Source organism: Pleurodeles waltl, chromosome 6 (assembly GCF_031143425.1).
Source record: "Pleurodeles waltl isolate 20211129_DDA chromosome 6, aPleWal1.hap1.20221129, whole genome shotgun sequence".
NCBI lineage: Eukaryota > Metazoa > Chordata > Amphibia > Caudata > Salamandridae > Pleurodeles > Pleurodeles waltl.
Window position 1 is genome coordinate 1,510,902,406 of NC_090445.1, and position 72,089 is coordinate 1,510,974,494.

The 72,089-nt window shown below is 42.0% G+C and overlaps 1 protein-coding gene and 1 long non-coding RNA gene across 2 annotated transcripts in view; both read left to right on the top strand.

The window, feature by feature from the left end:
* Positions 1–9,080: 9,080 nt before the first annotated feature.
* LOC138302156 (uncharacterized) lies at positions 9,081–47,670 on the top strand. The gene is made up of 2 exons (XR_011205313.1): positions 9,081–9,224; positions 47,308–47,670. It is a non-coding gene; the product is annotated as an uncharacterized lncRNA (long non-coding RNA).
* A 13,395-nt stretch (positions 47,671–61,065) lies between these two features.
* Positions 61,066–72,089, top strand: part of GNB1 (G protein subunit beta 1) — a 360,950-nt gene continuing 349,926 nt past the window's right edge. Inside the window, exon 1 of the mRNA XM_069241008.1 lies at positions 61,066–61,456. The gene's annotated coding sequence lies outside the window, so the exon portion shown is untranslated. The remainder of the gene's footprint in view (positions 61,457–72,089) is intronic.

Sequence of the window (72,089 nt, forward strand, 5' to 3'; positions counted from 1 at the left end):
TGGGGGGGATCCCCTGATCTACCACCAAAACTGGTACTGGACAGTTCCTCCCCTGGCCCAAGCTCAAAACTGGTGTCAGAACTCTTTGTATGTACTGTAGGCAATCCCTTTGGTGTGTACGTGAAGCTGGGCACAGCCCTCCCCAACCATCCTGTCAGGATGGCCAATCCTGGCCACACCTAAGTCCTCTCTGTCTCATTGACTGGAAGCAATACATAAACCCCATTCAAAGTCATGTGACCCAGGACACTGATAGAAAGGCACAGTTGGATGGGTCAAGAAAATCAGAATTGTGACTAAAAATCCGACTTCACCATTAAAAAGGATTTTAAATTATAATTAATGTGAGTGTAAATTGCATATATCTATCTGCCTCCGGTCTGAAGTTAAAATGTAGGGCCTACTTTATGGGTGCCTTGTAAGTATTAAAAAACAGAATTTTTAGGCCTGGCAAGAGGTTTATTTTGCCAGGTCGAAATGACAGTTTGTGGTAGCAGGCCTGGGACATGTTTTACAGTGCTGCTTTACCTGTTGGCACAATGATGGCTGCTGCCCACAGGTAGAATTCAATTTACAGGCCCTGGGTGCAGACCATAGCATTTACTAAAGGCTTACAAGTAAATTAAATGAGCCAATTGGGTGTAGTTCAATTTTACGTTGTTTGAAGGTGAGAGCAAAAGCACTTTAGCACTGGTTAGTTGGGGTAAAGTCCACAGAGTCTTAATACAAAAAGGAGAACAGCAAAAAACAGGAAGTAAAGGCAATGCGTTTGGGGAATACTATGCCAAATATGTCATGTCTAACAGGAATTATAAACCAAGGACACAACAAACTAAATATGAAAATATAAGTATGTTTTAGTAAAGTTATTTTTTGTGTGTTTAAAACGTTTTAACGGCTCACATTTTTTATGTCAATGAAATTGAAAATTGTTGATGCGATGTTTGACCAGCGCAAACATCAGAAAATCTCAAACATTATATAATAAACAGCTATTTAAAAAGAAATGTAAGTGCTCGGCGTGTTTTTTTTGGGTACATTTTCCAAATGTTGTATATATCTGTTTAGTTTTCTTTTTTTTGTATAGTCTGAAGTCAGCGGTGGTTGCAGGATTAAGGGGGCATGACAGAAGAGGCTATAGCCAGGGCTTTTGTTTGGGACAGAACAGCTTTGTGAGCACAGATGGCACCTTGCACAGCTGGCAGTTCACTTCATTGTTGCGTGCGTCGTAGTCAAATTAGCCCTCAAGAAGTGCCCGTCGGTACCAGGGTCGCACCGCTGCTGTTGCCACGCACAATAGGCGTGTGTTCAAGCGCTGCTCTGATTTGCATCCCTAACGCTGGCCCGTCAGTCTGTGCCAAGAACCTCCCTGGCACTGCCCGCCGCTTACACTGTTTCATTGAAGCCAAGACGACGCGACAAGAGGCAAAAGCTAGTTCCGTGTGATTAAAAATTCCTATCCTTATTTAGTAGTTTAGTTGGTATCCTGTTAAAATTCCAAGTACACTCAATTTTCTCTGTCTGAGCCACTTTGAATGGATTAAAGGTGTGCACCTCTTATTCTACACATGGTTCCGGTGGTTAAACTACATCTTTCCATTGGCTGGCCTTTCAGCCTTGGCTCAATTCATTCATTACCCCGTCAGTTTCCCGAGCTATCTGAAATCGACCAGCAGCACTCTGCAAAAATACAGGCTACATGTGCAAGCTAGCAAACTCAAACTTACATGTGTTGTTTTTTTATATGTTACCTGATGCTTAGAGTGGGCCTGTATCTCGGTGTTCCTCGTTGTGGCACAGGAAGATTCGGAGGCACTGGACAAAAAAACTGATTTGCCAAAGATCACAAAGTGTTGCCAAGTGTGGAATTTGGGAGCACGAAGCAGTTTATACATATGTTTGAGAATTCTTATCTCAAAGTATACAAAAGAATTCTGAAAAAACGTGTGTGTTTGTGCTCCAATGTTTAGCTGAGGATCAATGATTTTTTAAATCACATTAGCTTGTGTACCCCTGTCAAGGCGATGCAATGAGTAGGTAGGTACTGTGTTTGTGGAGCATGGTTGACGGAGTGTGGATTTGCAATGTGGCTTACGTGGGAGTCGTTTGTGAGGTTAACAGAGAAGTGCTCGATCGGGTCATGGAGGACAGGTAGCTGCTTGAGCATGAACCGAGCCAGAGAAATGTAAGACAGATAGAGACACCTTCCCAGACACACTTTCCACCTTCCATCGGAATGGTTAAAAGGGGTTGAAAGAAGAAGGCATTTAAAGGTGGAAGAAGAGGAGGACAGGGAGATTTTACTAGCAATAAAGGTTGGTATGAACACAATGCAGATATAATGATTGTACTACTGAATATCGAACATAGAAGTATTGTGTACAAAATATTGAGGACCAAAATATCAAAAGGTAAGTGCATATAAAGAAATTGTAGATTTACCATTACTAACTCCACATCTGTATACTCTCTCTCTCTCTCTCTCTATATATATATATATATATATATCCATGGTACGTATATTTGGAGTTCGGTAAAGAAAATCTACACCTACCTTTCAATAGTTCAGTTTCGATATTTTGTTCTCGATATTTCCATACCACAATATTCTGTGTTCGATATTCAGGGGGCGCACCGACATAGGTAGTTATTGTTGGTTGTGCCTCTGCCCTTTTGGCAACAAGTTATACACAAACTCAACCAACAGAGTTGCCCAATGTAAACAAGGTGCCATCTTAGGGAAAAGTGTCCTAGGGCTTTTCCAATTTTATTGCTTCAGGTCTGTCAGAAACAAAAAATGAAGTGGGCTTTTCAATGTTTACTTTCCCTTTGTCTTTTTCGTAGGGTTCTCTGTTGAGGCTAAGCAATGGATGAAAGGTCTCATTGCAGTCTTAGCCTTATGTTGGTGTCTATTTTGTAACAGTATTGGTCACAGAGCGCCATGGAACCTTTGGTATCCAAGAGCTCTATTAAATAAATACCATGTTATTTGTTGTTTAATAGCCCGCGTCTGTCATTTTACAGCTGTGTAGCTCTTTGGTTACCTAGAGTCTACAGGTGTTGCAAATACCTTCCACGTGTGTTCAGATGATGTTGGTGGGCTGTGTGTGGAAGGTGGTCAGCATTGGCAAGGCAGCAACAAGTTGTTATTGGTGACTGACACCAGTGCAGAGCACAATCTGCCTTTTGTGTGGTTTTGCAGTGGGAGGGTGAAATTCCATTGTTGAAATGGGTGCTCGTACGTGGTGTATACTCAATGAAGGGTGTATACTGTGGATTATGTGCTGTATCCCTAGAATGTGGTATGAGTGTGAGGCATTTCTGTTACAGCCCCTTAGGTAGAAGTTTAGACTTTCCCTGATGCCCAACGGTTAATGGTACCTTTGTTATGGTGTGGAATCGATAAGTGAGATTGGACATGTGTTGTTTAGTGTGTAATAAATGGTGCGTGGATGGTGTGTTATACTTAATGTTATGTATTGTTAATAAAATATATAGGGATCACTCTTCAAAATCATACGAAGTCTGTTTAAAAAGTTGTAATTAGATTTAATCATGTATGAGAACGCAGCAGGAAAGATCAAAGTAACACTAACACTTAAACATCACATCCGTAAAAAGGCTCATTAGCAAATTATAAATCTTACTTGTCAAAATGTGCACAGCAACGAAAAAAACGACCGAATTTTTACACAGAAACATATCTTTAAAGATTAAAGAATTAATGTTTTTGAGGCATTATTTGTCTTAAAATAATATTAATCAACAGTATTTACAACACAAGAAACGTTGTTCATCAAAGGTAGATTTAAATTTAATTTCAACATTTAATATACAATGTACTAAACATACATGCATCAGAAAATCACAATACAGTATATGAATATCAATTGAGATGTGTCATTTAGTGAAAAAATATTTAATGAACATATTTGTATCAGATTCACACCCATCACCCACACTCATACAAGCATGCACGCCAATAATAACACAAGCTCTGTTGAAAATGAAGGGATTTCCCATGCGTGGATGCACATTGCTTCAATCTCTGAAATTAGCCCTGTCATCATAACCTCTCTGGAGGAAGGCCACAATGTCCAGCTGTGGAGGGACTTCCCAGACCTATTTCTGCTCTGTGGGGAGGAACACCCTACCTATGCCCAAGGCTTGGGCGGAAGTCCCTCTGGCATGACTGTCCCTGACAAGGCTCTCAGTCTCTGGATTCACCCAGGCTGGTGCACAGTCCAGAGGCCAACTGCCTACTAGCCCCAGTCACTATTTTTAAGTCTGACGTGTAACAGCTGTTGTGCTATTCATGGTGAACATATTGCATTAAATTGATATCTACACTATGGGACATTAGTTGAGTTTCTTTCATCCATTGGCTTAGTAACCTTAAAAGAATTGGTAATCATATCTTGGATCAGCCAATAACAATATTTAGTGGTTCCCTTTTTAGGTCTCGGCTCTAGATGGTGTGCATGTGCTGTCTCGAACCGAGACATACTGTATCTACATCTCGGGCTTCAGCCCGCCCATAGGCTTGTTATTCGTTGGCACTACGTGGTTCCATTTTTCGTTATCACCTTTTGACAGGGGCATGCATATGTCATGCCTCTTGCGGTGATTAACCCTCCCCGAGAGCACCGGTCAAGTACTGTAAAGCTACGCAGCAGCCATTGTTTGGCTTTTGTTTTGGGACTCCTTTTTTTTTTTTTTTAAAGGTGACCATCCCGCCACAGATAAGGAGCACTGTAGCAGCGACTTTATTATTTTTTGTTTAATTGCCTGGCACTGCTGTTTTGTATAGCATACTCTCACCGCCCCCCTGTTCCTTGATTACACATACAAACCCATTCATCCCCTCTTTGTCACAACCCTCTCCCTGTCATGTTGTTCACCAGAAGCATGCCTCCAGCACCACACAACAATGTATTATTAAGCCACAGGAGCGATACGTCATAGCAAAGTGACGTTACGCACAAGCCACTCTGCGTGCAGTCCGTCGCAGTTTTGATACCGTTCATATTTCTTAATGCTGTAATAGTTTAGGAAATATATATTTTTAAAGTACGTAGTCAGAACTCTCTAGTGCTGCAGGCGAGGGTAGCGGCCATCTTCGGATGAGTTGTTTGTAAAATATAAACCCAGAGAGACTTTCCAATATAGTCTACATAAGATGTCCACTATTATAGCCCCATCAGTTATTAGCAAAAAATACAATTAGCTGATTGTTAGTCGATTGTTAGTGTAATAATCTGGCATTTACGTGACTATCCTTAGTAATAAGAATGGGTGCTGTAACAGAACTGGAACCGACTGGATTCCACAGACAACCCCAAATGATAACACCAGCATCCAAGCCCTGACCCTACAACATAGATTACCTTTATATTTTATTTACCGGGCCCTTTGCCTTAAATGCGACACCAATAAATTACCATCTGACACATCTGGGTATTAGTCAGTCGTTGTTCACGTATATTCGCGATAATTTCCCTAATATTATGCTTTATGTTGAGATTGTCTAGAACAGTTAAAATAATAATGGTATCTGGTAGGCTTCTTGTTGTAATCCATGAAGTAGTCCTATCTCTATTTCTGTAGCCGGAACACCAGATGAACACAAGGATGTGTCGCTGGAGTGTACACACAAAACTTACACAATGGTAGCATGTTTAGCACAGATCTGCCTACCCTTGAAGAAGCTTATTCTCAGTGAACAATGAGTCACTGTGTTGTTTTCATTGCTTTGTGTTTTATGTTATTCCAGAGAATAAAGGCCATATTTTGCATTCTTATATTTCAAGTACAATATAGGTCTGAGGAGGATGCCATGTTGTACGTAATTTTAATAGTGCTTCCGGACAAAACAGCTTCTAAGTGAAGAAGCAGCGCCATCCTGGTGTACGGAAAATTGAAGCTTCTGCTCTCACCCAGCTGTTGCCCCTTTCGAGTTTCTCACTGTTAATCTTCCAAAGCTTCATGGAGATGGTGATCTGTTGCACGGAGGTCAACTGCTCCAAACGAAAGGGGCCAGGCATTTGAGGATCCATCTCGTTTCACAGGTACAAAGTCTATACATTCTATATAAAACAATCTGCTCCAGATTTTGTACAGCCTAAGGTAGTAACCACGAGAGCAATGGGTAAGTGTAGTTTGACCAGAGACCGTCACCGGTGGTAACAGTGGTAGCATGATAGGTGCTGTAATTATATAGCCAATTAATCATGCAAGTGAACAACACTGACCTAAAAGTATTCTGCTACATCAAAAAGCCAGATGCAATCATAACCGGCACTATAAGCACAACACCAAATGGAAAAATTGCCACTATAAACACAACACCAAACAGAAAAAAACACATGATCAATAGAGTCATTTACAGACAGAAGAACAATATAAGTGCTGATAACGCAGGTTGGTGAGCGAAATAAGTATTGCTTCAGGAACGCAGTTGGGCTCTTCCGTGGTCATTTCTGCTTCGCTAAGCTGTATAGTTAATACTAGTTCCAATTAGTGAACAGACACATGCTTCATTACCAGGGGCGGCTCCTCCATAGGGGTGGAGGAGCGTCAGCCCCCCACCCCAACCAGCAGCGGCAGCTGCAAACCTTTTCCCAAAAAAGCAATCATAAACTATGTTTATGATCTTTTTTGAGGGAAAGGGGTGGGGCCACGGGGGTGACGAGGATGAGTGCACTGCACTCCCCCTCAGAGTGCATGTGTGTTTGGCCGGCTGTCTCGGGCCGGCCAAACACACATGCGCACAGGGCTCTCCCCAGCCCATCAACACGGTTGCTGGGCTGAAGAGAGCCTGCACAGGCTCCCAGTCTGCCTGGGAGTGCCCTGTCTTGGTCCTCCCAGCCAAACTGAGCAGCTCTAAGCAGCTTCAGGATTGGCGCAGGGCAGGCTGGGAGCCTGTTCCTGCGTGCAACTAGACAGAAGGAGGCAGAGGAGCGGCGTGGAAGCAGAGGTAAATGTTATTTTAAAATGTTTTTAATTTTTTATTTAATTTAATTCCCCTCCCCCTGCGTGTATGCCGCCCCGACACACCCCTATCAATCAGCGCAAGACGTGACTGTTCATTACTACTATAGTCTTGTTTTCATTGTTTTGAGGGTACGTGTGCGGAGTGAGTGTAAGAGAGAACTTTTGTCAACCGTGCTTTATTGGTCACAAAACAGAAAACAGTTGTGATTTGTGCTTTTTCACAAAACTGAAACATGCAACCTTTTAATCCACAGTACCATTGCGCTGGTAGTGCAGTGTGCCTTACATATTTTTTTTGATTTCTCACCTAACGATTAGCTAATGAAGCAAATGTTAGGTTGTGCCCTTTTATACTTTTGTTTTGGAACTACTCAGATAGCAGGTGTGTCCTTTATTTCATATTAGGTCCTTTCGGTTAGTGTCCTGTACCTAGCTCTAGTTTATTTGATGTCCGGGTGTATCCTTCCACTCTAGTTGGATGCATGAGGGCACACTTTACAGCTGAGAAGTATGCTCGACCATCACACATTTAATTCTTTATCTCAGACATTCATTGTATACACAAAGCAATCATTTTTTAATTGTTTTGCACAGCATTGCAGCGAAGATTTTCTATTGCCCTTTATCAGTGTTTGAGTCCAAGTATCTTATCCATTGGCCTTACTATAGCTTTTTCTTCGGTTGAGTCTGCTCTTACGATAACATCTTAATAACTGACAACAGACTGACTGCCTATAATCCAATCACTCTGGTATGAAAAGTATCACCCACCATTAATCTCTGGTGCCTCTTTGGTCATACATGAAGCCTGTCAACAGCACCTTTAAGTGACTACATGCACCCAATCATCATTCAGAACTCTTTCAGTGGGTACCTTCCAAACAGAATGCACACAGGTCCGAGGGTCGGGTAGGTGGCATAATGGATACCATGACTGGGTATCAGCCCAGGCTTAGCCCTGTTCTCACAGATCATTGTGGGCAGCTTGCTGGCCCGGAGGTTTGGAAGAAGCCTTGATCTTCCCTTCTCTAGTGGATGCCACCTGCTGAACCCAGATATTTCCACCAGGCCGACAGGTATGTGCTTTCAACAGAGCTGCCAGTATACTGGCATGGAACTTTGCGGAGCAGCCACCTAATGATTGCGCCAGCTTGATAAAGTTGATTTGTTTTCAAGAAACAATGTCCCACAGCTGGAGTTTGTTTTTTAAAACAAACAAAAACACAATGGCCCCTATCCATAGGGTGCTTTCTTCCTGCACTTAGGGGCCATGAGGCGTCTTGCTACCCAACACCGCCATGTCATGGAGGAGGAGTGATAGTCCTGTGTAAGAAGGAGTGATAGTCGCCCTGCCCGAAAAAAAGCACGGCAGCCATCGCTTCGACATGAGCTGATTGGACCTCTGATGGGACTGCTGTCAGTTCAAGGGTGTGTCCCAGCTCAGTGCTTCCGGGTGTAGACTGCAGGAAGCGCGCGCTTGGAGTGGCGGGAGTACTGTGATTTAGGGAAGTGCATCCACTCCGCAGAAATATAATTATTCTCTCAGTCTCCCAAAGTGGAAACATGAAATTAATGAAGTGGCTTTTTTCCGGTTTAACTTTTAGAGGTTAGCGTTGTATTCTACAGACCTGCTGTAGAAAGTGTTTGTTTTTTACATAAAACCATTTGAGGGAGTTACTGTTTGTGCGTGCATAGCACATTTATTAAATTCTATAGGTTCTGTTTCCCCGAGAGCTTCTTGCTGGCCGTGAAAATGTTCTTGGCTATGCTGCAGCACTTTCCGACGCCATAACATATGTTTAATTTGCGTTTAAGTCTATAAGTGCCCCAGGAGTGGTCGTGACATCTGCTGTCATAGGCTTGGATTGAAACGGGCCTGTCAAGCCTTCGGGGTGAATAAAATAAATAGTACATAAGTAATACAGTCACTAAATAGCGCTACGAAGCTGTGCGACCATAGCAGCAAGCACTACATAAATAGAGTATTGTCAAAATAAATAACTCTTAACGCATTTCTGTAGATTTCTTCATCTTCTGTTTGCCGCCTGCCCATCTGGGAAATTAGTCATTACTGTGCCAGCCCTCCCTCCCGGCTGGCTGGGCACACGGGTTCCCAGGGGTGGCAGAAACACGTTATGTTTGTTCGTTTCCATTGCTTGTTGCCTCCTCGCGGGACCTGCTCGGCGTTGGCGCTGATTAAGGCTCTACGGAATATTCTTACATCACGGCAGGTAAACGCAGACGCCATGTTCAAGTCCTTCTTTGTTTAAAAGTATTGAGGCGATGCGCCTTATTCTTAATGACAAACGGAAAGAAAACTTCTGGGCAGTAGGTAATGGAAAAGCATGCCGTTCGCAGGGTCAGGCGTACTTCCGGGAAAGAAAGCCAAGTGACTTTAGTGTGTAGACATTTCACTGATGCTGGATTGTACACGAAGAACAATCGATGCCGGAAAAGGCAGCGCCACTGCGGGACAGCACATTGTTCATGTTTGTATCCACGTGGAAAACACTTTTCCCATTGGAGAAACAAACGTCTTGCCCTGCATCCCCACGAAGTGTTGGGTTGCTCCGTTTCCATTCCCTACCAAAGATCCTTTACGCCAGCCACTGTCTAGTGTAAATCTACAAGCGTTTCCAGAGGAGGAAAGCTTCAGAGAGGGTTGTGAAATTTGGAAAACGGGTGTGTATGTGGGCATTCACAAACTGACATGGCAAAGTACGCCTTGAGGGAATTAACGTGCGGCATTACGCATATGTGGGTCACCCCGTTGTGAATGCCTTGTAGGCATGCATGGAGCCAGCCATTTTTTTAAATTGTAAATGTACTTAAGGACCAAAATTGGCTTCGGGAATCAAGGTCAATACTTTCAGGGCAACACTGTCCTATTCTCAAAATTAGATGTACTGTGCAGCTCCAGGCTGGTAGACACAGAGTCGGGCGAGGAGAGGCTTTAGGACAGATTAGCTCCTCGTTGGGTTAGTTGCCACCACCTTCCTGTCTCTATTTCAAGGGTTCACGTCAGTCCCGTTTCTTCTGTTTCTGTGTTTGTATATACATCTTCACTCAGATTAATTCTCCAATGCTTATTGTTGAGTTCTGACACTCATTTGGACCCTGAGGCCATACTACAGTGCCTTGCTGCAGTGCAAAAAAACATAATAAAACATTTTGTATGGTTGGTTATCAGGGGTGTAGCTTGGACAATAAGATTGGGGGGTGGGCGTGAGCTTCAAATTTCCCAACAACCACGCTGGCATATCATGATAAAATACATTATTTGAGAAGCAGAGCATTAGGGGGCATAAGGGGCAGTGGGAAATTATAGCAGTGCAGATTGTTAAGGTTACGCCAAAGACAATATGTTGTGAAAATAACCAACAGTTTCAAGAACTTCAAAACAGAGAGGAGAGAGCGAGTGTTTGTGTGTTTCTGTCAGTATGTGCCTGTAAAATCCCAGGTGAAATCCAACAGCCACCTCACCGTATGCGACTGAAAGCACATGCACCCAACTACTTACAGGAGAATACATTTATTAGAGGAGTGTAACACCCCCCTGAACCGGGGGACCTGTTTGTTATCTACATAATAAGTAATTTAGAAAAACAAATCCATTCTGTATCACAGAAAGCATTTTGGCCCAGGACTAACTTACAAAAATACACCATAGACCCGTTCCTAAACATAAATGAGATGATTTTTTTTACAAATCAGGAACTACTCTTTCTGAAAACAATCACTGGCAAAACCAATAGGTGTAGCTTTAATATGTTAATAAAGTAGTGTTGTCACATTAGAGCAAAACGAGCTAGAGTGAGAGACAGGAATAGCAGCAAAAGAGGGCATTAGTTGTAAAGAAGTCGTGCATTCAGTTCAATGCAAGCACTCAAGTGAAGGCTGAAAATATTGTGAGCACACTCGTGTTAAGGTAATCTAATTCTTGAAATCAGCAAAAGTGCAGTTAAGAAATTAAACATTTTAATAAAGTATTATTACAAAAAACAATGGTTGTTATTCCTGTCCATCATTCACATTTATTTTTTCCAAAACGAGGCCAGGATGATGATCAAACAGTTCCTTAGGGTGTTATTTTCATCAGTACATACAAGGTTTTCAATTCATATGGTATCCCAAAGGAATGTCTTGCTGCAAATCCTTGTAGTGTTATTTATAGTGATCCATATACGGCCAACACGTTTCACCCTATGGCTTACAAGCCTGGGGCTTTTTTAAGGTTTGGTCTCTCTGGTGCTTTTAGCTCTTCATACTGTTGGTCCGCCCATTGTTACTGGTAGCTACGAGAGGACGGCAGGAGCAGAAGACTACATACCCAACATCAGATGTTACACCAGATATTGAAGAGGCATTTTTCTGAGAGTCACTCAAAAATAAAAGTAAATTATGTACAGAATTAACAGTCATTGGTTTTTGTAATCAATACTTTGTTAGAATGTTTTTTTTCTTATTTGCACTTTTGCTAATTTAAAGAACTAGGTTACTTTAACACAATGAGTGTGATCATAATTGGGGAAAACAATCTTTCATACAGAAAAACTTTGTTAAACAAATAGAGTACCTGGCCCAACCCTTATCCTAGTGGATTTTTCCCACCACAATTTCCCACCACAAATGGTAAACAACCAAGAAAGAGTGTTTGTGAGTGGAACAGGGTGTTCCAGGCCTACCAAAGAATACTGAAAAATACATTGAAACATCCTATAAAATTTGGTGACAGATAAATGGTCATCTGGGGTGAGCCAAAACATTATAGACAAACTCTTAAGCCAATGACTGAAAAAGGATGGTTGGGGAAAGCTAATTGTTAGAATGTGCTGATCCAAATCCCCAGCCATGTATATGTGAGCAGATGGTCTCTTTGACACCTGTGCGGTCAACACCCATACCTAAAAAATTGCAAAATGATTATTCAATGGTTTTGATATGCATTTAATGAAAATGGAACAAACGATTTAGCTTCAAACATAGCTCTAACTTTCAGATTTAAAATGTAGAGATCATTTATTTTCTCCCTACCTTAACACATAAGTAAGTTTTGCCCTCTAGAAAACACTGCTCTATTCCATCTACGACAAACAGCAGGCATGGTGAAAATGGATGTTATGTGATATTTGGTTTGGTTTTTGTTGTCTTTTGCACCAGGACAAGGTTTCTATAACAAGACCCGATGCCTTTGCTATGTAGCACCTCACCCGTGCTAAACAACACCTCCAAGACCAGATACAGCCTCTTTAATAAGTGTAAAGTCTCGGTTATGATCTCTCCTGCCCCCAATAAGGAAATAAGTGTTTTTAAAATAGGCCTGTCCGGAGCTTCCTTTGGGGATGCATGAGCTGCAGTGTTGGAGTTAACTGATGAGAAAAGCAGTGTCTTTCCATATGAAAACAATAAATATGAAATCTGCAGCTGAAATACTCTATGCAAGGTAATTTTATGCAGGTAGCGTTAACTTAGTGGTGGAACCAGTGTGCTACTATTTCTGCAGATGACACCGCTACTGCGAAGAACTAACAGACCTTACAACGTAGAACCAGCCACTCACACAAAGATGGCTGGTGTGGGACTATGAAAATGTCTTTCCCTCCTCTTCACTTCAATCTTTGCACCAGTGTCTGTAAGATTGCTGCAACATGAAAAAACGTGTCATTGTGGTCATCATGCACAGTACCAAAACACCTCACACCTAAGCAACACTTCAAATCCACACCCTAACAAACAAACACACTGAGGATATGTACACTTAAAAAAAAAAAGAAAAGAAAACTTTTTAATTTTCTTTTTGTAATGCATCACATTTTCCTTTAAAGAAAACAGGCTGAATTACAAAAACAAAATCTGCTTTACTTAAAAAGCAGTCACAGACAAGGTGGTCTTCCAACACCACAAGGCCACCATCCCTGTGAGTGATGGCCATTCCCAATGGGTCTCAAATTGCAAACTGCCTTATGAATATTGATGAGGCAGGTCCCTTGCGACCCATTTGGGAATCGCAAACAGTGTTAAACACACTGCAGTATGACACAGTTTGTGTTTTCCTAATTGCACATCGCAAAGATTCGCAATTAGGAAAGCACAAACTGAATTTTTCGTATAGCTGGCCCTAAGTATGTTGATATAGGAGCATATTCCAGCTCTGTCGCTGACATACTCCTCCACGGAACCAACGGAGTGCGGGCCGTTAAAGGTTAGCCAACTGAGGCCCGTATTTATACTCCGTTTGCGCCGAATTTCCGTCGTTTTTTTCGACGCAAATTCGACGCTAAACTAACGCCAACTAACGCCATATTTATACTATGGCGTTAGAGGCGTCTAGCGCCAAAGTTCCCGGAATGTGCGTCATTTTTTAGCGTGAACCCCTTCCTTGCGTTAATGATATGCAAGGGAGGCGTTCCCGTCTTAAAAAATGACTCCCAGGCCTTTACGTGGTATTTATACTCCCGGGCAAAAGAGACGCCCGGGAGTGGGCGTGGCTAAAAACGGCGCATTTGCGCCGCTTTTTAACGCCTGGGTCAGGCATGGCATTAAGGGACAAGTGGGCTAAAAATGAGCCCAGAGTGCCCTCCCCTGCCCCCAGTGACCCCCCCTGCCACCCTTGCCCACCCCAGGAGGACACCCAAGGCTGGAGGGACCCACCCCAGGGACATTCAGGTAAGTTCAGGTAAGTATTTTTTATTTTTTTTTAAATAATTTTTTTTGGCATAGGGGGGCCTGATTTGTGCCCCACTACATGCCACTATGCCCAATGACCATGCCCAGGGGACAGAAGTCCCCTGGGCATGGCCATTGGGCAAGGGGGCATGACTCCTATCTTTACAATGATAGGAGTCATGTTGATGGGGGATGGGCGTCGTTAAAAAATGGCGCAAGTCGGGTTAAGACGATTTTTTTGCCTCAACCTGACTTGCCCCATTTTAAGACGCCCTAACGTCATTTTTGCCTAACGCCGGCGCTGCCTGGTCTACGTGTTTTTTTTCCACGCACACCAGGCAGCGCCGGTCTGCTTGCGCCGGCTAACGCCATTCCATAAATACGGCGCCCGCATGGCGCTTCAGAATGGCGTTAGACGGCGCAAAATTTTTTGACGCTAAACTGCGTTAGCGCAGTTTAGCGTCAAAAAGTATAAATATGGGCCTGAACGCCTGCCCAATGTAGAGTCAATATAGAGCACAGTAAAAAAAATAATGACCCCAACCTATTTAACTTTTCATTTTTCCCAAAACAAACTCCCTCTTTGGGAGCTTGTTTTGGAAAAATGAAAAACACTGTAAAAGTTTGACAGACAGCCGTTATGTTTGGCAGATTAAGCATTGTCAGGAACCACCATCAGGAGCTAAGAGGTGGGCAAAGTAAAAACTGCCTCAATGAGAACTGTTTACTTTCTACAGCTTCCACTGGAACTTCCCTTAACTTTTACAAAAATAAATACATTCAACAGTGCAATGGGAACTGTGATTAAATACACATACTTTAACAAGTTTCATGTTTCAATATTTTTATTACATGGAAAATTATGTGTTTGATCAACACCGTCACCTCTGAACTTTACACAAGTGATAGTGCCTTACCTCACAAACAAACATAAATCAAAATCAATGAACAAACAGAAGTGATTTTAAGCAAATAACATCTTTCATATTTACAAAAAAAGAACAAAACTACACTTGGACATTTAAATCTACTTTCAAGTCTAGTTTTACTACTTTTTCTAGTTAACAAATCCTGATTGGAATCCACATGGAAGCTATGCTTAGTGAGGTTTAAATAGGGATTCTTTGGGCGTTCCAAGTTTGGATTCATTCCATTCCCATTGAATGAGGTTCTCCAAGGTAGAAGACGCCACACGGTGGGAATAGATCCTGTGGTGAAAATGCATATTTTACTTTTTTTTTTCTCTGCGTGGACTGTGGAGAAGCCCCTTGCATAACACAACGAAATTTGATGGCGATACATTCTCTTTCCCACCTTGGCAAGGGATTAACGCCAGCACAAACTTCCAAGGCATGCCTTGGAACACTGAGGATCGCCCTCAAACCCACCCCCTGAATACTGGATTTAAGAGTGCAGAGAACTCTGCATTCTTGGTGGAGATGTCATCATCTGCATCAGGGCTTATGCCTCCTAGGAATTCTTGTGTGAATTCCTGGCAGGTGTAAGAAAAGCAAATTTGGTTATAAACGTATGTTTATGACCCAATTTACCTTTGTGAATAGGGCCATTGGTCCATTTCAATTAATACCTCCTCCTAACAGACACCTCTATCAGTCCCATGGGTTCAGGATACCTCTAGCCTGACACCTTAAATTCTATTTACAGTTTATTTGCCCCCCGAACCGTGTCCCAATTCACAAAATGGTGGCCACAAATTTTCTCTCAGGTTGCCACCAGCCAATCACAGCATTGCTGTTGGTATGTGGATCCTCGGATCCACCAGTGAATCTGCTTCGCAGGATATACATAATATTTTTTCTTTAATAACTCCATAACTACAGAACAGATTTACACCAAATTAGAAAAAGATATATTTCTGGGCCAAGATCTACCTTTGTGCCAGATTCGGTGTAATTCCGTTCAGCGGTTCAGGCTGTAGTCGTGTCTAAAATCCCTATGGGAAATTGCATGGAGAAAATGCGTTTTGGGACCCCTCCTTTTTCTCGGCCCCTGCTTGATGAATCACCACAAAACTTTCCAGACAGCAGCTGAAGTGGGTGGCAAACTAGTTTTGAAAACTTCGTGAAGTGAAGATTCATCAAATTGCGCCAAAGTTATTAGCAAAACAAAAAACGCTTTTCCTATGGAAACGAAGTCCTAACTATAAATACCTATTGGGGATGCCAGTTTGTTATATATATATATATATATATAAATGTATATATATATATATATAAATGTATTTCCTCTCATAGTGACACAAATGGCATAATGACATCATCAATGACATCAATGGTTGAATCATATATCACTCATCATTTATTTATGCAAGAAGCACATTTAAACAAACAGTAAATATACTTAACAAAGCAGTAAAATGAGAGAGCGGTAAAGATTATGTTTTGTTTGCAAGGCAAAGGTAACAAGACAAAATCTGAGTGGAAATAAAAGAGTGCTTAATGTAAATATGTATCTGTATATGAACATATAGCAGGGATGTGATGTGTCTTAAAATTATAAATGTGAGTTTCATGCAAAGTGAGTTTTACATCTCGTTTCATATGCTGGAAATTCCAGCCTTCGAATGTTGATTGCAAAGTCACCCGAATCTCCTAAGGGACTAGTTGTTTTTCTGGTCTTAATTGCGCGCTGAGTAAAGGTATCCCCTGGTGGCTTCCCGAGCAGGGGCAACAAACTTTAGAAAGGTTATTGCGTGCAACGGCTAAAAATGATAGTTTCATTGCCAATTTCTAATTCTGATGGAAGAAGAGCATATTAACTAGGCTGGTTAAAATCAGGTAAAATTATTGTCAAAAATCCAAAATTCAAAAATGATCTAGAGTTTTCATTACAACAAAATACATGGACTCCGGGGAGCTATGTTATCCAAGCTTCATCGTGTAGATCGTAAACAAAGAGAGGAGAAAAAAATCAGAAATTGCCAAATCGTAGCATACATCGCAAGTGGCAAATATTTGGAGGGCATTGGTGGTAGGGCTGATGGACGCTGCGGTAGGACTCTCTAATATTGCATCGCCCTCTTATGTAGCGCAAACCAAAAATTTAATCATATAGAATTATTTGCATTGGAGACAATATCATATAATACATTATTACCAGGGTGAGATCATGGAAGTCAATATAAAGGGAGATGATGTAGTGGCAGAACATTATCGTGGTTAACAAAGTGTCATTGAAATAAGTAACACGAAAATGAAGCACAAAAAGAATATAAAAGAAAGTATCGCCCTGTAAGTGGAAGGTATAAAAATATAAAAAATGCTGGAAACCACTGAATGTTCGATGGTGAAAACAGGAGTAATCAGCATAAAAAGATTCAGCTGTTTTATAAAATCGTATCTTTCAAGGGCTACGTTTTGAGGCTTTATTGTGAGCTTTTAATTTTCTTATTTTCTTTTTTGTCGCATATAATATGAAAATCCATAAATATTTAACGATTCATCTAAATATCCCCTTTGGGTCCTTTGAGCACGACGTGGATCAACGGGATTGTCAGGTCGTGAATGTCCCTCATTGACATGCTGGTGGAGAACCGCTCCCGTGGAAAAAGGTGCCCTCGGACTCAGTAAAAATTTAAGAGCAGATCAATCAAGTAGGTGCTGGTTTCAGACAAAATATCCAAATGGGAGCCATGGCCTCTGATCTACGATGGATACTCTGAGCGAAGACAGCTTACTTAGACAAATAAAAATGGTAAATTGCTTCTGGTGGTCAACGCATGAGGCTAAGTCCTTGGATATACATGGCTGGTTCCCTTGGTCACTTATTTCGTTGATAGTGCTTCATGACAAAAGGGGACTTTTTTGAATCCTGCTAGTAGCCTACCAGCCTGTGGGCAGTGTTGACAGATTTTGATACCCGTCTCAAGCCCAATGCTGTACAAGTTCAAGCACAAATTCAGCCAAACGCAAATCAGTTTCAGCCCACAATCCCGCTCAAAGTTGCAACCTTCTATCTATGCAAGAACAGCCTTCAGGAAACATTTTAAGCACAATCCTAATTTTTATTCAATATGTGTATAGTAGGATGAAGTTCAATGGGCACCTATGTACTTCTATACTCATGTTCCAATTCTAATAGTAACTACTGATTTTGACGATCAGTCCCCATTACGATATAACTGTTACTTCGGTCACAATAAATTAAAACCTGGGAGAGGATGTGTCGTAATGGCCAGTGCTGCCGGCTGTGGAGATTTGTATCAAGTTCAGGTGTTGGCATCACATTAACATCCTGTGATTGCGGGCAAATCACTTAATCTCCCCATCCCTACCTAAAAATGATCTAGATTTCAATGCAATTGAGGGAAAAAGGGGCTTATTTACAAACCCCTTTCGCGGCCGGTGCATCACACTGTATGACGCACTGGCGGCACAGAGTGCAGACCCATATATACGAGCCACGCAAAGCCACTTTGCGTGGCTTTTCATGGCCTCTTAGATATGGTGTAAGGCAATGCAGCACAATTTGCTACATTGCCGTTCTATGCATCATGGGGGTGTTGGGGTAGGTTTCCCTATGCAATACCCATAGGTTTTGCACATTTCCAGATTTTCAAGGATCTGTAAATGGGAGAATGCGTAAAAAATGTAGGCCTCCCCAGGGGGAGACTTACGAGGAGAAATATCTTTTTTTCTCCTTGTTTTTCCTCTTTCTAAATGTGCTGCATTCTGCAGCACAGATAGAAAGAGGAAAAAACCTCCATGGATTGTTTTTGTGTAGGAAGGTGTCCCTTCCTGCACGGAAACAATCCTGCCAACAACGCAGATGCCCTTGCACTATGGTGCAAGGGTGCTATGATATGGAGCAAGGTTTTTGACTTTGTTCAGCCTCTTCATGTAAGAGATATGCAAGTACCGTAAGAAACTCAGATCTGGAGAAGTAATGACAGTAATGATGAAAATAGCACTTACCCATTCTCTTTCCTTGTATAGCTCTAATCCTCATGTCAGAGTAGGGGTATGAAGGATGTCAGAGATTTACATGGCAAACATATTACTATCCTAAAGGAACCTCTGACTGTGCTATATTAGGATTGTGACTAAGAAACAAAAATATATCTGCGACAAAAAAGGTAATCTATTGAGTGATCCACATAGAATACTATAGAGGAGGACAAACCAAAAAACATAACAGTGTGAGCCAAGCCAGAACCTAGCCAAGAGTTGTCACTGGTTTCGAGAGCCCATATTGGAGTCGAGCCAAGAAAATATTTGTAATGCGCATCCTGCAATAAAAAGTGTATCAGAAGATAAGACATCTTCACAATTCAAAAAAGTGTATATTTAACACATGGAAGCATTTCAGCTTAGCACATCAAATTATACCACCCTATTGAGAAGTTTTTATCACATGAGAGAGTTTTTAAAAATAAATTTAGAAGCACTCCTGCCCCCTCCATGGTGACAATGCTATTAGTGTACTAAGAGGCAAGTCAGGTGTCATGTACCCTAAATGTGACCTAGATTCTTAAAATAGATGGCACAACCATAAAGGCTATTCAATCAAACACAAGAAAGGTTTTTTGTAGAGCGTGCATCCTGTAATAATCTTATTCAAAGGTGTTCTCATATGCAACAAACAACAAAAAAGGAAGGCTGGCTGAAATAGTGTTTGCCTAAGATCACACTATTTTGTTCAAGCAGGGAAACTGGCATTAATCCCACATTTCCAATTTCAGACTGTGCAGTTTTCCCACTAGCTGGTATCTCTTTTAACAGCAAATGTTAACACTTTGCTATTAACTCCTGGAGAACATTAGTACCCACATTTTATGTATGACAGTTTTACATGGCGCGAACCATGCCTCGGGACATAAGAGTGTTTCACAATAAACAGACACTAAATTACAAAAAAAATATCCAGCAGGATAACTAATATATCAACTAACCTGAAAACTGTTGGGTACACAAGGACTTGCAGACTCAGGATGCTGGGCATGCCGACCACCTTTAATTCTCCTCAACGTGCAACGTCTCCTCTCGCAAGGTCTGGACCGTGTCAACGAGCGCTACTTCTAGGGCCATTTGCTCGTTCAGCTTGCATCACGTGACAGTGTCATGTGTGCTCAGCGAATCACGAGTGCAAGTCAAGGCTGGTGGTCTGGCAACTCTAATTGGCTGCCATGAAAATAGTGCTGCCAACACTGCCCAGGGAGTGACTACACTGCACCAATAACAACCCAAGGTTAGGAGTGCTGCTGACATTGCTGAGGTGCCACCCCATATTCACAAAAAATGGGCACAATGGGCTAACATTCGCCCAAAAAGTAGCCAACTGCCATTTGGGGTTTTTCTCACACAAATGGGAAGAATGTTGCCCATTTGTGCGGGAAATAGCCTAATCTGGCAACACTGCCTGTGGAAATGTAGGAGATGCTCCTCTTAGCCCCACCTCTCTGCCTACCACCCACTTCCTCTAGCGGTGAACTTCCTGTCACAGTTTCAGATTTGCTGAAAGGAGTAGGACATCAACAGGGGTAGTTTCGTAATCTGGAATGCCGAGCAGGCCACCATGTTGTTTTGGTCCTGTCACCACTCTTCATTTTTCTTTTTCAGATACAACCCTAAAAGTGTGGATTTCTTTCTGAAAAAGAAAACATCAATGTCCCTAATTTGGAGGGGGTTTTCTCCAGTGCTTACTTTGTAAATAAAAACACGCCAGTGCCTACACTTGAAACACGCAGCTGCTGCATTTAAATGTGCAAGCACAGAATACTGAAGTAGCATAATCTTAAAGCCACCTGGGGCCTCTTTAATCCATTTATAGCCGCTCCCTGCCCCTTCAGCTCACTCTTGAAGTTTTGTGCTTGCTCCCTTTTTGATGTGTTTTCCTTTTTCTCTAGCTCAGTCTTTCCCATATGTGCCTGTTGCTTGCAGTAAATGCCTTATGCATAAAAATAAGTGCCAGCCCTCAAAAATAAGTGCCTGTGCCCCCCACCGGAAATCACCGGCTCAAATCAAGCAGTGATGTTCACCCCTGACTATCACGGATATTTTTCTTTTTCATATGCCACGAGTGCCATTTCTTTGTGGGCCCAGGAAGGAAAACAAGATTGGTAGATGCCCCCTAAATAAGGCAAGGTCCCTACCAAAGTGCCTAAGAAGGCATCCAGCAGCCGGAGCAATAGTTAGTACCTGTAGAGCCAGATGAGGCTCGGCACTCAGAAACCTGATAGACCTCCCACCTCTCAATGAGGCAGGGAAACCACGGGTATGGCGCAGCAAGGACTCTGTCAGTTTATGCCAGAGCTCCCACTCTGCTAAATCCTATAATGACCCCAAAATTTTCACATTACCTATGGCTGCAGATGGAGTTAGTGCAGGCCTGATGGTTTGGATCAGGTCAATGGAAGTTTTTGCTGAAGAAAGAACTGCGCAGGCTGGTTTGACAGCTGCTTAGTGCCTTTTTCTTTCAGCATGTCTCCAAAAGAAAATGACTTGGTAATGGTTGGAGTTAAGGCAACATTAATGCAGTTCTTTTTTAAATTTTAATTTTAAATGTATCAGTACATATACGATCATGTACGCTGAACCAATTGACACTGTGAGCTGTTTCTTTTAAATGCCGTACCTATGTGTGATGCAGCAGTCATGCTTGATCACTTTAGTTTTCTTTTCCTTTTTTATACATTAACATATTGTTTAAAGAGAAATTGTGTTATAAGATAGGTTGAAGGTGAATCTGTCTCTAATAAAATGATTGAAATGATTAAGAAGAGAAACCTGCCAATGGCTCCTGTACCTGACCTGCTGTACTCCAGCAGCCAACCACAACCAATCCCACTGCCCAGTCCCTTACACAAGACAGTACAGATATAACTCGCCTTTAACTGGTTCTGGCACAGCACCTATCTACCCATCCATGCACGCTATGAGCCCTATTCACCACGGTAAGTTTACACTATGAGCCCTATTCACCACGGTAAGTTTACACTATGAGCCCTATTCACCACGGTAAGTTTACACTATGAGCCCTATTCACCACAGTAAGTTTACACTATGAGCCCTATTCACCACAGTAAGTTTACACTATGAGCCCTATTCACATAGGGAAGTTTACACTATGAGCCCTATTCACCAAGGTAATTTTACACTATGAGCCCTATTCACCAAGGTAGGTTTACACATGTAAAATTACTCTTGCACTTAGAAGTAAGTCTACACTTTTCACCGTTCACCATTTTCGAGTGTAGATCGACACTTAGGTGAAGATGTACATGTCTCCAACCTTTCAGTTTAATTGTTTGGATACATCCAAGACAGAAGTTTTAAGTGTAAAGCTACTACTAGTAATTTCACACATAAGGAGAGATCTTCACCAGCCGGGTGTGTATATCTCCCTGTGATAAAGTGTAAGGTAAAGTAATAAAGTTTATTTATGCTTTACCTAGAACTATATAAATGAATATGCTGCAGCACATTTAGTCATCAAATTGAATAGGCATTAAATAATTCAAATACGTTAATTTATAAATATATTTTTAATACAAATTAACAAAACACGTCCCACTACCATCATTTAATAATTTCTTAAAGTTTAAAAGTCCAATTTGATTATTTTGTAGAGTTTTGATTTTTTAAAATATTAAAATATTTAGGGGGTCATTCTGACGCCACCGACCACGGGAGCACCGCCAACAGGCTGGCGGTGCTCCAACGAGCATTCTGACCGCGGCGGTTCAGCCGTGGTCAGAAGCGGAAAGTCAGCGGTCTCCCGCTGACTTTCCGCTGCTCGTTTGAATCCTCCATGGCTGCGGAGCGCGCTCCGCAGCCATGAGGATTCTGACCCCCCCTACCGCCATCCTGTTCATGGCGGGAAAGCCGCCATGAACAGGATGGCGGTAGGGGGGGTCGCGGGGCCCCTGGGGGCCCCTGCCGTGCCCATGCCAATGGCATGGGCACGGCAGGGGCCCCCGTAAGAGGGCCCCGCAAAGTATTTCAGTGTCTGCCTTGCAGACACTGAAATACGCGACGGGTGCCACTGCACCCGTCGCACCTTCCCACTCCGCCGGCTCGATTACGAGCCGGCATCCTCGTGGGAAGGGAGTTTTTCCCTGGGCTGGCGGGCGGTCTTTTGGAGACCGCCCGCCAGCCCAGGGAAAAACTCATAATACCCTCCGCGGTCTTCTGACCGCGGAGCGGTATGATGGGGGCGGAATTCTGGCGGGCGGCCTCCGCCGCCCGCCAGAATCAGAATCACCCCCTTAATTTTTAATATAACTAAACTATTTAAAATTAAAAAAATATTGTGTGTATTTAATTTAGAAGTTGAAATAATTTCACTTATTTATTATTATGTCCTGTGGGATGTTGTAAGTCCCTAGCTCACTGTTAATAGGGGTTAGTTGCAGTACCTGTGAGTGCTCTTCTGTGGTGCTAGACTCACAGTAAGGCTAAGCTGTAGTACATTTACTACCAAAACATATACCAATGTGCGCAGAGAAATCCCCACACGTGGCAGAAGCAGCAATGTCGTCACATAGGCTTGTGTATTGTATTTTGGACCATGTAAGGTGTACTACTGAGATGCTACTAAATGTAGTGCAAAATCCAATTTTGAATCAGGCCTTTATAACTTAAAGCCCTTAGCCTTTTGTTTACTGTTCCCACTACTTAAATCAGCAATTGGTTGCTGGCATTTATGCATCCTGACTACCTATTGTGCTGTAGAAGCTTTTGCAACATAACATAAAAGACATGTTTGGAAAACATTCACACCTACAGAGGTCACTTGGATCTTCAGATAGAAAACAGGTGTTTATTTCAATCCATCTAATTGTTATTGACTTCTGGTTGCTTGAAGGCTGAGTTGACCCTCATGGATTGGAACCTGTGACCATGCAATCAAACTCCAGTGCATGCATTATTCTACTGAGCAGCCATACATTCCATTATTGTGCATACCTATTTTGCATGTTTTCTTATCCGTGCTTCGATGATCTGTGTTTTATTTAGGCACTTTATAACATTTTAACTGAAGAAACGAGTTACAGATAAGACGATTCCATCACTTCTGTGCTCTTGATAAGTTGGACTCCTAACGACTGGGACGTCCTCTGAACTTAGAGGGCACTGGAAGTTTGCTTCCCCACACCAATGTAAGCATTATACGAGGTACAATCTTTTTGTAAACATTTGTATTGAGTTTTTTGGTGAACGCATACATACAAGTGATGTACATACACATACATATAATTGACAGCACATACACGCAAGTGAAGTCCAGCCATTTAGGAATGATATCATAGTGTTACAATTTGGATATGTTGTCTTCTATAAAGACGTCAAAGAGATTATCCGCAAGGTGAACTAACCACTAGGTTGTCTTGGTTCTATTTAGTACACCATTATATACAATGATGGTAACAAACAGGTTATCAAACAATGTAGAAATACAAATTCAATACTAGAGCACGGGTGTGGCGAGTCAGGTTATTAATTTAGTGTAGAGCAACAATGGGGCAGCGCATGTGATTGTCGATGAATGTGTCAGTTTACATTATGTCTCGCCCTGTAACTTAACGCAATTTTAAGGCTCCTCACATTCTATCTGGGGCGGTGGGGAGTACCCAGTGTGCGCAGGAGGGAGGAAGAGGTGTAGCAAGAGTAACACCCAATACCCCAATGGGTATTAAGAGGAAAAGAGCCAATGTGGTTACATTGTGTGGAAGCTAGGCCGTTCAAGGAGGTCGGCTTTCATCCTAGTATGTTGCTAGAAGGCTAGTGTCAGAGGGGCAATGTTTAACTGTGAAAGGGTAACAAGTCTAAATTATCCACCCATGTTGTTAGGAACAGACCCTAAATGGAATCAGGAGATGGATTCGTAATTCTAGCTGTGCACCATTTGAACCCACCTGGAATGCCATCATGGCGCACATAAATGGTAATAATTGTGCTGAAGATATTCGGGCTGACTCAGTAGGAAGCCAATGCCTACTCTACACTCTTGGAAAGACAGCACATGATACATTAGTACACATTCTCAAACATGAAGTTGTAATGTGGGCTGCTGGGGCCTCAGAATAGACCCCTGAAATGTGGGTTAGCAATCTACCAAAGGTTGTCTACTTCACAAATTATCTGGTAAAGGTGAACATTCTTAGGCAGAATTAACAAATGACACAGAGTGACTGAAATGACGTTTCTTTGCATGCTTTCGGTGTTTGGTGTTACTGCTGAATGTCACCGAGAACAAAAGGATGGACTTGAAGTATCTGTGGTATCACAGGAAAAACAACAACTCAAATTACTATTTGTGGGCGAGCTGGCGGTGGGTTCAATAAAGCAGGAAAAGCGAGTCTTATTGAAAATTATAAGTAGTTGGTAGGAGTAAAAGAATCCAACAGGTAACGAGGAGTTAGGGAATTTAGACAATTGATTACCCATATGCAGTGGAACAGAATGCGGAAATCAATAGGTAGCCAGTGCCATCATAAACTAAAGGCAGATCTACATCAAATATGTGTTTACCCTGTTTAGCGGGCTTCAGTACGCCATGTCCCTAAGCAGTCCTTAATTTGAGCTGTTGGTTGCAGGTGCTGGACACCAGCACTCACTTTTTGTTGGCCAGGGCTTATTTTTCAACATCAGATTTTGAGACCGAGAAAGACAGAGGAGTAGAAAAGGAAGAAAGAGAAAAAAACAACAGCTGCAACCCCATCCAACAAGAAAACACAACTTGCAAGAGTGAGATAAAATGACAAGAAGAATAAGACTGTGGAAGAAAGAGGTATGAGGCGGAATTAAGACCAGGCATCCTGGTGCACACCCTGAAATTCGATCCCCAGAATATCGATGGAACACAATATCAAGGACAAAATATCAAAAACGAATATCAACAGGGAAGTAAGTCTAGATTTGTTATACCTAACTCCACATATATGTACCTAAATGGTAAGTATATCTGCAAGGTACATAGATGTGAGTTAGTGAGTTAGAAATAGTAAATCCGTACTCCTCTATATGAACTTATTCTGTTATCGATATTCTTACAACACTGTATTCAGTAGTGCAATCAGCAGCCTTAGTATTTGTCAATCGCCATGATTGAGCAGTACCAGCAGCAGGCTCCTGAAAAACCTTGGGCCACAGCACTATTTGTCACAGTCCTGAAGAAGGCCCATTGTGAAAACAAGAAATGTCTGTCTGATGTGGTAGGAAAAAGGTGACTCCTTTCTTCATTGCTTAGTTTAGGAAACAAACATCTATTTTCACAGCTTTTCGAGGGCCCCTTCTTTGTTATTAAAAAGTAAAATCTTTGCAGAAAGGCTTATTTTTGAGGACTGAGACAACATTTTAGTCCATTGTCATAGTCGTGCTTTTAGGCATGCTAAAATAGTCACCATGTTTCACAGATGTGAAAAGCAAGACATAATCCGGAACCAAATTACCTTCCTATCTCCCTGTTGCAATAAAGCGAAAAAAATATATCATTACAAAAGACATATTGTTATATTTTTGACACACGTCAGATATTTTATTTCCCAAATTATCCCGGGTAATTCCAGGAATCTAAATATAGCCCAGCATGCAATATAGATAATAGGCCTTCTCCTGTGTCTTACCGTAAGACATAAACTGCTCCAAACATGTTGTCGGTGAGTCTCTGGGGGTTGTCTTGCGGTTATTCTGAGATAATCAACGGTTATGAGATAATTATCCACCCACTAAGCCTGAAAAGGAGTTCTCCGAAAACAATTATTTCATATTTTTTTTGTTCTTAGGTTGAAATTAAGACAAGAGGTGTCCTAACACACAGGTTTGGAGGTTTTGGCTATTATATCTGAGAAAATGTAGAGGCGCAGGTCTGTAATGCAAAAAATACCTGCTGGTGGTTGCTAACAGGTAATGCACAGATGGAACACATTAGTTAATGAAGTTCAGGCTGGTATGTACATGTACACAATTCACAGGAGTAGCTGAACTGAGTGTCCGGGTGACTTAAGCCCTGACACAAAGTTTAGGATGCCCACCTTGGTTGACACCACCATTTATATATCTAAGTTGCACTCAAGTGGGCAAAATGTAAGGCCTGGGAATGGGCAGGAAAGACACTTGATATTTTTTGTTCATGATCTCAGCTAATACTCCTCAACGTTTTGCACACATCTGATGGTGTGTCTGGGAGGCTGATGTCCAGCTGGTAGCAGGTGTGAGAAAATGGATATTTCAGGGAAACAGTTCGAAAAAAATATTCATATATGAGAATTAATTGATGAGTGGTCAGGCGGCTCAAGGTCTGACTGTGACTTTGTTCTCGAGGTTGCAGTAGTGCAGCCCATGTGCCATGGTCTCCAATACATTACATAACCCCTCCTCCTATTGGGCAGTCTGAAACACCCTAGTTCAGTGTCATGTGAGCTCTTGACACTCAAGAGGGGCTCACTTCATGTGATTCATTTGATGCGCCATCAATAACTGAATTTCTGTAAGCCTTTAAACAGCAACCATCTCTAGTTTGCGAGGATTTGGAGTAGGATATTACTGTGTCCATCACTGCAAAACTTGCTATCTGCAGGAGTAAACTGTAGGACCAAAACATACAATGATGGCTAAGTAGCTTTGGAACTGGGGAACCAGGGTTAAATCCCGGATTAGGCTCAACATCCTGCAACGCTGGGCAAATTAGTTACTTTTCCTGTGTTTAAAAATGTGTAATGAGTGATTCTCCTGTGTAAAATGCTCTGATGTCCTCAAGTCATGTTCACACCATATAAAACCACGGAAAATGGTATGTCAATGTTTAGTTTGCACTCGGGAGGTTAAGGGAGAAACCACCGTTGATCCACTTGGATTTGGAGAGGATGGCCTTAGGAAAGACAATGCCTGGGTATGTGCTTTTGTATGTGGCACCCAAAGTGGTGGGGGCGTTGTTCTAGGCAGCCCAGGTGTTTGCTGACCTTGAAACCAACATACTTCCCTCAATGTCCTGCTGCCGAGGGTATAGCATCCTGTTGGTGGGTGTTGTCAGGATTTCCCTCTTTGAAGTTGCCCACAGTATCTCTGTTAGACAGTCTCAGCTCCATCTTCTCTTAATGCCAGATATGTGTGTACAAAGGATGATTGGGCCCGCTGCATGTGCCCAATTGCAGAGTGAGGTGCGCTGCGGACTGCAGCATGCTTGGGGACAGCTGGATCCGAGCGATGCTCTCTTAAAAGTGTGCTGGTTCCGCATTGACAGCATGGCACGACGTGTTGTACATACCAGTGGCCTTTAGGTAAAAGAAGCACCTATATTCTCCATCATTGGATTTGTGGTAGCAGGAGATGGTGAAGCATAAGGGGGTATAAATCCGTTGCTTACCTGTGAAGACATCTAACGGTTGGAGGTTTCGATGGCAAGGACTACCCTGTTACAGGAAGTCATAATTATTTCTATAGGACATTCTAAAACAAATTAAATGTGATTTCAGGTCATGTTTAGGGTTGTCTGCACTAGCTATGAAGGGATATTTTGCATCCTTCAGTGCGAAGCAGCGCTTCAAGTATTCTGTCTTCATTGTGTCAAATGCCCTTTGCAATCCAGTCTTATGTTTTTTTCTTTCCTGGATACATTGGACTTGTTTTGTTACTTGCTTTTACCTTGTTTTTAATTGCTATTTTTTCACTGGTATTGTTTGCTTTTTTGAGAGTTTATTTATGTATTGTACGTTTTTGTCCCTTTAGGTACCATATTTATATCTTGGCTCCTTTTCTTCGGAGCGTATGTTAGTTGCCATTGCCTAGCATTTCTTTTACGTCCTTTAGTTAGCTCTGAAGACAATTCTGAGGTTGCTGGGAAAGCTCTTCCCTATCACCTCTGATCCATACGCCCAGGTACGTGTTAGAAAGGTACAACCTGCCATATCACCAATAAACACTTGTACCTGGCTTTTATTGCCCTTGTTCCTGGCAAGAGCTGATCAAGCAGTGGTCATGAAGAATTTGTTTGGAAGGAATTTAAAATATTCAAGAGATCTGATTGGTTAGCTGTGGTGAATAATACTGGCCAGGTTGACCAGTACATTGGTCCAGGATCGCTTGTGACTATGAAAGTTGATGTGCACGAGTAGGCAGAGAAAATACTGAATTCCAGGAACAGAGTCTGCTTGACTCTTGTCTTCTTGCCAAGGATTGAACATGGTTAGAAATTCTGTTGGAAGTGCTGCTGGACACGCTTGCAAGGAGAAGGGCCCTCCTTCCTGCAAGAAGAAAAGCTGGACTGCCCACTAAGAGGAGAGCCAGCATGTAAGAAGGAGTTCACCAGCCCAGTTGTTGCTATATTTCTGTTCAAGGGGAAGAAACAACAAGTATCAGCATTAGCTGGGGCCTTGTGAAAGGATTATATCTTTTAGCATAATTGGTGAGCGACACTTTCTTCTACACCCTATCAGAGCTAAAGAGAAACCTAGATGTCTAGGTGTAGGTTGCTGAGGTAAGGGTGATTCTCTTCTGCAGCAACTTTGTCTTACCAAGAAATATTAATGTGGCAGAAGTAGGTTTCCCTATGAAAGGGTACCTACCAGACGAAAAAAGCAAATGTGAAATACCTCTACTAAGATTTGACATGAAGTAGTATCAAAACAGAGAAGATCACTGAATGGCCTCAAAGCTGAAGGCAACCAAGAGTCACTTGAAGGTAGAAGTTCTTCAAAGAAACAGAGAATACTAAAAAAGCTCAAAATAATCTCTAAGAAAATCTTGGGAGATAAATAACTGCAATACGGAGATTAACTTGATCAAAAATACTCATCAGCTGCATTGGGACGCAGTTGTCATCAGAATCTTTTCCAATTTGTAGTCTTCCCCCAGGTGGTGCCTTCTTCAGAAGGAGGAGGAACAGAAGATTGGTGGCCATCTTTTTTACCAGTCTTTATATTGGCAGGCATATAGCACACATGACTGCCACATGCAAGCCCCCTGGGAGCCAGAGTGGAATATGGGCAATAGGAAAACATGCCAACTAGGCATCCAGGTAAATGAGGCCTTTGTTTTCTCCCAGTCATAAGCCAACCGCAAGGACCCACTGCACCATGTGCAAACCAAGGCCAAACAATGTGCTTCAAATTGCCTCCAAAGGACCTCAAAGACACCATAGGTTGGGTCTCTTGGGCTGAAGAAATAAGAGAGCTAGTTAGGAGAGGCTACATTGATTTGAGAGCCACAAACCCCATTAAAATCAGTTGTGAATCCATTAAAATCAGTTGAGCAGTTTTGAAGATATCAGCATTTGAAATCTGATCTGTAAGTTCCCACCACCATTTCGGCATTAAAGTTCAGATCACTAGATTTCTGGCCACTCCCAGCAGGTGGAAAATCAAACTGCTCTTTTAGGTAAAATCACATACAGTTTGGGGATTCCAATGGAACAGCAATGCAATCAACTTTAGTCCCGAAACATTGTGGACTTCCATGATCCATGTCAGACCTGAGTCACCAGGACCCAGGCTTTGCTCCCTTCATCTACCGTTTGATCTAAATTGCCAAATCTTGGTGGGCACTTATCGTCATTTTCAGAGATGAGCAACAATTTAGGGATGACAGTGTCTAGGCAAAGACATAGAAATCCTGCCACAACTTGCAACCCTTTGAAGAGGTGTGTGTTGCCCAAATTCAATGAAATACTCTGAACATTTCCCTCTGAACTGGAGCAAGTGGCCACTGAACTGTAACATGTGAGAAACTCTGCTTGGTATTGCTTTTTTGACTGCCTGATCTTTGAACTGTGTTTTGGTACCACATAACTAGTATTTGTGAATAGCAGTGAAAAAAACTACCCATTAACTTAGTATTAGTGGAAGAACTTGTGCTTGGCATGTGGGTGCTATAATAATGCTTGGACTAAGATCGATGGCCAAGAAGGGACAAGAGAACTCTGGTTTTATATGGAAATGTTAATCTTGTATCTAGTATTATATTTTCGGTCTACTACTGTATTGTTCTATATAAAAAGTAAAGCACTGACATGACATTTAGCTATTGAGGTGTACTGCGGGTATTGGACTGTGTTCCGAGTGTCTTGCCCACATTAACGTCTTGAGTAAACCTTGGATGTCTCTGCCTTATTACCCCTGGACCTCACACCCACCACGATACACGCCAGCAGCACCCATCGCACTCAACCCAGGACACGACACAACTATAAGCAGGCATCACCAAGTAACACCAAGGGACCCTTCACCTGTCACCACTGCAAATTCACCAGCCTCTGTCACTCAAGCCCGCCCTGAGGACCCACAAAGCAGAACACAACCTCAGATGTATCCTGATCAACACTTGCTCCATCCACAGGCACGCCATCGAACTCTGGAACCTCACCCACACCACATCTCCGGACGTCGCCTTCCTCACAGAAACATGGCTTAACCCTTCCTCGGCTCCAGACATCGCCATCCCAGACAGCTAAAAGATAATCCGCAAAGACTGCACAAACCACCCCGGGGAAGGCATCAACATCGTCCACAAAGAGTCCCTACACATCTCCACCAGCACCGAAGACTCCACAACCAACATGGAACCCCTCCACTTCCAGATTGCAACCAACCCTAACACCACTCTGCAGGGCATCCTCATCTACAGGCCGCCGGGCCCCTGGCCCCCCCATTCTGCAACATCATCGCTGACCTCGCCACCACCCACGTGTTGCTTTCAAGGACTACATCCTCCTCGGGGACCTCAACTTCCACCTGGAGAACCCCAAAGACAACAACTCCACAACGCTGCTTGAAAACCTCACCAACCTTGGACACAAGCAACTCATCACCTCGCACACCAACTCTGCCGGACACACACTCGACCTCACCTTCACCGCCAGCAACCACATCTCCATTAGCCACTTCACTGAACTCCAATGGACCGACCATCACTGTATCCACTTTACCTTCAGCAAATCCCCCGACCGACACTTCGCTCACCTACCCCCCGCAGGAGCTGGAACAAGATCATCAAGGACCAGCTGCTCATCAGCCTCAACAACTTACCCCCCCAGACGACCTCGACACTAACACAGCTGCCCGAGACCTCATCAACTGGATCCTAGTCTGTGCCAACGCCTTAGCCCCATCAACAAGCCCTTGAACAGACGTACATCACCGAAAGCCAATTGGTTCACACCCGTCCTCAAGGAGTCCAAACAAAACTGGAATGAGGGCAGTTGCCGCCTTGATGAAGGAGAGCTGCCTCAAACTTAATACAGAAAAAACTGAAGTCCTCATCATCGGCAACAACCCCTCAGCCTGGGACATCTCCTGGTGGCCCACTGCCCTCTGAAGCGTTCCGGCCCCCACCGACCACACCCACAACCTCGGCTTCATTCTGGACTCAGGAATCTCGATGAACCGTCAAGTCAGCGCAGTTTTCTCCGCCTGCTTCAACACCATGTGCATGCTCTGGAAGATCTTCAAATGGATCCCAACCGAATCCAAAAGAATAGTCACCCAGGCCCTCAGCAGCCGCCTTGCCTATGACAACGCACTCTATGCCGAACCACCACCAATGTACGGCTGCAATGCATCCAGAACGTCACCGCCCATCTCATCAAAAACGCCCCTAAACACAGCCACACCTCCGCCCTTCTGAGAGACCTGCACTGGCTCCCAGTAGAAAATAGAATTACATTCCAAACTTCTCACGCACGCCTACAACGCCCTCCACAATGCCGGATCAGAATACCTCAACCACAGACTCCACTTCTACAAGACCACCAGACAGCTCTGCTCCGCCGCCCTCGCCCTCGCCCCATGCATCTGGAAAGCCACAGCTGGAGGAAGATCCTTCTCCGACCACGGCGCCAAGACTTGGAACTCTCATCCCATCCACCTCAGAAGATATCTCACTTTATCGCAATTCAGAAAAGACCTCAAAAACGTGCTCTTTACCTGATCCCCTCTGTTCTCTTCTCCTTATCCCCTGTCCATCGACGACTTCTCACTTACTGCCCTCCCTCCGAGACCTTAGCTGGTGACTAGCTGCGCTTTACAAGTATAATGATTGATTGAGAGTCAAATGCTAAAGGTCATTACTTCCATTTCAGGTCAGTAATGCTGTTGCCTTGCAATACCAGTGGTAAGGCACGCCAGGTGTCGCAATTGTTGCACAGTGCTTAATTTGCAAAATAAATATACACCGATGCCCAAAGCTCTCCTCTGAAACATGGGGCTGCTGCAATTAAATGTGTGAACACAGAATACTGAGGCAGCATAATCATGAAGCCATTTCTGGGGTCTTTAATCCATTTACAGCCACTCCCTGCACCTTCAGTTCACTCTTGCAGCTTTCTGCTGTCTCTTTTTGTGAGACTTTTTCGTTTTTCTCTTCCTCAGTCTTTCCCATTTGTGTCTTTTGCTCGCAGTAAATGCCCGATGCAGAAAAATAAGTGCCGGCCCTCAAGGTGCGCCTTACAGGAAACCACCAGTTCTAATTAAGCAGTAAACTCCATTTGTCCTGTGTCCCAGTCTTAGAAAGAAACATTATTGTGTTTTAATTGTTTTGTGTGTCCCGCCAATATAAGCTCGTTGAGTAAGACATGAGCTGCTATCAGTGCTTAATTTGTAAATAAAAACGTGCCGGTGCCCAAAGCCCTCATCTTAAACACGCGGCTGCTACAATTAAATGTGGGAACACGGAATACTGAGGCGGCCTAATCCTGAAGCCATCTCGGGTCTCTTCGATCTATCAAAGCCCCTCCACGCCTCTTCAGCTCACTCTTTCAGCTTTCTACTTTCTCCCTTTGTGACGCTTTCTCGTTTGTCCTTTTCTCCGTCTTTCCCAAATGTGTCTTTTGCTCGCAGCAAACATTTGAGGCAGAAGAATGAGCCCCGGCCCTCAAAAATAAGTGCCGGTGCTCAGCACCGGAAACAACAGGCACAAATTAAGCACTGGCTGCTATGCCTTGCTATACTGGTAGTTGCATTCTGAAAGGCCGTACTGGGTAATACAGTTTGAAGTCACAATGTACGGTGGTCTCATGACACTAGCGGTAAATGACTCAGTTTGTCACACTTGGAAGCCAGTAATCTCTGATTGGCCCAGAACTAATACAAACTACTCTCTCAAACTCTTTCACTGACAAAAGAAAAAGGTTGTATACAGAGTGAACAGTTCCATTACATTAAAGTGTGTAGTAGTGACACTTGGTATATACAGAGCTTAGTAAAGTCAGAGGTGCTATGTGAAGAAATCAATAAGTTATTTTTATTACTCCTAAAAATAAGTTTGGGGTTTTCAGGGTGGAGAGCTCGATGAAAACGTTATGTTTAAAATGTTGAATTGCTACTTTGGAATGAAGTTGTGTTCTGGTTTGGGCAATGCAAACGCGTGTTGCTTGGACATTGAAGTTCAACAATAACTTCCGACTGGCTCCGTATCATGTGTGACACTTTCAGTCATTTATGAACTTTGGTAACCAATTGAAACAAATAGAAAAAAAACATAAGTCATCTATACATTGCAACTTGCTGAGCTTACAAAATCTTGCTTTGTGAGACTAATAGTTTAGATTTTAACATTCGAAATCAGGCCTAAAGCCTCCAACACGCACCCTTGTCTATACAGCAAGGACTGGCTGAAAGTGCCAAACATGACACCCTATTATCTGTCAGCTATGGAAGGAGTGAGGAGGGGGCACATATTATAAGGAATAAAATACCCTGAAATGATACATTAAAAAGTTACTGCAAAACACCTTGAAAATCTATAACTTTATAAAGACACTGGGCATGCATCCTCATGCTTCTATATGGTCACAGAACTTATTGGTGACACAAATATCCTTATGATGTATGGCAGTGTGTACTCTATCTTCTGTACAACATCCAACAACACATCAAGATCGTAAAATGAACTGATCAATAATGTCTTTGCTGCCAGATGCCTCTACAAATTGCACACAGCAGAGAAACCTGTTCAAATGAATGTCAATCAGCTACGCAACAAACATACAAACTCCTACACACTGATCAACATACACACTTTTATTCTCTCTTTCATCTCTCATTTACTTCTTTTACAAGTGTTAGCTAAGTGGTAATATTCTTGTAGTATTCGAACCTTGGCATTGTTTACTCTTGACTATCGCCTTTTCCCTTAAAGAGGCAAATATTATTACATTGTGGGTGACAATACTATTGTTTATAGATAATAGCCCACTGCATCCTACCGCCGCCTGATGAAATATAAAGGTGTCTGGGGATGTCATGCTCCCCTGGCTCCTATTTCAACTGTACCTAATTGGACATAGTGTTCAGCTCGGCACAGGAGAAATGCAGACCTATGTGCTTCTGCACTTTCTTCCTTCTCTTTATTTTTTCTCCACATTGACAACATTTTCCTGATGAGAAACTCCTTCGCCTTACACCCTCTCCAAATCGGGGGTTAAAGAGGAGTTACTCCATTTCCAGGGTGAGAAAGGGTCTGAAATGAACGTGTATGCCAACAAACTCAGAAGTTTATGGGCGTTTACAAGAATTCAAGATAAACTGTACCTTCATCCGCCCACTACACTTTGCTATTTGTTTTTCTAATCGGGATTGTGTAAATGTGTAAATATGGTGTAAAGATTGTGCAATATGTGTTAACAGGGGGTGTACATTTTAGCATATCCTTTTATCAGGCAGATTGTTGTGATGTCAGCTTGTAAAGCCATCTGGGCTGAAAGCGTGTCAGTTACTTTGACGATTCTGGACAGGAAGCTGCTTGCCAAGAGATATCTTAAATCATCAATTAACCTGTTGCTGTTACCAACCAACTTCTTTATTTCAGAAGCATCTTTTATTTACAGGGATTTGAAATGTCATGACTTCAGTAAGGATGGCAATGTAAAAGCACATTAATATTATTCTGAGATTGAAGAAAATATTCACGGTTGGGTTACCGACTCGCAAATTGTGAATGCGACTCGCAAATAGGAAGGGGTGTTCCCTTCCTATTTGCGACTCGCATCGCAATGCAGAATTGCTTTGTGACCGCGAATGCGGTCGCAAAGCAATTCGAAGTTACCACCAGTGTGACACTGGTGGTAACTCATTCGCAAAAGGGAAGGGGTCCCTATGGGACCCCTTCCCCTTTGTGAATGTTGCCCAAAAGGTTTTTTCAGAGCAGGCAGTGGTCCAATGGACCACTGCCTACTCTGAAAAAACAAAACCAAATGGTTTTGTTATTGTTTTTATTTTGCAACTCGTTTTCCTTTAAGGAAAACGGGCTTCAAAATAAATAAAAAAAACTGCTTTATTGAAAAAGCAGTCACAGACATGGACTTCAGCAGGCCACCATCCCTGTCAGTGCAGGGACTCGGTATGGGGTCGCAAAATGCGACCCACCTCATTAATATTTATGAGGTGGGTCTTTGCTACCCCATAGCGAGTCACAGACGGTGTCTGAGACACCGTTCTGCATCAGGATTTGCGATTCTGAAATTGCGAGTCGCAACGACTCCCAATTTCAGAATCGCAAATTCTGACCTTGCTACATCTGGCCCTTACCCCGAAAGAAATCTTCAAGTATCTTAGGAGACACGACTCGATCTCTTCTCATAAATCTTCATGAATTAGTAAATACTCTGAAATCATCTATTGGGGCCACACTGGATTCTATGTCAGAGCACTTACAAGTGGTGGAGAGTAACCTTGAGGCAGGTTTAGGAATCATAAAGTCTCTACAACCGGAAGACATATATTATGCGAAAAAAGATTCCAGTACACCACTGTTGATTCCAAACTATGAGAGTAATACTCAACCTGCCACGCAAGACAGGACAAATGATCTATATTCGAATGTAAAGCCCTTGATAAATCTACAACCACCACCATCAGTATTAAATCCTAATCAATTACATCTGACTTCAATGCCTTTGACTAAACTACAAACACTTGCATTAGAACCAAATGCTAGATCATTAAAGTCAGCAAACGATATTTTAACCAGGTCGGCGATAACCCAGCCCCACTTAAATTTAGGAGGGAGTCAATTTAGTAGAACAAGATCTTCGAAGCTTATACACTCTCCAAGTGACCTTTTACATCTCCCCCCGGAGGCAACTCCGTATGTAGTGGTCCTGGCTAACGTTCCATTTGTAGATGATCAACAGCGGGAATCATGGTCGGCTTTGAGGAATAAGGCTCTTAACTGGATTGGAACACGTTTGGGCTTCGGAATGGTGGGGGGCCTTTTTGATGATATAAAAATGGTCAGAAGAGTTAAGTGGATAGGAAGTAGTAAGAAAGCACTGGAAGGAGATTGTGTGGTTCTTTCATTTAGATCTCCAGACTTAGTGGATAGAATCATCCGCAAACTAGGAGCAAGGCAAGCCACACCTCAAGGAATCTCGTTATTACCTCTGGGATTTTTCTATCAAAGACCTGTGGGGTATAATTTTAAGAATCCACAACCAGTAAGTAGAACATCTTTAACCAGATCAGACCCTATCCCTTCTCGTAATAGATTCTATCCTCTTACAACTTTAGAAGATCTAGATTGACTCAGTATGAAGAAGAATGACATTTCCCACGAAATGGTCCAGGAAGTACATCCAGAAGGGCCTGGCATGACTAAGGAAGATATACCCTATAAAGTGGCACCTGCAAGAAATACAATAGGAACCCAGTTAAATCAGAGAAACCCCCCTTCAAATGTAATTCATTTAATAGATGTAGGCATACCCCTTCGAAGTGTAAATGACCCGTATTGTCAACCTCAACAGAAAGCGGAAATAGCTTTACTTTATTGGAATATTGCAGGCCTAACTAACAAGATCAGTAATGAGCTTTGGGTGAATTTTATAGAAGCTTTTTCATGTATATGACTCCAAGAGACCTGGTTACTAAATCCTGTCCATATAAACGGTTATAAAACATTCCATACACCAGCCGTACAGACCAGACATGGCAGGCCAAAAGGAGGCCTATGTACATGTATCTCCAATAAGTTACGGTTACAGAATTTAGAGATGCAAACTACGAGTTTGCATTATCAAATGATAGAGAGTAACTTGGATTGTAAGACTCATTTAGTAATCATTAACTTTTATAATAATGTACTACCAGGAGAATTTTCTAATACTCTAATGGTGATGGGAGAGGATCTAAAAAAAATATGCGCAAACAATAGACGTGAGACCTTTATTATTTGGGGTGGTGACTTCAATGTCCATCCTTGTAAAGAAATCTCGGAAAAGGTTTGTGGCTGGGATCCTGAAGGTACTGGTTTAAGACTTCATTTCTCACATAATACCCAAGGAGATGCAATGAATTTAATGGCTCAAAATTACAACTTGTCTTTTGTAAACAAATTATACTCTGAAGAACCACAGTTTAAACCAACTTACAATGGAAAAGGTGCTAATACTGTGATTGATTATGTCTTAATGTCAAACCACTTCGTACATTATCTTACCAATTATATTCTTCATGACATTGCAATTAGTGATCACTTTCCTCAGAGCCTGAACTTCTCACTAACTTCTTTTATATCGGCTAAAGCTGATAGGGCCACGCTGGTAAATGACATTGAACTAGCTTTGCGCAATGGATACACACTTCAATGGTCTCAGACAGATCCAAAGATTCTACTGAAGCAGTTAATTCGCAATCGCTATCAAGCCTTTGCAGATTGTCTCAGTGAGAATCTAGATCCAGGAAGATGCTTAAGTGCTTTTACACAGATTACGCAAGCCGTAAAAGAAGCTCTTACTATTAGAAGAGGAAAGGTGGGACAGAAAAGGGAAACGGGCTGGTTTGACCATAATTGTACAAAAGCACACAAGAGACTAAAAAAGGCTTTAAGTGCCCCAAAAAGATGCCTGACTGAAATACGTATGTGCAGACAGGAATATAAGACAGCCATGAAAAAAAGGAAATCCAGCTTGAAAGGAACCTTGTGGGAAACATTACACAAAGCAAGCTGTATGAAGGATAATATTCTCTTCTGCAAAACAATAAACTCTCCTGTGCTAGGGGATAGAGATACCCCTAGGATGGAAATTTCAATCTCGGAAGAGGACTGGATTGTATATTTTTCAAAGATATATTTGCAGGCCAGTGATATAAATTCCACAGATTCCGCAAAGGGCCCAGGCCCCCAGAAAGGCCCACGTCTGATCATAACCCCTCAGTTCAGCTTAGAGGAGGTAGTGGAAGCCATAAACTCAAGCAAAGCAGGGAAAGAGCCGGGTCCTGATGGCGTTCCAATAGATTTATATAAGGCCAATATACAGTTATGGGGTCCCTTACTGACGCATACATTGAGGGCCATTTGTATTCATGGACCCCCATCATCGTGGCAAGATTCTAATATTGTCCCTATATATAAAAAAGGTGATTGCCTCAATCCAGCCTGTTACAGGCCAATCTCCCTACTTGACACATCAGCTAAACTAGCAGGGAGAATTATTTTGAACAGACTGCAAACATGGGCGGAAGAAAAGGGTGTTTTATCTCCAGTACAGTATGGCTTCTGCACAGGAATAGGTACGGTGGAGCAGAGTCTGAATTTAAGCATCATTATTGGAAAGTATACAAGGATTAGAGAAGGTAATTTGTATTTGGCCTTTATAGATTTATCATCAGCATTTGACTGTGTACTACATGAGAAGCTATGGGACATTTTAAGTAGCACGGGGGTAGAACCAACAATAATTCAATTCATACGGGACATGTATACAGGGTGTAGAGCAAGAGTAAGGTATGGGTTAAGAGGGGAATGCACTAGGCCTTTCGGCATACATAGAGGAGTGTTCTCGCTCCATTCCTGTTTCCAATGCACATAAACAATCTAGAAAGTGAACTGACAAGCAAATGTAAAGACCTACCCCAAATAGGTAATCGTGCTGTCCCGGCATTACTCTATGCAGATGACGCAGTACTTATGGCCAGGACACCACTAGCTCTTCAAAAACTTTTAACCACTTGTATTACTTTTATGACAGACTTGGGACTCACCGTTAATCGTTCTAAAACGTTTATTATGAACTGCGGTAGGAAATACGGTAAGACTTATAATACCATCATCCAGGACGGGAGGGTCGAAATAGCTCGAACATTCTCATATCTGGGCATAATGTTTGACAAACAGGGTTCTTGGACACATTGTATGAAAACGAAAAGAGATCAGATCATCAAGACAACGGCGGCTCTGAGGATTTTTTCAAAAAGGCTCGGGGGGATTACCCCGCCGAATATGATTAAAAAAAATCTACAGAGCCAAGTGTATCCCGGCTGCTATGTATGGGTCAGGAATTTGGGGGTATATTAATTGTAATCCGATCCAGACGGTGGGAAATGATTTTTTCAGATACCTGTTAATGGTGCCAAATGGTACATCATCGTATATTAGTCAGTCGGAGTTGGGGGTCTCCTTTTTAGCTGATTTGATAAAGATCCAGCCATTACTGTTATGGCATAAAATCTGGACTTCTAAGTACACTGGACTAAATAAGGACATTTTGTCTGATTGCATGGCGTCAACATACTCATTGAGGGTCCCCTGGTTGCGATATATTATGACCTTCTTCGAAAATATGGGTAGTAAAGAGTATTACACAAACCCAGTTTCGCTGGGAAAAATCACCAGGAAGGAATTGAGGGCCTTGACATTAAAGTATCTAGAAGAATTGCGATGGGAGGCAGAATCAAAAAAGTCCAGCGTTATGTCTAACCAACTAATTTTGTCTGCGGAGGGCATGCAGCCCTACTTGGTAAATGTGGTAAACCATCGACACCGCTTCGTTCTTACAAGACTAAGGTTAGATACCTTTCACCGCTTAGTAACTTTCCCATTTATGACTGACTGGAGTACCATCTTAAGGGTATGCCCCTGTGACACAAAGGCATTTCAAACTACGATCCATGTGGTCGTATTCAGCAAACTTCATGCTAAGCAGAGAAAGCGCTTATTAGTGCCCCTTTTGAGATCAATGAACTTGCGCCAGTGTTGTACTGCGTATGTTAGCCTTCAGGTTTTATCTTCTTTTGAGATGTGTGGAATTCTGGCTGACTTTCTATGTTCTGTATTAACTGTAAGAAAGTCTATGGGGGTAGTGGTGTAATTTTAATTAGCTTATTTAAATATTTGTTATTGGGAAATTTAATGATATGGATTTTATCTTTGTTATTTATTCTCTTACTATTTTACTTTATTTATTGTGCTATTATATTTAGATGTGTTAAATTTTATACTTTTATGACTTGCTGAAAGTCGAATAAAGTTTATTACTACTACTACTACTACTTGTTCTCTGATAGGGAACTACATGAATGGTCAACTTACTGAGCAACATTTTTCAGTTGGTGATCTAAGTGCTGGTTGAATTTAAAATTGGCAATTAGATATAAAAACTGATAGGCAGTAATAACTGACTCATTTAATGAAACATACGTTATGTGTGCTGAGCCTTGGATCTGTTCAAATCTGTGGTCTAAGGCGTATTGTGATTGAGCACAAAGTAGCTAGGGAAAATTGCAGGTCATGGTCGCTTCACAGTAAAAGTTTTCAAGTCACTCATGTGTCTGGGAAGAAAGGGTCTGGAATGTTAGGCAACAGACATAGTTGTAGCAAACTTTACTGAACAAACTAAGTACTTGAATGGGAGTGTACTTCCAAAGAAGAGCTGGGAAAATGAACATCGAGAACCTGCAGGGTATATGGGATGAAAATTCATAACTTACTTCCTTCATTGTTAACTTGCTAACTACAATCTCATCTAGTTTTTAACTAGAGTAGCAGTTCTACGTATGACATCAAATAATATTCCATCTTTGGGGATTTTCCTAAGGCTTCGATGTCTTGAGTAGTTGCAGAGCCTCAGTCAGTTGCTGTTGAGTGGTAAGTTAGAAATGCTGATGTAGGAAATATTATTAGTTGCCTATAAGTTTATTGCTAAATGATTTGCATAAACAATTATATGTCAGTGATCTGACAGCCGCCATATGGACAATCTGGGGTAGCTGCGGCGTGGAACTCAAGTTGCTCCTCGGTTGTCGTTTTATCTGCGACACGTCCATTACTAGTCATCTGGTTTCAGGCCGGTATGTACACTAAGAGACTATACCTGTGCCATCCTGGCAGTAATGCTGGATAAGTGGGAAGGAGACATAGGGACAGCTATTTTAGACGGGGACTGGACACTGATGTGAACAATGGCCCCATAAATTTCCCAAAATGCTTGTTTTAACTTAACACATTATTGTGTTCTTCATAGAGCAAACCTCACCCTCTTAAAAAATAGTGGATACTTCTCCCTGACCCCTCCCATCTGCCTGCACTACCACGCCTCCTCAGGGGTCCTTTTACATATATTATGGGGCTGCCCCAACCTTGCCTTTTACTGGTCCACAGTGGTGTGATTATTGGCCAACGCCACTGACCGTTCCTTCACTCCTTCACCCCGATTCTGTCTCTTGGGTATTTACCCCCGCTCCATCAAGTATTAGATCTCCAACCACTTTCTCGACCTGGCCTTAGTGTTGGCCAAGCACAGGATCACTATAATGTGGAAAAGCACAGAGTGTCCTCAAATTAAAGGTTGGTGAACCGATGTACTGAAGTGGTTACCATGGGAGGGTGCAACTCTGGTCTGGGAAGCCCACCGGGGAAGGCTTCCCCTAGAACATGCGAGATTCTGGGACACGATTCTTGAAGATTTTAGAGCGGATATTCATGAAGATTCCATTGACTGCTTGGACTGAGTCGACCGCAGCTCTAATTACTAACAATAGATTATTGTTTTATTAAACCTTAATAACATTTGTTTAAAATGTGTCTAAAACAGAAGTTTTCTAAATTGTAGATTTAATTTGCTGCAAATCGGAAAATAATTCCACTTTTTTGCAGCAGTAGCTAAGAAAGCTCTGTCTCCATAGGAGATCTTGCAAGTTCTAACTACAGGTAATAGATGCTGCTGAGTGAAGCAATGAGTATGATTAGAATTATGGCATTTGAAGTTTCTTGGTTAGAAAACCTGGAGATCTCTGATAATCATCTCTGTGCATTGTTACATTAGCTTTAATTATAATCCCACTTCTAATTGGTAATCAGTGGAGCTGTTTCACTATTGGAGGGATACGAGAGTATTTGGACAAGTGAAAGACCGGGCAGGTGCAGCATTTTGCACCAGTTGTGGTTGGTGCACAAGGTATTCAGGTAAGGCTAGTTACTGAGCATTTTCACAGCCCAGATTAGATTGAATTAGATGCAAAAATATTTTGTTTTGAAGATCAAATTAGAACCTTAGCCACTATCATATGGAGGTGACTCCCAGTAAATGGTACGGGTGACTTTAAGCTTTTTAACTGCCAAGAGCATGTTTTAGCTTCTTTGGCCACCTGCAGCTTTAGAGATAAGTTGGTATCAATATAGAGGACGCATTTCGGACTGATTCTGCAGGAGTGGGGCAAGGGTGTCATGATGGGGGCCAAATAAGAGAATGGAAAGCTGAGGCTTTTCGCAGAGAGAAAAGGGGTTTAGTTTTGGAAGCATTTAGTTTTTAGAGTGCCATAGCTCTGTGGGCAACACCATGAGGATCTGCAGGACTGACTAAAATTTAAAAAAGTTGGGTGTCATTGGCATATATATAAAATTGTGTCCCCATATGATGGAGTGAATGGATCAAGGACAGTTAGTCACAAGACAGATCCCTGGGGACAACACAAATGAGTATTTTAAAGGGTGCCCGAAGTGGGGGGAGGGGGTAGAGCTACCATTTGTCACTGATCTTCCAAAAAAGAATAGAAGTGTTTAAGAATGAGTTTGGAAATGCATGCATCTGCAAGCCTAGACAGAAGTGTAGGATGGCCAATGGCGTTGAAGGTTGATAAGTCAAGCAAATGTAATTGTATTGTATTCATCTATATTTTTAAAATGTTTTTCTGACCAGTAACAAAAACACAGAGGCAAGTTGCTAGGGGGACATAATTTTATTTACAATCTCTCCGTCCTTCTGGTTTTCTCTTTTTTATTCATTTCCTTTTTTCTCCCCTGGTCTCTCAGTATCATCTCCCCTTTCTCACCTCGGGCATAAAGGGAGTCTTGGGATGTATAAAGTTTTGACGAAGGTATCGCATGACATGACGTGGGCATCAGTTTATTCTCACAGAATAATACGCCATCCTGCATCATTTATAGCTAATTAATTGTATTTATTACATTTTTAATTATTGTAAAATGAAAGGTATCTTAGCTGCATATCATGTCCCCAGCAGTGCTTGTCAAGAACATGTATCATGCAAAGATATCCAACAGAAAAACATATAAAAAGTATGTTGCATACCTTCAACACAGCTCAGATATGCTTTATAACTGGCTATCAAACTGCTTGAAACAGAACTAACCAATACACATCACAAAAATATCCAACAAAATGCATTAAAGAAAATACTTCATACAAACAAACATAGGTATACTATAGACTTGGCTAAGATGACCTATCCGTTATAATGAGCTTAAAAGAAGACATATGATGGAATTGCTCGCATACATTCACCACAGCTCTACTATTTACGGCAATAATTACATACAACTAATTTAGATAGCAATACGATGCCATGAATATCTTTCATCTCTGGGTACTAGAAATATTTCTGACATAAGAGTTGCACAAGCAAATCCTTAACACCTTCTGACCATTTTTCTTAGATGCCAGTATCATGCACACACAGCTCAGTTATTTGAAACTGCATTTAAACTAACAAGCAGGATGTTAGTTAATGCTATACGTCTCTCGTCATAGATCAGCCTTATACTAAACAAATCACACCACATAGTCCTGAATGCACCGGCACACTATAAACATATTAGCACTGGAGCTTTCAGAATCCTCTTTGTGAGGGGGACACTGGAGTGACATATTCAACACCTCAGAAACCCACTGACCCATCACAAAGTGCATTACTTTTAAAACTTTGTCTGACCTATAAGTCTTTACATAGATGTGGAGCTGAATATTTGTCCTCAAGACTACGATGGTACACGCCGTGCCGTCAACTTAGATCATTAGGAGCCCACCTGGTCTATGTTCCCTGAACTCGTAAGGCTAGATGAGGGGATAAAGCATTCACTGTAGCGGCTGCTAAGTATTGGAACTCGCTCCCCCTGTTTATTAGAAAGGAACAACATTTTATGACCTTCAGGAGGGAGGTCAAAACTTGGCTTTTTCCTCAGTAGCTGCTTTCTCTCTCTCGTTGCTCTCTCATTTCTATGACACTTGCTCTTCCTATTTTCAGCGCTTCGATGCATTGGCCGAAATGCGCTTTATAAATACTAAAATAAAAAATACAAATGCAAATACTTTACTAATTACAGACTGCTCTACACAAAAACCTATAGCATAAAGTAAATTAACTCCCCGCCTCGCCCTTCTCCCAGTTCTTGTCAACCATGCCCCCGCCTGCTGATCAGACATGTAAAGATGGGCCGAGATTCCACAACCATCGACGAAGATGGTCCCCTGGTTTCCAGGCAGCGTTCCCTACAGCTCCTCGTACAGCAGCCTAATCATTGTTACATGTGCACTTCATCTTTATCACTCTGTTGGGATGAGAATGTCCTCTGCAAGTGGAGGTTTCTTTCGTTGACATCTGCATGCAGAGAGCGACCTCCTGGTCTCTGCTATTAAAACACTTTCTCTGATTCCCTTTCACCTACAGGTCCTTGCTTCCTTCATGGGCGGCCCATGTAAGCTTGTTCTCTCATTGTGTGGCATAGTGAGCGTGGGGTGTTTGTGACTGTGGGGACAACGGAATCCATTTGGAATCTTCTGTGCAAGAGATATTCACAAAATTGGGAAGTAGAGAGTCTATCAGGTAGAGATGTGAATTATAGGTAGCTTTTGGAACATTCTTAGAGTCTTTTTAAAAGGAGAACACTCCTGTGCATTGGAAGCAGACAGACGCCCCTTTGAAATGTAACAGCCTCTCCCCCTTCTGCTCTCCTCTTACCAAGAGATGTGTGCAGTCTTTGTTTATTAGTTAAGGAAGGGAAAGTAGACTTCTTTTGTGCCATCGTTTTGGAAGATCCTGCAAGGGCACAGTTGGTTCCAACCTACTGCGTGCCAAATCTACAGACAGGTGCAAGTGGCTGAATAGCTGTTATGTAGTGAAACCCACTCCCCTTCAAAGAAACGTAACGCATAACAGAGAGGGACATTAGGATTCACTCTAGTTTCCTCAACCAATAAGATAACAGGATGATAACCCCAGATCAGGGCTCCTGGAATTTCTTGCTGACAGATGCCAGACAGTACACACCAGTGGTCTGTGGAGATTTTTGCGTTCCAAGATTGCTGTCTTTCCAGCTAGCCCACTTCTCAGTTCAGGGACAGATCTGCTTGGGAGGAGAATTGAGAGATGGATCTGTCACTGAGGAAAGAGAAGTACAACAAGGAGCTGCCTAGAAGAGCAACACACAACCCAGCTTCCTGAAGAAGAGAAAGAGCTGAGCAGGAAAGACTGACTAACACCTGTGGAACAGAGTGGTTTAACTAGAGAGGTGGTGGGGTGATTGCTGTCCTGTCCCAGTAGTGGACTACTAGCTGAGTAGTGCCCGATATTACTATTGAGTTGAACATTATAAACATTGCACATTTATTTCTGGCATGCACAGTAAGCATTTGAAGTTACATTAAACCGCATATTGCTGATATGTGCGCATTAACTGCAGTAAGTAATTATACATTAAAAGTAATCTCAATGATAACAATAATAACAATAATAAAAAACATTATGGTGAGATAAAATGTTTAGTGTGAGTAAGATCAGTCAAGTTCGTCTGTCTATAAATGTCACTAAGTGACAAATAAGGAAGTCGTCTGCGCCTTGAAAACAGGCTGTCATTGCTTAAATGGTTGATTGAATATTCATGTGAAAAAATGTAGGTTGCAGTACGGAGGTTTCCTCTTTTTTTTGCATAATGTAGGGCTGCTGCTGCTGATTAAATGGGCTATAGATTTTATTACAAGACAGGAGGCTCGTATTATGCTTAACTTTTCTCACTTTATTAAACGGCAGCCAAGAACTACAAATACCAGAATCCCTGGGAAAAGAACTACAAAATACATCACAATGGGGCTAACCAATCACGCTTCGAATCCCATAATAACAATCATGACTGAGAGCACCAAGCCCTCTTTTCTTGCTGCTCGCAGTCAAGATAAGTACCCTGCTCGCCAGTTATATTTCTATTTATTCGCTTATTACTTGTTAGTTATGTGTATTATTACGTTTTAATATATTTATAATTATAGTTTTATATATTTATAGTTTATTTATATTTTTGCACGCTTCTTATCGCTCTCTTCAAATTGTTTTGCTCCGAGCTCGCTCGTCCTCATTTCCACTTTTTCACGCGTGAGGCCCGTTTAGAACATTCTCATAATGTTTTTGGAGCGGCGCCTGAGGTATTCTTACCTTGGTCTGGTGCTAGTTTTCATGATATCCTCAGATCTGCAGATTGGTCAAACGTTAGTACGTTTAGAACCTTCTATTGTAAACCTGTTGATCATCCTTTACAAACTGTTATTTCATTGCTTTGAACAAGCATAATACGAGCCTCCTGTCTTATAATAAAATTGAGATTTTCCTAGCCTTGGTGTCAGCTAGATTTTATTAAAGACAAAGAGGTGAGTATTATCCCTCCTAATCTAACCTTCCCTGTTCTTTTTTTCCAGTTGCCTCAACTTCAACCAGCAACACAACGTCTGGCTGACCATCTTTCATCGGCTCCTGGATTGGGACCTTCACATGAATTAACCTGTTCTACAGTTTTTTATCCTTTTGTTAAGGACTACTGCAAGGACTTCCTCTCTGCCTTTTTGACTCTGTATGGATTATTATGGTTCTTTTCGGATTACTCTGTTGACTGATGTTCACAAGAAAAGAGGGCTTGGTGCTCTCAGTCAAGATTGTTATTATGGGGCTCGTGGCGTGATTGGTTAGCCCCATTGTGATGTATCTTGTAGTTCTTTTCCCAGGGATTCTGGGATTTGTAGTTCTTGGCTGCTGTTTAATAAAGTGAGAAAAGTTAAGCATAATACTCGCCTCCTTGTCTTTAATAAAATCTAGCCTTTCTGACACCAAGGCTAGGAAAATCTCAGTTTGGTTTTATAATCACAAAGTCAACAATGCATATCGGCGATGGTGTTAGAGCGCCAGGGTGCCCTCAATTCTGCTCTCTGAAGCAATAAGAAACTCTTATCCTCAATGCCTATCTTTAGTTGGGCTCAAAGATAATATTGGGGCTCCAAACATTCATAAGAAGCTACAATAAGTTTGTTTATATAGTGAAGTATTCTTTCATTGTTGTTGCAAAATGATGTTAAACTTGCTCCTTCTCCTTTGTTTGAAATGCCATAGTGGCGGCTGGTGACCTTTAGAAGTAGTAGGCATAATCCTTGGTTCTAATTCCAACGAGATTCTTCTTGAAAGGTTCTCTCACACTTTCTTGCACTAAGAGCCTCATTTACAAAGATTTGGCATAGCGCAGCACCAAAAGTCTTATTGCTGCGCTGTCCTACGCCAAAAGGAAGGACAGCAACCACCGTATCTATGAGATACAGTGCATTCCTGTCCTTTCAGCCAGCGCCAGTGCACAATTTGGTGCCTAGCGCCAACCCAGGCACCCTTATTCTGTGTTGTTGGCGGGATTGTTTTTGTGCAGGAAGGGACACCTTCAAGCACAAAAACAAGCCATGGATGCATGCCCTCGTTCTATGTGTGCTGCAAAATGCAGCACACATGGAAAGAGGAAAAAACGAGAAGAAATGAAGACATTTCTCCTCGTTATGCCTGCTCTGGGGAGGCGTAAGATTTTGGACCTGCCCCAGGTTTATGTGACTTTGTAAATCTGGGGCAGCAACAAAATCCCTGGGTGTTGCATCAGAACACCCACCAAACTGCCCAGGGAATGCCTCCTTGACATTGAGTAAGGCAATGCAGTGCTTTGTGCAGCCTTGCTTCACTCATATCATGCAGGGTGGCTTTGCTTCTCCTCATAGATATGATTGAGAGGCCTGCGCCACTGGAGTGTTTACAAAAGTGACGATCTGGCGACGCAGGCCTCTTGTGAATAACCCCCTAAGTTTACTGTCTCACTTTGACTGACTCAGTTCCAATCTGTCTCACTAATTCACGCAGTCTCACTAATTCTTCTCAGTCTCACTCAGTTCCCCCTCATTCTCACTTATTATGAATTACTCAGTCTTACTGTGTCTCACACACAGTAACATTCAGTTACACTCACTGTCATTCTCCCTCACTCATTCACATTCATTCTCCCGCTTACTCATCCTTACTGTCACTCATTCTCACTCACTTTGACTTACTCCTTCACTTTCGCCCTCTCACACACAGTCACAAAGACTTGCTCACAGTGCTGGAATAGTGCAGGCACCCTCACGCACCTGTGGCAGCAATCAAACAATATCGCTAGCTGCCTCAGTTTGCTGCTGGACCCGAAATGGGTCTGCATTTTATTTTTCTTGTACCAAAAGTTAATAATAATTAACTCTTGATACAATAATAATAGACCACAAAACAAGGAGGGTATATTGTATCTGTGGAGCCGATAAAGGAGAGTCACCACAAGTCCAAGGACACCCATTCATCAAACCATTCCATCCACTCAATCATCCATCCTTTCACTTATCCATCACCTATCATCCATCCATTCATCCATCCTTTTGCTCATCCTTCCATCTGCTCACCTGTCTGCCATTTCGCTTCATCTATCTATCTATCTATCTATCTATCTATCTATCTATCTATCTATCTATCTATCTATCTATCTATCTATCCTTTCACTTTATCCATACATCTTCCTCCCTTTGGCTCATCTATATATCAATCCTTTCACTCAGTCATCTCGTCGTACACCAGTCCTTCCACTCTTCAGCCATACATCCATACATCCCTCCATTTACCCTTTCACTCAGCCATCTATCCTTTCACTCACTCATCCATCTATCCATCTAATCATCCATCCATACATTCACCCTTTCACTTATTCATCCATTCATCCTTTCATCCAGACATCCATCTAACCTGCCTTTCACTCATCCATCCATTGTTTTACTCATCTTTACATACATCCTTTCACTCATCCACCCTTTTGCTCATCCATCCATATTTTCACTCCATCCATTATCCAATCACCCATCCTTTTACACTTCCACTCATCCATTCATCCTTTCACTCATTCTAACATCCATCCATCCTTTCTCTCATCATCTATCAATGCATCCTTTCACTTCATCTATCCATCCATCCACCCTCCCTTTCACTGATACATCCTCTCGCCCTCCTGCCCCATCAATCCATACACTATTTCATCTTACATCTATCCATCCACCCATCCTTCACTCACTCACCCTCCCAAATTAATTATGAGTTTGTCTGTGGAGCTGCAGACAGAAGACTCCCACCAAACCCCACCCCGCTGTAGCTGCTAAAGGGGGAGGGGGTTTAACATGCCCCTTAAGCAGAAGCTTAACTGCACTCTTACCTCAGTCAACTAGTGCAATTGTTAGCAGCAGCTGGTTAGTCCCTGTCTTGTGTCTCTATAGAGTTGAGATGAGGAGCACTCTGTCATTCTCAGCTTCATAATGTTTTTTCAAAGTGAAAGCAAATGCAGTACTAAACATGTGTTACTGCAGGAAGAGCATCCCTGTGCCCCCTGGCTACAGCCTCCCCTCTCTGATAATCAACAAATTGTTGCCACCCTCTCACTCATTGTCCTCATCGGCCAGCCCCCACCCCAGTCATTGAAGGGAATGGCGTTTTGTAACTCCTTCCTGGGCCACTATTTATGCGCCCCAAAAGCAACCGGATCAATTTAATTGTAATTTAGCACTCCCTCTCCTATGACGTTACTGCTGTAGCTTGTGCCTGCAGGTCAAAGAAAATCTCGCCCGGCTGGCACTTACGCAGTAGGACAGCTGCAAATTTCACTGGAGTTAAGCATAGTGTCTTGGAGCAGTAATTTATTTTCAGCTGCTCTGTGTTTATTTTCCCTGTTTCTACCTCTCCCCCGAGGATGGCAGGGCAACGCCCCTTTTGCCGATGAACACCAGTCGCCCTTGATCATTTTGCCATTCTTGTTTAATATTGAGCTATGTTAAAATGTTCCACAGCTTTTGCAACCACTGACTTTTCTTATCAGAACGGATAGTGTTAACCTCAGCCCAGATGATAGATTTTGGGGTGCACTCGCGCACTTCTTACTTGATGGCAGAAGGTGGTATGTTGGACTTAAATTCTATGAGCTATGTAGAAACAACAAATTCCAAGTGAGGTTGTGCTGCTGGAGGGGAAGGAGGAAGAGAGAAAATATACATGAGGCCTTTATGTATGATTTTTTCCAGGCTCTTATTCAAGTTGTTTCTAGAGGATAAAGCACCTGAGATCACTGTTATAATGAATTTGGCCAAGGAAACTGTGAGTATTGATAGGGCTTTGTAGTCTGGGATATGTCGTCTAAATTCATATTGTTAATAGGCAGTTATTAATTTGAGTGTGTTAAGGTGAATTTTAGATCCTACCCTGATGACTTGCCAGACTCTTAAATACTGATGAGAGTCCACTTGGCTTGTGTATTGTGATGACATTTTCCATATATCATTCCTCATTTTTCCCAGATATCATGATTTTTGTTTTAGCTATGTTTACAATTAGGTTACTCTGTTAACTGTACACGCTTAGTTCCCTCAGGGATTGATGGAGTCCAGTTGGATTTAGATCTTCAACTACAGTCTCGTCCACCTATTAGATTGTGGGTAAATGCAACTGGTCCATTTTAGGTGGAAAATTCCTTTGGAAATGTAGTAAATCCCCTATATCAAATGTATATATAAACACAACCATATTTTAACCCACAATTGACTGGAGTTTCCTTTTTTTATTTCTTTACCTGTTGCTGATTTTAATGCAAACACACGTAATCCAGTGAAGTACTGGGACTGCTTTCAGTAAAGTGTTCAGAATGACCATAGCAGCCAGTTTACGTCTAAGCAGCCCTCTGTTCACTCCATCCAAGGCGAGTTGTGATTCAGTTAACAGGCTCAGTGCTTCATTTCTAGTTGTTGTCTCTTGGACCAGGATGTCTATTGTAATTCTGCCTAGTATCTTGCATCATTTCCTGAATCTCGCCTGACAGATCGGTAGAATGGTAACATCACCCACTTAAGGTTCCAGCTCTGAAAGAAGGATTCTACTTTGAGTTGTTGAGATCGTGCAGTAGATTGTTTGAGCTGCCCTGTTTCCTTTTTTGAAGATCTACTGAAGAATAAATGCTCTCCTTGAATGGGGAAAGAAGAGTTTGAGAGTCGAGGTAACTTGAGAAAAGCTTTGAAAGTAAAAGGGTTTAAAATTCAGGATCTGATTGGATGGTGATTAGCATTCTGTTTTATCCTGAGGTCCCTGACAGGTAAGCTGCTCTTAATTTGCACTTTACTACATTCCCAGAAATTAAGATGGAGTAGATATTTGATTTGGTGAATGCATAGTACTCAAAATTGTTGTCCTTGTATAACGTTGTCATGAAGTTAACTTACTTGTGTACACAGATAGTGCTATAAAGATTTTTTGGTGAGTGGTTTTGTAGGGAAACCTTCAGTGACTAAGGGGGTCATTATGAACCCCGGCGGTTCAGCCCGCCATGCTGGCAGCGGGTGAAAAGACCGCCACCGGCATGGCGGGCTAAACTGCTATATAATGAACGCATGGAGGGCCCCCATAGGCGGCCCTCCTCCACTGCCAGGCTGCCTCCGACAGACAGTCTGACAGTTTCCCCACCAGGGAAAGGCTGGCAAAAGGGGTGCTCCGGGGCCCCCTCCTGGGGGCCCCTGCATTGCCCATGCACTTGGATTTACGGGCAGTGATCTGCGCGACAGGTGCAGCTGCACCTGCCGCATGGAGCCGCCGTCAGTGTCCCGGCCATGCACGCTGCTGGGCCGGCAGGCGGAAAAAAAAATTCCGCCCGCTGGCCCAGCAGAATGTTCTTTATGCGGCCGGCAACATTTCAGCCCTGGTTGAGTAAGAAGTTCTGTTGTAAAAAATGAGGTTGGTGGTTGATTACTCTTCCGATCTGCATTCACCAGTGCTGTCTGCCTGAACCTTTTAATTTGTTTTAGAATTATGTGCCTTCCAGATCGCCTGTTAGGTTATATTTTGATAACTTATTTATTTATTTACCAGCTAGGATAAATTGGTTGTGGCATATCGATGCTTTCTTTTCTCATTACTGTGTTAAACAAGATGACTAGATGAAACAGTGAAGGAGTCATTAATGAACAGTCAAGTAAATTCCCTCCACTTCTGGTAAAGTGTGTAGAGTTTCCTAGTATATCAGCTGCAAACCTCTCAAAATATTTATAAGTATTATAGTGGATAATTGCGGTCAGAAACGTGCAAGATGTCCTTCTCTTTTCTTGGACGTGGAAATCGTGTGGGATTCTCCAAAGGTTAATTAATTCCTTTGTTAGATGCCTTTTATTTAGAAGAATCCACCAGGACATCATTAAAATTGCCCATTAGTGGTGTTTTTGCATCTGGTAATTCAGCGACCTGTGAAGATATGAATTTTAGGAGTGTTGCTTGTCTTATTGCTTTTCATAGCCTGTTCAGGAGAATATAGACATTGCAGAGCAGGGCATTAATTTTAGGTTTGATCCTCTACTCCGAAGCTGTCTAGAGCTAGGATTTAGTCTGATTCTATTGTTTTCTGTGCTGCCCTGTAGTCCATTCGAGTAGAAATACAGATTGGCCGCCAGAAGAAATGACCTTTTTCTGAAAATGTTATTGCTGCCCTAGGACAAACTAAACATAAAAACGTGTTGCCCTTGACCCCAAACAATATGTCCTGGGAGTCAGGGCCGTGTGATCCTCAGCAGCTGCAACAAAGGTCTATCTACAAAGCACCAGAAGACCATATAACAGTACATGCTGGTGACCACCTGCATTATTTAATAATATATCCAAGAACTCTATAAACACTCATTTTTTTCATATTAGCAGCACGACCCGACATGTAAAACAAATGTGGAAGACACAAAAAAGAAAACGATCAGAGGGGATCATAGAAGCTCAAAAGATCAGAGAGAATCAAAACCTGCTCAGAAACAAACCAAACAAGATCCTCTATCACCAGACTCCCCCATCAAATGGAAACAGGACCCAGTCAATAATTTTGAAACTATCCTCCTTAAATTCAATGCTTTACGTGTCTTATCAGAATCGACCAAAGCCAACACTGAAAACCTTCAACATGAAATGGGAGGTCTTAGGCAAGACGTGAGGGCTTCCACCAACTAGATGGATGAAGCAGAATCAAGAATACGTACCTTGGAAGATAAGCAAGGCTCCCTCACAAAGAACTCAGATTCTCTGTCCTGCAAATTTCCATCATTGGAAAACGAAATTTCGGCTATAGAGGACAGACCAGAAGTGGGAATTTGAGAATTTGTGGTCTACCAGAAAATACGGAAACCATGTGTAACCTTCCTCGAATCCTGACTTCCTTAGTTGTGGGAGATGTCACGTGGTGGTACATTTGAAATTGAAAGAGCTCTTGGATCGCAAAGCACTCCAATGCTATTTTGCTCAGCTGTCTTAGGGCCCTCACCTTTCGACCATTTCAATATCGTCACACAGAAATGACTCTGAAACAGATGAAGCAGATCAGAAATACTTTATGGAGTGGCCACCAAACTGGAAATGTCTCAAGACTTCACAGGTGTTCAGAGGGAAAAAATTCTGGCATTGCGCCCTGAACTCAAATCCCTGAATATTACCTTTTTCTTTGCAGGTCCTGCCAAGATGAGGATCATCTACGAGTATAAACCAAGATTCTTTGATTAACCCAAAGACTTAATGATGTTTCTGAGACAAGTAGCACATTCCCAAATGACACTTTGACTTGCATCTATACCACCTCTACGTTAAAAGATGTCTTCTTTCATCATCCACCTGAAAACCTAAGTTGATGCCCTTTTATACTTGTTTTCTTAATTGTAAAGTGTTTCTTATTTCCTTAGATACATGCTCTTTATGAATAGATCTATATACATTGTTTGAATCCATACCACCTGTACGTTAAAGGATGTCCTCCTTCAACATACAACTGCACGCCCAAGAGGATATCCGTTTACCCTTGCTTTCCAAATTGTCTACGTTTACGGATCTCCTTTAGATAAATGTTCTTTATGAATAGGTCTACGAAAAGGGTTATGTAAATGTTTTACCTCTCCTCTCGCAGGCATCTCTTTCTTTTTTTACTTGTTTTAACAGTGATCCCTACCCGTTACATCATTATAAGTCTAGGAGTGAAAACTGTGAAGTTCTGTAACCAGGACTTCCAAACAGCCTCCATTGTTAAATGTCTGACACATCTCGGTTTAGTTGTTTGTAACATATGATTATTATCAAACATATGTACAGTGTGTTCGTTCCTTTTAATGATGTTTTGCTCCTGTCCTGGCTTTGCTTTAGGAACCGTTTCTCTTCACTGAGGCCTACATGGGTGAGGTGTGGGGAGGGGACACACGGGTTGGGGGTAACTCTGGGTTTTTGGGGCATTTGGGTTATTCCTGCTAAATGCTGTTACATTGCTTTTTCTGTCATCAAGGAGAATACATTTTCCCCTCAACAAACAAATGGTTACTAATGTCCTCCTGTCATTCTGGAAGATTCCTGATCTTCCTTTTCCCTATACCTTACCCTCTGCGAAGCCTATAGTTTTGCCTCGCCCTTAGAGGTGTCACTATGCTTGCTAATGGAATGACTACGCAACTAATACCCTATGATGGCGCAATCATCAATTAAAAGTATCTCTTTAAATACTTAAGGTCTAAATCGTCCAATTAGGTGAAAGAAGGTACTAGATTACTGCCATAAATTGAAAGCTGATATCATATTTTTTCAAGAGACCAGGGCGGGAGAGACAAAAGCTCAAAGTATGGGACATTCATAGATCTCTGACTGCATATATTTTACTGCTACTAAGAAAAAGAATGGAGAATTTACTTTACTTGCAAAAAAGTCCAATTGTACCATTGACCTGAATGTTCATGAGAGAGATGGTTACTCTCTAAATTCACACAAAATGGTTTCTCGTTCTTTATTGTCAATATCTATGCTCTCACTGCTGACGACCCATCCTTTTGGTCTGCTCTAAACCAGAAACTAAAAGACTTCCCCGAAACGGTAAAATGATCTTGGTTTGTGACTTCAACCTCCCTTTTGACACCACTTTAGATAGACTCTCACATTTCAGACACAAACCTAAAAGATCTCATATCAACTTCACCAATTATCAGAAAATAATGACGTAATTTACATTTGGAAACTACATAACCCAACGGGTAGTGACTTTACATTTTACTCACACACCCACAATACTCTATCTAGAACAGATTCTTTTTTCATGAGCAAAAACCTAGTACAATCGTCTCCAGAGCCAACTATCGAACACCTTCTCATAATAGATCATGCATGTATTACCATAACTCTACACTTAGATTTGAAGCAAAATAAGTTGAGTTCATGGAGGATGGATGATGAGTTTCTACAAGACCCGAATTCAAAAAATCATATTGCTCAGTCCCTAATCAATTTCTTTGCAGAGAACGTCACCTCAGAAACAGATATGGAAATTATATGGGATGCCATGAAGGCCAATATTCGAGGAGACATAATCGCCATAATGTCAAAAAAAAATAAACTCATCAATGAGAAACTAAACCTTTTGGAGAAACAAATAAATACTCTGAAAAAGAATAGAAGTGCCAACTTTGATGCCCTCGATAGCAATAAAAAAATGAAACATCTTACATATGACTATAATAAAATCCTGAGTGATGGAGTGCGTATCTAGTGAACAAACTTAAAGCTAATAACCTTCTAGAACGAAATAAAGCTGGGAGATTGCTTGCTCTTACACTTAAGGACACTAAGAAATATGTTAATTTAGCAGTGATTAAAGACCAACACAACAACTTACCTTACAAACAGACCCAGAAAAAATACTAGAGCAATTCCAAAAAATATATTCAGATTTATACAACCCCTCACCAAAGAATGATGCTTCCAACACAGAAGCATGCAATACATTTCTGGATCCTCTTGAACTTCCTACTCTTACAGATGTTGGGTTGGAAACTTTTAATAATCCAATATCACAAGAGGAAATTCTTTCAGCCATCAATTATCTTAAACCTAAAAAAACACCTAAGCCAGATGGCTTTCCAGCTTCTTTCTACCAACACTTCAAACATATCCTAATACCTCAACCTCTGTCTCTTTTTAACAATTTTGATAGAAAGGGGAACTCTCGGGCTCTACCGCTCAAGGCTGTATAGTTGTAATTCCAAAAGAAGGCTGGGAATCACTAGAGATGAAACATTTTCCCCCAACTTGCTTTAACAGTGGTTATACAATCTATACTAAGATCTTAGCTCTAAGATTAGAAAATGCCCTTCCATCTCTCATCCACCCGTCACAAACAGGTTTTGTTAAAGGACGCTTACCTGCAGACAATAACAGGACTTTTTGTCATATAACTGAAAAAGCGAAACACATACCTTCTCCCTTCGTGGCAATGGCCTTTTATGTGGAGAAGGCTTTTGATAAAGTCCCATGGATATTCTTAAGAGCGACCCTCAAAAAATGTAATCTAGGCCCTCGCTTTATTCATATGGCCATGGCAATCTACAACAAAATCATTAACATGCATTAAAATCAATGGCCAATTGTCAGATAGCTTTTTTTATCTCAAGGTACCAGACAAGGCTGTCCATTATCCCCCCTCCTTTTTTGTTGTCAATTGAGCCTTTCCTCCACTCCATTAGGATTATTATTAAAATCTAGGGTATCCCCTTCAAGAATGGCCCACAGATATTTACAGCATATGTGGAAGACGTTTTGATTTTTCCACAGATGCAGAACAAGTAATCCCACATGTACTCAGGGTCATACCATCCTTTGAAAATGTTTTAGGCTTCACTCTGAATAAAGAAAAGATGGAAATGTTCCTCTTGAATATTTTCTGTCTCTCATCCATTGCTACCACTTACAACTTAAAATGGCAACCACACAAACTAAAGTATCTGGGGACTGAGTTTGTGGGCATGATAGTTGATTCCAGAAACCATATTGAAACTAACTAAAGCATGATCACCAAAATACATTACATGGTGGGGACGGATTCAATCTGTTAAAGTGATACTCGTTTTGCAAATTAACTTTTCCTCAGCATGCTCCCACCTAATCTCTCCATCTCATTTCACAATTCCCTTATTACCACCGTACCAGCCCTTATCTGGAAAGGTAAAAAAAGCAAGATTCTCTCTCCCCAAACTCCAGTGTGACAAATCTTTAGGGGGCTTAAGTTTTCCCAATTTTAAAAACTATCAACCTGTCTTTTGTGCTAGACAAATGATCTGGTGGCTCCACCCACCAACTATAAACTGCAAACTCTGGGTTGATATTAAGTAAGAATAAGTCCACCCTATCTCTCATCACTTTACAATCAACTAAATAAATGAAAGTACCTCACTCCTCCCACATTATAAATGACTCTAATCTAGCTATCAAACACCTAGACAAATGCTTTAACAATAGAACTTAAAGGCTCAGAATAAGCATCCTAGTGGTTTAACAAACCGAGAAAACGAGACCCTGTCCTCGTTTTCTGGAGGCACTGGTCATCTGCAAGAATCATCTTTCTCCAAAGACATTACTATTCCTGGTCATCCTATACCCTGTTCTACACGAGCCAAAAAGTTTAAAATCCAACCCATATACTTTTATCACTTCCTCACTTTAAAAGTAGCACTTCAGGATATTAAAAAAGACACATAAAGCTGACTGTTTAAACTTCCTTCAAAAACTTATCTTAAAATCTCACACGTCATCTTTTATCTATAAAACCCTACAAAATCTACCAAGAACAGAATCTGAAAACATACAGATAACATGGAACAAATCCTGCTCAAGACACAACATAGCAGACATCCCACCAGGCAATTGGAAAAATATATGGGGACCCATATTAAGATATAAAGTCTCCCCTCTTCTGTCGCAGTGCAAATTCTGGACTGTATACAGAACATACTGGACTCCTGAACATCTACACAAATGAGGCCTTCTACCTTCTGACACCTGTTGGCATTGCAACCAACATGTAAGGGACATTGATCATCTACTGTTCTACTGCAGATGCGTTGCCCTTTCTGTAACGATATTGAAAACATATTATGTAATATCTCTAATATTAACATTACCTTAACCCACACTATAGTCTTACTTGGCATTTTGCTGTGCTGACAACCAACTAGTTAGCGCTGTATCTTCTTGGGACAGAATGCTAGTAGACCTTTTGTTGACTGTAGGAATCAAAACTATGCTCTCCAACTGGAAAAACTACAAGAATATATCAAATGATGGGCATGTTTTATTAGAAGCTCTGACAACATACTGCATAAGACCAATTTTAGCACCAAATCATTTTGCCTACTATGGTCCAAACTAGACACACTCCTGCAAAAAGGTAATCCTCCCTAAGCATGCCATGTACTGCAATAGTAAGCCATATTTGATTAGATACCTTAACAGAACCTTTTCCACTTATCGCCACTGCCTCTTTCCTCCCTCCTCCTTACCCCTCATCCTCTCCGCTTTAAAAATATATTAGAAAATGTTCACTTCCTCAATGTTTCAGATCATCCAGTGTAGTTGAATTTCTTATCAATAATAAAGAAATGTACAATTCTAGTAATAATTGATTATTAATAAGCAAAATAAAATACGGCCGGGAGTACAGCACAGTTCTGCAACTGAAGCCACACTCAACTCAGCTCTTACACACTGTGATTTTTATACACTTGGTGGGCACTTAAAATCCACCTCCTTCACAACACTTATAATTAACAAAACAATAATTCTTTAAATGCTATCTGACTGCTTGTTTACAAAAATATATTCATGGCAGATATATTACGTACATATTATCTAACATACACAATGTCCTTCGATCCTACCCTGTGACCTCTATCAATATGTTCTCCCTACACATCTACCAGTCTCTGAAGTTTTACATCCTGTCTCCTCCTTTCTGCCAGCCTTGAAACACAAACATCTAACGCCGTGCCTCCCTTTCAAGTCTGTCATGATTTACCCCTCTCCTGTCCTGATATCAGAAAGTAGCTCAAACTCTCCTTTGTGTGTGTGCGTCCTTCTAAGTCATCTGTGGTATGCTAAGTTGAATCGTAACTGCTTTACCCTGCACCTGGCCTCTCTTCTCATTCTTCTTTCTGTCCCTGCGTTCCTTATTGACCATTATATTCAAACCGAGGCTTGTACTTTTCTCATATGATATAGACTTCTGCACGTTTGTTTTCTAATTCGTGTGTCGACCATAGTGGGCCCTCTGCAGTTTTCTTAGGGCCTATTACACCAGTGACCATTATACTATATACCTTGATCAAATGTATCATATGTATCCACATATTAAAACATTGTATTGTTCTTTTATCATACATGCCAACATTTCAGACGAGAAAAGTGGGAGATTTAAAAAAAAATAATCCGGAGAATGTATTTCATCAATTGACTCCTATTGAAGCAGAGGCATGATCAGGTGAGAGACCGCCAAAATACAATCACTTTAGCTTAAAAAATCTGAAGTCTCCTGTCTGAGACTGTATGTATTATCTACTTTCTCAAATATAAAATAAAAATTATTTTTGGAAAAAAATGTTTCTTCTAGACTAGTGGTCCAAAACCCACAGAATAGTATTTCCACAGAATGTATGAACGAGTGTCTTTGTCTAAAGCCCTAAATAAGAGCGTGGGTTCTGTTGGCAAGAGACCCCCATTTTTAGGAGGCAAATCTGATCCGGATTTCATTTAGAACTGTACTGACTTCACTTATATGGTTTGTTGCTAAAGTTGCTCATGGCACTCTTCTGTAGTTGCCTATTAATCCTTGTATAAAGCATTGAAAATAGAAGCTTTGTCATTTATATGTGAATGTTTGCACATCATTGCATGAGTTTTCGTAATAAAAATAGATAGCTATACCGCTACCGGTCCTAGATGTTGGTAGATCCTACGAGTTAGAATTCGATGTAGATTTCCGCAAGGGAACGTGTCTTAATTGCTTCGGGACTTACCTGGGTCACAGTTCACATAATTGGTACGCTGTCGAACACAACTTAAAATACTTGACTAAGCGGGTCTCAGCTTTGCGTATTTTTCCTTTTTCAATAAAATCAATTCAGTTTCACGCATAGTGCATACATTAAGCTTTTACAGAGATGTACGCAGAACATGTGTTAGTGACAAACATTGCATAAAAGGTAACATGCGTTGGATTCATGAGTTGTGATTTGTGGTTGGATTCATGGGTTGTGATTTGTGGTTTGAAGCCAGTCGCTGTCCTTAAGGGGGTCGGGCTTGATTCGGGCTGTTTTTGAAAGGCGGAAAGGCCTTCTGCGTACGTAGATCCTGGCAGCTGTAAGGAGGTGAGGCTTTGCGGAGCGCGCGCTGAGGGGAAGGAAAGCGTTGAGGACCGGAGGTCGCCCACGCCTCCCCCCCTTTGAGGACCGGAAGCTGCTCTTCTCCCGGTGAGAACCGGCACAACCCCAGTTTGAGGACCGGACGCCTCTGTTTTATGTTATACTTGAAGACCGAAGTCCACCTTTAAAGGACCAACCCAGCGTCTTCCACACCCTACAGGACACCGTCAGCGGCAAGAGCCCAGCCCGCGGAGAGCAGCCTGGGGCCCGGACCCACATGAGCAGGCGGGAGAAGCGGGGAGCCCGGCAGGTAATTAAGGTCACTGCTAGACGGTTTTGGAGGACCGGGGAAGGGAGGAGATGTGTATACAACCCGTTTAAAATTGTAGAACCAGGAAATATTTAGATACCACTTAGCCCTCTTACATATAGCCCTCCTAGTGTTGCCACCTTTTCTCAGTGTCCATTTCCGTTGTTAAACCCTTTTGATCACCTGTGTACCTAACTGCACGCCCCACCGCCTCCGGCCTCATACCCTTTGTACTGTAGCAGCTGCTTTGCCATTTATACCACTTTTTTTTTTTAATACAACCTGGTACGTAGATGTACCTACTAAAGCATGATTTCCTTCCCTCGACAAACTGAAAGGAATCACTCACCTTCTTACAAGCTGACCCAGCGACCCAATCGTCTTAATCGGATCCTTTTACACACCCCTTATTCTCTCACACCCGTATACGTTTCCTCCATTGATTCGACTTCCCCTTTCCTTTGACAACCCAGATCACAACATGCCGCCCCCCAAATGTAACATTCCCTCTTAATTGCCACAGGCATACTCTTCCTATTTTCGCTTCTCTAGTGGCGGTTCCTGCCACAATACCACCGCCCCCGCAACACACCCTTGCCGCTAAAGGTGTACCGCTCTTATAGAGCCTTTTCTTTTCATCTGAACGCTCAGGGTGCTCGGGTCACTCTTCAAATGGCCATCCAATCCCCTGGCATTGACCCCTTCATACGATCACCTTCGAAGCGACTCGAGGCCCCACTCGTTAAAACGATTGGGGTTAAGTCTCTCAGTTCCCGAGAACAGTTCTGGAGCTATGGGGTAATGTTTACGTTGAAGTGCAAACCCGTTTTTGCCACTGGCACTCAGTACACTCAACGACCGTTAGCCCGTATGAAGTCATAGTTGTGTTTACAGGTTGACTCTGCTACTCCGCCTTAGTTAATCGGCTGCATACAGCTCGTATATGTTTGTGTATTGCCTCATAGCTTCAAAGTAATAGAACTTGCACAGCGCACAATATCTGAAAAGTGTGAAGGTTTTGCTGAGACAATGTACGACATAAGCGTGAGGTTGGTGTTGACTATACGATAAGGCTATATCTCCACTCTTTAAGTTTTGTGTATACTTAAACGTTTCGTGCAGCACGTGAACAGAAATTGTGCCGTTTATTTTTGCCTCGAAAACTGTATTTGAAATTATTTCTCTGCCCGCATCTAGGCGTTTTTATAGGGTTATTTTTACACAATCCATGTACATCTGTATACGTCAAATTATATTTGACACCGCCTGGTTACACTTAAACATCCAAACTGGAGCTGTAATCGCCCTTTTGTTTGGTTTGACACCCATTATGTTCTCCCTGGAGAAAATGAACGCTAACAAACGGGAAACGGGCCTCTGTTTACGATTGGAGACTTGTGTGCCCCCTCTATAGGATAGTGTTTTCATACCCCGAGTTATTGGCCAACGCTTGTCATCTTGACAGTTGTGGGCTGTGCTTTTGATGCTGTTGCACAGCAGACGCTACCCTCCCACTTCCATGTCATTTCTCTTTATGAAGGCACTTCGCATGTTTACTGGGCCTGCATCTGGCCCAGATTGTTGGCAGTGGTAGTCTGGGGCATACTGGTGTCAGGAAGAAATGTTCGTATTGGGAGAAGAGAAGCTAGTGGCACACAAAAATAGTGGCTGTACCACGCCCATAACTAACCTCTCCAAAAATCGGCCTCTGTTCTTTGTGTGGGTCTTTTTTTTTTTTTTTTTTTTTTTTAAAGCGTTTTGCATTTGAGGGCATTGTTTGAATGGAAGCTTGATAGCACTTAATATTTTATGGCATTTTAAAAGGGTTTTGGTTTTTCGATTTCCAAGAATCGCTCGCAAGCCTGCATCCAGCAGGGCCGTGCATAATTTATACTGTCTGTGTTCCTGTTGTATCTGAGGTAATGGTGGATATTACACAGCTAGAATAAGGCATCTCCATGGCAATAAAGCCCTAGAAGAGAGAAGGGGAGGGGGGTGTTCTAAAGCGGCCTAATTTGTGTAAAGGGCCCGCGTGTTTCCATCTCCGCCTTTTCTGTGGGTTTTCGTGCAGTGGCAGAAATATCATCTCCACCCTGCTCCTCCGAGCCCCGATCAGATCTCTGCCAGCCCTAATGCTAGAGCAGTGCGAGCTGGGAGCGGAAACAATACAAGGGCGTGGATGCAGTGGCAGAAAATGCAGGCAGTTAGAAATTGCCTATATAGATGGGTGTCGACCAGGTTCAGACTATCCGCGGATGTCGTCATTTGGCATTTCCGTTGGGCTTTTGAAAATGGGGGGGTTACGTGGGGGTTGGTCGGTGAGTTGGAGTTACATTGCTTCTTTTCTTGAAAGAAAAGCGATGTCTGTTTCTGGGCCTTTTCTTTTTTTGTACACACAGGAAATCGTGAAATGAGGAAGCGGAGGCCAGTGACAGCTGACTCTTGCGCTGGGTGGGGGCGAGGAGAAATCCCATTACAACAGCAAACACTGTCGCACCCTCCATCCAGATGGAAACATGCCATTTATATTAATTAACGCCTCCCAGTCGCAGGATTAATGACCTCGCATCTCATTTCTCCCATATCCACCAGCTCTCAGCCTAAACAGCCTTTGCCAAGAGAAATAAATCCTTGCCTACAATAGGCACCGCTGTCGATGACGTGTCTTGCAGAACATGTCTGTCACTAGAAAAAGCTCCCTTGCTTATTCGTGCTTGCCAGTGGTAGCAAGGACCGGAACCCTCGCCTCCCACCCTTTTTGGCTTTCAGTTTATGGATTTGCTGTGACCGGGCCCAAAAACTGCAACAAGATGGCGCTTTCAGCAGCCACAGTTTACGGTTTAACTCTTCACATGTTGAAGATCTGGTTCTAGGGTACCCAGTTTAACACTTTTACTGTTCGGCTGTGCGTTAATGGTGAGATAAGATGACCCTGCAACAAAATGCAGCATGTACTACTAATAAATACAAAGAAGGTGCGTGAACTTACTGTAATAATGTATCTTTCCTACTTAAAGGTACCCATGCAGTGTTTTAATAGGTTGTTCATTCCGGTCCCACGCTTGCTTTGTTCACCGGCAACTTTATTTAACTTAGACTTTGAACGGGCAAATGAATGATAGTATGAAGAGCTGCAATTGCACGGTCCAGTTATTCAGTGCTACAACGCCTCTTCACGCACCCCGCACACACTTTAGTGTCCGATGTTATTGCTAGTGATACTGAAATGACACTTGATACGCGTGCTTTTGTGGGTTTCGATAATCGTATCATTGCACACTTAAGGTTAGCCCAGTGTACACCTAATGCTTAGAGTTCACATTGAAAGGCAATTAAGGACGTTTTCTAGAAATTAATGTATGCATGGTTATTTGGAGAGTGTAGGCCCAACTAGGACGAAATCCAATTCTTGACATAGGCAGGAACCAATGGTTCTCACTCAGGGCTAGTTGCAATGACAGAAAATTTGTGGATCACACCATGTGTTTGAAGGTGTGATGTTCTATGCAAAGGTTTGTTTTCAGGTCTTTTCTGAATTGCAGGTGGGTTGGGGTTACCAGGATGATCTCCCACTTGTTAAAACACTCCTGGCTGACTCCCCGTTGGTTCTTATTCTTACTGCTGCAATAGACTTACTGGGTAGGCAGCTGCTTAGCCCCTCTTGGCCTTTTGCCACTAAGATTCTAGGACATAGATCATGCACACTCAGTAATTTTGGAAATGTAAAATACATGGACTTGGTAGGTAATAAGTGCTACAACCTTGCCACTGATTTAAAAAAAAAAAAAATATGCAATTAGACTTCAGTTCTACTGTAGCTAAGGTGTTGGGGGGATGGACGGAGGGGGGTCTTATTATTATTATTATTATTATTATTATTTTTTTTTGGTGCTTTTTATTGTTCTTACACAACCCCCTCCCACAGGCTTACTGGGATCGTTATTAAATCAGGTGACACTCTGGTACTGTCTTATTCCTATGTTAGCCTACCTGCAACAAAGTATGTGCTGAGCCACATCTCAGCCCTAAATGTTCGTGACAGGTGAATCTTTACTCCATTCACGCTGGCGTGTGCAGGCCCACTTTAAATGCTGTACGTAATATCATTGCACTGCCCTGTGAATAGAAGGTGCCATTGGTCATGCACACTGGTGCCAACTTGGGTAGACTGCCATGCCATAGTGATATTGGGTGGGTTGGTAGGGGAGAGGAAGGAGGGGTGGCAGGCAGCTCTGTTGCCACAAAGTCCAGGACCTGTTTCATAATTCATTGACACTCAATTATAGGTACAGCGTTCACAATTTGTCATGGGGGAAGATACCTGAATAGGAGTCAAGTCTGATCAAGTGCCATCAAGCTAGGTGTCTTGACGAAAACTGAGCCCAGAGATAAGTCCTTGATGTCTCCATCCTGCTCTGAGAAGTGTCTTACACCCAACAACCCCAAAACTTTCCTCTCAAACACATAGCCGGACATCATTCGCCCTCAAACGGTGGGATCCCAGAACTTTTGCTTTATAACTCAAACCTTTTGAATCTTGTTGGCCAGCTTGGCATGTGAGTGGGTTGTGCTTGCAGTGTTGTTAGTCATACACCTGCATTTAGGGAGTGTTATGGCAGAGGCGCTATCTGCATCTTGTAGATTTTGGGGAGGGGGTGTCATACAAGGGCAAAATGTGGCTAAGGTTATTTGTATCGCTCAGTGAGCGGTTGTTTGTTTATTTTTCAGACTTTGTTCAAGATCTTTTCCAAAGAAACATTCTTAATGGCTCACTAATGGTGTGTGGGGAGGGTCCATTGTTGCAATCTGCTTTCTTCATCTTTATGTTCAAATCACGATGATTGCACTAAAGAGTGCTCCTGAACACACCGTAGGGTTCAGGCAGGTTACAGGATCAATTCACTGCCTGTACACTTATGGACGAGTACTTAAACATGCAGAATTGTAGTTTTAACTGTCTTCATCTTTCTTCCCGATTTATCCAAGTCATTTGATAAGGTTTGACTTGTGCCACTTGTCAGACATGGAGCTAGATAGACCATCACTCAATTAACTATCCTATCCAGTGTTTTTCCTAGCTTACAATAACATTTTAACCTCGTTGGGTTAATGTTTCATCTGTGGGGCCATTTAGATTTTTCTAGTACCTAACCTTTAACTTTAATATTAACATGCTTTCCAAACCTAGTGGAACCACTGAAATTCACTTTTTTGGCATACACTTAAGATGCAAACATTTTTGTAGCTAACCCTCTGAATCTTGTCATAGTAATAAGATGTGGGATTTATGAAAATGTATGCAGTAAATGTAAGTTTAATAATAACTTATGGTCATGGGCTTTGGGAATACTACTTCACTCTTTGACTATAAGGAACTAAATGCAAATTGACGAGCAACTTGGGTTTGATGCCTTAATTGAAGCAGGGACCGAATCCCATCACTGGTGGAAGCATGTTCTTAATAGTTCTCTTCCCACTTCTATGAAATTCAATTCCAGTCTGTTTATAGGGCTTATTGATGGGGAAATTTGGGAGGTCTAGAGTGCCTTTGGTGCGCTCTACAAAATAAAATAAAAAAAACACTTACTATAAAGACTTGATGGGTCTATTCACCACTGCAGTTCTTCTTTGCATAGCCCATCTTTGAAAACTGTTGCAAGGAATGAAACCCTCTTTAAATGTGTTGTGCCGTATTCAAACACAACTTCTCTTAATTACTAGCTTAAATTGATCATTGCAAGTAATTGCATTCCATTTAAAATCCCAGAATAACTAGGGAGGTATAGCCAGCTTTTGTTTTCCTTCTAGTTATGAGAAACGTTCGCCTTGGTGCTTTACCTAACGTATCATGAGGCTTGTGAGTTCTCAAACCTTCCAGTCGTTTATTTCTGGTGGATATTTTCACCTGCGAATTACTGGCTTTTTATATTTCCTCCTCTGTGCCACCTTTTTCGCACATACTTTTTTTCTTGCTAACTTTGGTTCAACTACTGTGGTGTTTTTTTTCTGATTCCCAGAATTATTAAAACGGCTTTTCATTGCCCCCTGTGATTAGACATGTTTCCTCTGAAGGCTTCAAATAGTGACACACCTGCGAGAAACAGAAGTTTGGGCTGCACAATGTCTGGCGTTAATATCTATGATCCAACCATGTTTCAAAGTTGTGTGACAAATGTACCTTGGAGGTGAAGTTGTACATTGCGTAGCACAAGAAACTGGGGCAGTTGTGCTCCAAATCGCAAGCCCATTCCCTCTTCAAGTCCTTGTTCAGATTTCTGTCCTCTAGTAAAGTCCAAGGCAAAGTTGAAGGAGAAATTTCTGCAAAAGTGGCCCAGACCACAGTACCTTTCTGGTTTCTCCTGCTCTAGAGAGATCATGCAGTTGGCACTCAAGAAGCCTAACTTAACACCATTCATCAAACTGCAACTCAGTTCCACAGTTGGAGCCGATGTGCCCCCATTTGTTGGGCAATCTTTGATTCCACAGCAGGTAGCAGCTTTCAATGAGGCTGAGCTGCAGCTCTTTGGGACTTTCCCCTTGGGAGTGTCTTTGGGCCTGGTTGGGCCCCCACTGCCACATTCTTCCCTGGTACGGACTCCTCTTGTTATGATTCATTTGCTCAGTCATGCTAGTTTTGAATAGCCTCGGATCTAGAGAAGAGCTCAGCTGGATGTTGACCAGTGTCTCATTATGAGATCACCAAGGCATAGCACAGGGTGTGGGAGGATCCTCTCCTGTGCCAGTACTTTCATCATTTTGAAGCCTTGTTCACATCAGACTGATCCAGTATACGTCATTCAAAACAGTTGGGGGTTCAGTTTGTTGTCCCTTATTATACTGATGCTGGTTGTATTAATTCTGTCGGTGTGCTTGTAGTGTTGATGCCACGTCAGAGACAAACTTGGACTCACCATTGCATCCCTTGAGAAGAGCACCTCCTTTGGTTTAGTGGTCCAATGGGACCACAGAGATGTTGGACCTGCAATTACCAGCTGTGGAAACTAAATCTATTTCGCTCACAGAAATATTGCAATGTGGCCTTTAAACTCCAAACCTCATCAACCTACACCTCAGTGGAATTACTCAAGCAGGTTTGATCTGCCTTAGAAATTAGTGGATGTCCCCTTGCTGCTCACCATCTTTCCATGAAGTTAAATTATACTGGGTGATGGGCTAAGTTTGTGGTATAGCGCAAGGAGTGTTGGGTTGATCTGCTTTAGGCTAAGCTTTTTAATGTACTGTTCGTCCTTTCCTTGGCCAAGCCACGCCTTGTTGGCACTTTTAAGTGTTATCTGCCACACCTCTTGACATTCATACATATGCCTCACCAGCCCTTCTACCTTTTCACCTGTTATGTTTTTGGAGGGTTTTACATACATATTTTTTTCTTGCACTTTATTGTTTTAACACTCTGAGACCTTTATTTAATTCTTACTGTTTGAACATGCACACCCTTTGAGCCTAAACAAATCTATTCTTTCTGACTTTAGGATCAACAGACTGACTTCCTCCTCTCAATAACGTCTTCATTACGCATCAGTGAACCACCATATAATACCTTTTAAGACAACTTGGTCCTTTGGGCGTTGGTGTCCTTTCTGCCAAAGATATTGTCGCCATTCTGTGTGGGGCATCCTATCATGCTTTCAGCATTCATCTCTCCACCACATCCCTTTTAAGGAGAGATTTATTGCGATTAGATTTCAAGAGTCCGTAATTTTTACATGAATCGGACTAAGAAGCTTATGGTTTAAAGCAAACCTTTTGTGAGATTCACCAGTGTTAAATAGAAAAACGGGTATTATCCTGCCGGATTTTTCGCTGCATACAAGTGTGCTGTGTCTTTGCTAAGAAGAACCCTTTTGAGGACCGCCAGTCATTCTACTAGAGCTACGACTGCCACTGTGGCTTTAGCTAGGGATGTTCCAGTGGTGTACATCTGTCGGGTTGCTACATGGGCTTCCATTCAGACCTCCACCAGGCACTACTTTATCGATGCAAAGGTCTGCAGGGAGAGTCAAATTGCCCTATCGGCTCTGCAGGACTTCCAGGTGTAAAGTTTTATTCTCAGACCCATCACCTTTGTAGCATAGTGCTTAGGTATTGTTTCATACGATGAGGCCTATACAGTTTGAATAACCTGTTTTCTGGTGAATACTTCTTTCTCAAAAGCTCTTTCTGGTGGGTACTCTAACCACGCATTGCTCATTGCCTTATTCTTCCCATTCTGTGGAGTAAGCCTCTAGGTCGCGATAAAGGTACATATTATTATATGCTGCACACTATCTAGATTCTAATCTGTTATTGATTCTCTACATCTAAGTCCCACAATGCTTTACTGTAAACTTTGTCAGTGTGCTTGGGTGGCGTCTGTATGCAGCTCATGGACGTCATGTTTGGGGAACAGTGAAGCTGTCAGGAAGACGCTATGGTGATGCCTAACTGTACACATTGCCAGATCATTTAGGAGAATTCAAGAGGTGAGGAATCTGAGGGTAGCTGGAGTATTCAACAGAGCATTTCCAGAGGTAAGTAAACTGTTCTTTCTGTGAGAAAGTTCTGCTCGTCGTGTCATGTAGCGACTGTTGTTGGTTTTGCTCTTAAAATACTGTAAAATCTTTGAGACTCTTGGCACTCCTATAATAAGGAAAGTAACACATTTGAAGACCATTGATTTTTCACTTCTAGTTGGTTACTTTAAACTACCAGACTGCTGTGCTGTATATCCTCTATTTACACATATTCCTCCTCATGCATCTATTGTATAGAATTCTAACTCTAGTTTCACAGGCTTTTGTTGATTCTAGATCAAAAGTGGATTGGAAATTTAAATTTCCGAATCTCCAATTAAATCCAGTAATCGATGAGCTAACGTGAGTTAGATCTTGTGCAGACATTGTAACAAAAGTTTTGTGCCATAGGGAGGTGTTGTGTTTTTTTTTTTTTTTTTGTTTTTCCCTGCAAACTCCTGCCTCACCCAGTGCAGACTGATTATTCGCAAGGTTGGTTAATATTGGCCTTTGAATTTATTTTTTGTTTTTATGTTTTGTTGTTTACATACGGTGTAATGGATACAACTGGATAGATGCAAGTTACATGTTGAGTAAATAAAGGATAATGAGGATCACTGTATTGTAACCAGGTGTGTTTTGAAATAGCTGCACATTTTTGGCTCCCAGTCTTTCGTGTTCTGCTCATCTAATATCGAGAGAGACTGACAAGGGCGGGCGGGAGATTTGAAGCTAAACCTTTGATTTAGTCTGCACAGATCCCAACGCTGAGAAGTCGGTGATTAAATGGTGCAGCTGTTAACATTTTCCTCTGTAATAATCTCTGGAACAGGTATGCCTTAAGTAAATGGTGGACACTGGCAGTAGCTCTCAGGTGTACCAGTCAATGTTCCAGATAGCTTTTGTAAGACTAGATAACCTGTTGTGGCTTTACCTTTTCTTGCCAAGGCAGTGATATGAAATTAGGGTCTCTATGATCTCATTCATAGTGACACACTTGGGCATTTTCTAGGGTTCTTCGTTGTTTTCCTCTTTGTGTGTGCAGCCCTGCCTATTCTCTCTAAACCTTCAGCATTCAAGGAAGTTAGTTTAGAAGAAGTGATTGATACTTTAATAATTTTAGTCTTCAATAGCGTTTGATCTCCCTGAATTAGACAAGTGCCACGTGTCCACGAATTATCACTTTTCTTTCCGCAACACACATAATTTCAGTCCTTTAGGGAGTGCATCAACAAGAGGCATCCTCTCCTTGGTGGAATGGACCATTTTTGATGTGGAGTTTCCCTCTAAAGGTCTAGCAAAGTGTTTTGGATACGCCTCCAAGCATTCTAAATGTAGAGAGGCAAAATTTAAAGATCACTTTCTATTCAGTCTAATATTGAAAACCTACAGGTGGGCAGCGGGCAAGCCTGGCTTCTGGGTAGAGGCATTCCCCATTACCCCTATCTCCCTCCTCCCCCACCTCTCCAAAATCTTGCACCGTGCCACTGGACGGACAGACAGTTAGTGGTGTGAACAATATCTGAGGACACTTTCTGCAAACTGTGCCTGAAAGTAGACTTTTTCCCCGTGCATGAAGTAATGATTGCCTGCCTGCAGATGACCCGCTGAAGCTGCGCAGGTGGTACAATAAAGCAACAACCGTGCCCTGTTCAGAATTTTTAAGGGGCTGCGACACCTGTGCATCATGGAGTCTTTGTTGCTAGTGCTCAAAGACCACACCAAGCTAGAGTAACATCCACAGTCACCTGTGAGTATATCTGTGCTGACTTCTCTGCATTAGCTGCCCCCTCCTCCTTTCCCATAACCATTCCATTTATTATTTACTTACGCAGCAGCTCAAATGTGTTCCTTCTTGTGGTTGTAAGGGTAAACATCACATTTGGAGCTCACACTTGGAATCTTGTGTGGATCTTTGTTACACGCACACTCTGCAACCTCAGAATAGGAGTAAGAACAGAAAAATAATAAGCTTCCCTGCAAATCCAACTGACTAACTGATTCTGGAGCAATGCTTCTCGGACTCAGTATCCTCTTTATCAAACAGCCCTGCGTTAGTATAGCGGGGCTAGTTAAAAAGCCGAGAGTAGTAAAGGCTGTGAGACTAGAGGCTCAAGGACTGT